General features: G+C 41.6%; 1 protein-coding gene across 1 annotated transcript; it reads left to right on the forward strand.

Moving 5' to 3' along the window:
- The first annotated feature begins 17,262 nt into the window (after positions 1–17,262).
- Positions 17,263–58,729, forward strand: IPO5 (importin 5). The gene is made up of 26 exons (XM_047755932.1): positions 17,263–17,409; positions 22,909–22,989; positions 25,898–26,090; positions 28,909–29,011; positions 29,891–29,987; positions 30,176–30,280; positions 33,162–33,284; positions 33,370–33,490; positions 35,186–35,273; positions 37,382–37,488; positions 40,804–40,928; positions 41,026–41,115; positions 41,206–41,379; positions 43,961–44,179; positions 45,237–45,320; positions 46,399–46,531; positions 46,621–46,742; positions 49,071–49,167; positions 50,681–50,853; positions 51,732–51,843; positions 51,931–51,986; positions 53,021–53,143; positions 54,734–54,953; positions 55,497–55,725; positions 57,197–57,338; positions 57,968–58,729. The coding sequence occupies exons 1-26, from the start codon at positions 17,320–17,322 to the stop codon at positions 58,052–58,054; spliced, it is 3,294 nt and encodes a 1,097-aa protein (XP_047611888.1). The 5' UTR covers positions 17,263–17,319; the 3' UTR covers positions 58,055–58,729.
- The last annotated feature ends 13,360 nt before the right edge of the window (positions 58,730–72,089 follow it).

Consider the following 72,089-nt stretch of genomic DNA (forward strand, 5'->3'; position numbering starts at 1 on the left):
ATGACGGAGCTTTTCTTTTTTCAAAACCAGAAGACATTTACATCATTCATCTCCAACGTGCTTGTCACCATCTCACATAGTTTTAAAAGAAACATGGAGAAGCCTTCATTAAAACCTTGAAGGATCTGAAGCTACTGTTAATGCAAGAAAGACCTCATATCTAAGAAATCATTAGAAACTTTACCTTTTTTTTTGCTTTTTAGGGCTGCACTTGGGGCATATAGAAGTTCCCAGGCTATGGAGTTCCCATCGTGGCACAGCGGTGGAAACGAATCTGACTAGGAATCATGAGGTTGGGGGTTCAATCCCTGGCCTTGCTCAGTGGGTTAAGGATCCGGTGTTGCCATGAGCTGTGGTGTGGGTTGCAGACGCAACTCAGATCTGATGTTGTGGTGGTTGTGGTGTCGGCTGGCAGCTGCAGCTCCCATTGGACCCCTAGCCTGGAAACCTCCATTTGCCACTTGTGCAACCATAAAAAAGCAAAAAAAAAAAAAAGAAGAAGAAGAAGAAGAAGAAGTTCCCAGGCTAGGGGTTGAATCAGAGCTGCACCTGCCAGCCGATACCACAGCCAGAGCAACTTGGGATCTGAGTCGCATCTGGGACCTATACCACAGTTCACAGCAACACTAGACCCTTAACCCACTGAGCAAGGCCAGGGATTAAACCCACATCCTCAAGGACACTATGCTGTGTTCTTAACCTGCTGAGCCACAACGGGAACACTCTACCTGATTTTCTAGCCTACTCTTATCCACCATCATGCTTCCTACTCAACTATTTTTCCACATGTGCACCTGCCGACAAGAAATCAATAGATACTCCCCGGAATCCTGTCTTTGGTTTAAGTTTGAAATGCCCAAAGGTCAGCCAGGGCAGCCAAGGCCAGCCGAAAACTGGTCAGTCTCCCAGGGGCTGGGGAGGAATGGCTGGGATTCATGCCTTTAATATGTTATGCATATGTCTTACAATCACCTGATAATCATTAATTAATTTTTGATTCTTTTTTTTTCTTTTTTTGTACTTTTAGGGCTGCACCCATAGCATATGGAAGTTCCCAGGCTAGGGGTCAAATCGGAGCTGCTGCTGCCAGCCACAGCCACAACCACAGCAATGTGGCATCTGCGGCTCAACTGTGATCTACACCACAGCTCATGGCAACACCGAATCCTTAGCCCCCTGAGCGAGGCCAGGGATTGAAGCCATGTCCTCATGGATACTAGTTGGGTTTGTTACCTCTGAGCCACGATGGGAACTCCATAATCATTGATTCTTAATCAGAGAAATATCTGGTTTTGGAGTCTTGGTGGGATCCTTAAGCAAAATGCCATGAGGACGCCTCACTGCCGTGACACCTGTCCATGAGCTGAAACAGCAGAACAAACAACAAGTGATGAAAGTATAGACAAAGAAGCAGGGAATGGTGCCAGAGAGATCCTGAAAGGGCCTCGACTTCACATTTTACCAAGAAAGAAATGTGACCTCTACAAAGGAATCTGCATATGTCTTAAGAAACAATTGTATAACTGAAAAGTTTGGTTTTTATTAATTATTGATGAACATTAAGAAACAGAATGATGAAATACTCAATGTCATGAACCTGGGTTGTTCAAATTCAGGACAATCGAAGCCAAACTTGATAAAGTAATGTCCCACATAAGAACTTAAACCATAGGAGTTCCCGTCGTGGCGCAGTGGTTAGCGAATCCGACTAGGAACCATGAGGTTGCAGGTTCGATCCCTGCCCTTGCTCAGTGGGTTAAGGATCCAGCATTGCCATGAGCTGTGGTGTAGGTTGCAGACACGGCTCGGATCCCGAGTTGCTGTGGCTCTGGCGTAGGCGGGCAGCTACAGCTCTGATTCAGCCCCTAGCCTGGGAACCTCCATATGCCACAGGAGTGGCCCTCGAAAAGGCAAAACAAACAAACAAACAAAAAAAAAAAGAACTTAAACCATAGACCAAAATGCCATAAACTTATTGAATAGAGAATTTTCTGTCACTTCTGTATAAATTTATATTTGTCTATTTGAGAGATCAGCTTCTCTTTTCAGGATTAAGTGGTAGAAGACAATTAAAACCCTAGGTAAAGAAACTGAAGAGGTGAAAACTCAAGCTGGTGATACCGTTGGGGTCTGAGTGGCCCTCAACAGCATGAGTTTTGAGTCCTGCAACACCAGAGCTCCGTGTCTCTTGCGTGGCTTTGGGGACAGCTGGGTCAGTTGACAATCTGTGAATGGTGGGATGGCCTGGAAAGCGTGTATGGTAGGCAGGTTGAAGAGGGCCGGCAGCCTGGCACTGCTCACCTGCAGCGGGTCACAATTGCCGTCAGACGTCTCCATGGTGACATCTCTGAGCCATGAGGTCGGAACTGTGGGGTTTAGGACGTCCCATGCCTGGAGCAACCATAGCGCTGAGAACAGCTTTGACTACGGTAAGTAATCCCCGGACCTGAGATTTAGATGAAAAAAATGTAGGAACTTAATCCATCCTGGGGGACCAATCAGGGTGATTCTGGAGGGTAAGTCTTTCTATGTGAGATCCTGGAGGGCCTTTTGGCCCTCGCATCATCTGGCGTCCCCACAGTGGCATCAACAAGGGGGGAGAAGGCCAGAAAAAGTGATTCTGAGAACAGAAGAAGGAAAGATGGAGAAACCCAGGACCACAAGTCGTCCCTTGATACTGTGTCTTAAATTAGCTGGTGACTGCCGCTGTGTACTTAAGGATTCATCCCTTGGTTAGAGTTGCCCCAAGGACTATAGATTATTGTCCTGATGATCTGTGTCGCCATCCTGAACCAGAAATGAGTTTTTATTTTATTTAGGTGGTTCCGGGGAGAAACTCCTTCCAGGACCCATGCACGGGCACAGCTGTTCTCCCTGATTAGGACCCTTGCAGTACCCAGGTAGGCCTAAAATTCTCCGGCATGTTTTGCTCCGTCGCCAACCACTGCTAATTGCGTTCTTTCCTTTATAACAAAAAGCTCCTACTATTTTATTTATTTATTTAGTCTTCTGGGGGTCACATCTGTGGCATCTGGAAGTTCCCAGCCTAGGGGTCAAATCAGAGCTACAGCCACCAGCCTACACCACAGCCACAGCAACACAGGATCTGAGCTGGCAGTGCTGTTATTATATAAAGTCTGATTTAGACTTTGCTAAACAGTTTTGTTCCATTGTTCCGTCACTTGGGTTTACATGGGTATATGTTGCAACCTCCATAATACTAGTACGAGACAGCTTTGTGCCAGGCATAGTGTTAGCCTCTTCGTAGAGTGAGACTTCTAGAACACAGTTAAGAACCCCTAAATGGCAAGCCAGGTGCCATTGAACCTGAGTGGCAAAACAGTTGTCATAAAGCTTATGCATGGGACTCTACGAAAAATATACTCAGCACTCCCTATTTAGTGTACTTTTTTTTTTTTTTTTTGGACCGTGCCTATGGCATGTCAATATTCACTGGCCAGGGATGGAGCCCTTGCCATTATCAGTGACCTGGGCCACTGCAGTGACAACACTGGATCCTTAACCTGCTATGCCACAGGAGAACTCATCTACCATTTCACATACTTGGTTATCTGGTTTCCAAAACACATAGCAAACCAGATGATGAGGGCAGCCAGCCAGTAGAGACAGCTGTCATTTTCTGGTAGCACCTATAATAAGTGGTAGCTGACTAACGGGAACAATGAAAATAAGGAAAAAGGAGTTCCTGTCGTGGGTCAGTGGAAATGAATGTGATTAGCATCCAGGAGGACGCAGGTTCAATCCCTGGCCTCGATCAGGAGGTTAAGGATCAGGTGTTGCCGGGAGCTGTGGTGTAGGCGGCAGACAAGGATCGGATCTGGTGTTGCTGTGGCTGTGGCGTAGGCCAGAGACTATAGCTCCTATTCAACCCCTAGCCTGGGAATCTCCATATGTCGTGGGTGTGGCCCTAAAAAAGCCAAAAAGAAAAGAAAAGAAAGAAAGAAAAGCAGGGAAAAAAAAAAAAAACCTTCTAAAAAGCAGGCAAATAGAAGACCTTAAATCCCAGAGACAGTGAACAATTTTGTTTCAGGACAAGCAATTCTGGGAATTCCCATCATGACTCTGTGGAAATCTGACTCGTATCCATGAGGATGCAGCTTCCATCCCTGGCCTTGCTCAATGGGTCAGGGATCCAGTGTTGCCTTGAGTTGAGATGTAGGTTGCAGACATGGCTCAGATCTGGCATTGCCGTGGCTGTGGTGTAGGCCAGCAGCTATAGCTCCAATTCAGCCCCTAGCCTGGGAACTTCCCTTTGTGCCGGGTGTGGCCCTAGAAAGGAAAAAAAAATGGAATATTTATATAACCACACAAACGTTTTTAAAAATTTAACTCTAGGGGTTTTTTTTTTTTTTCCTTTTTTTTTCAGCAAAGTGAATCAGACATGTACACATATCCATTCTTTTTTCCTTTTCATATTCTTTTCCCATATAGGTTATTACACAATATTGAGTAGATTTCCCTGTGCTACACAGTAGGTCCTTGTTACTTATCTATAACACAAGCATTTTTATAACACGATTCTAGTAATACTATGTATGGCGGATAAAACTTAAAACACATTCTTACTTTTCCCATTCTCTTTCCTGTTAGTTAAAAGTGGTTGGATTATTACTGTTGATGATCAAGCCAAAACTTAAGCATAAGAAAAAACAATTTTTTTTTGTCTTTTCTAGGGCCACACTTGCTGCATATGGAGGTTCCCAGGCTAGGGGTATAATCAGGGCCGTAGCTGCTGGCCTACACCACAGCCATAGCAATGCCAGATCCTAACCCACTGAGCAAGGCCAGGGATCGAACCTGTGTCCTCACAGATGCCAGTCAGATTTGTTTCTGCTGAGCCACAGTGGGAACTCCAAGCAGAAGCAAAAATTTGATAAGAGCTTAGATTGAGATGGGAAGAGAACAGCATTTGACTTGATCTGATTTCTTTAACCAGTGATTTTAATTACATTTTTAAAATGATTTTTATTTTTTCCATTATAGTTGGTTTACAATGTTCTGTCGATTTTCTACTGCACAGCAAAGTAACCCAGCCACACATACATATATACATTCTTTTTCTCACATTATCCTGCATCATAAGTGACTAGATATAGTTCCCAGTGCTATCCGGCAAGATCTCATTGCTTATCCATTCCGATTTTAATTATATTTTAATTGTTAAGGCATGTGTTTTAAATGAGAAGTGGAGAGGTAGGTAAGTTGAAAGAAGGCTGGACGGTTGACGATTTAGAGGAAATAGCCCCAAGAAAACATTACTTTTCCTGAAATATGAAAAGTAAAAAATGATCTCAAATACAAGGCTGTGCAATTGACCTTTTCTTTAACATTCGTGCCTACTTGCTCTTCCAACTATCTTTATATTCATTAGTGGATTCTAGCTGTTAAAGAAGCCCTTGCCACCAGAGAGCAAAAGGGAATGAGATTTAAGGTGACATGTGCAATGTGTCAATTCCCTCTTAGGATTATATTTGAATTATGTATGAATCTGAAACTTCCTCTGCCTGACGTCTGGTGTTGGGGTGTCTCGGGGCTGTGTCCGTGGCCCACTTCTCTCCTTGCCAGGCCATGTCATCCACTTCCCTAGCTTTAAGTGCCATGATCGTGGTGACTGATGTTGACATTTCCAGCCCTGACCTCTTTCTGATCTCCTGGCCCCTCTAGCCAACTACTTGCCGGACCCGCTCACTTGGATGCCCAGTGGCATCTCTAACTTACCATGAAAAACCCAACTCTTGTTTTCTTCTCTTACCCCAAATACATCCGCATCTTCATGGCATGACCAGTGCTCAGACTCCAAAAATAGGCATCCTTGACTCCTCCATCTCACTCCCACCAGAGAAGGAGGCTCCACTATGAAGCTCATGAAGCTTAAGCTGCCTCACCTTTCACTTGCACAGAATTCTTGCAAGGCATCACATATGGGGTCCAGATTTTAATTTTCTCTTACAGAGAGCCCTCAAATTGTGTAAGTTTCAAGTCCCACAAAACTTGAGTTGGCCTCTGCACGCTTCATTATGCTCTATTTCCAAAAGTGTCTAAATCTGACCACTTCCAACCCGGATCAGCACTGTGATCCGAGCCATCATGTTCTCTGACCTCAAGTACCACAGTGACCTCCTAATGCTCCCCAGCTTCCTCACTTCCCCCCTACAGTCTATTTCCCATAGAGCAGCCAGAACAATCTTTGGTTTTCAGGTCATAGCCCTTTCTTAACCCATGGGCTTCCCATAGACCATCACACGCCCTTAGGACATCTGGTCCCTGTTTATCTTCCAGCCTCTTTCCTCACCACATACTGCCCTCCAGCTACCCACTCCTTTCCTCGCTGGAATACATCACTCATTTTTCCCTTAGGGCTTTTGTACTTGATGTTTCTTCTGTTTGGGGGAATTTCCCCTATTTCTTGTCTCCTAATCATTCAGGTCTCAGCTCAAACATCACCTCCCCTCAAAAGACTCTTCCTAAAGCATCACCCAACTCCCGACCCGTCTTCTTGACCCCATTATCTCTTCTTTCCACTTGTCTCTATATGAAATTACCTACTCAGTGTACTGCACTGTCTAGCTTCTTTCAAAAGATTATCAACTCCACGAAAGTCCAAGTGCTCATGACTGAATCCCCACAGCCTAGTATTTCCACTGCAGGGACGAAGCCTGATAAATATTTGCTTAAAAATGAATATATGAAATTTATTTGTTAAATAAACACTAATAAAACATAACATGAAACAGTACTACACATTGTACTACATATAAAATAGAAGAATATGAACTATCATGAAGGTTTCTGCTTTCTTTCTCATTATCTGTGGATTGTTAAAAATCTGTCCTGCCAGTAGATGCAAACTTGAGATACGGATTGATGTCACAATTCATATTACACTGTGTATGTCATCATAATGCATGAGGTAAAATGCATGTGTGTTATGCCCAAAATGTAAGGTATATAAATAGCAAATAGATGGAGAGGATGATATATAGACTAAATCATATCTGAATCTCCCCTTTCCTTCTCCTCCCAGATAATGGTTTAGGAATGCTCAGAAGTTTTGAGGGCTATGAATGTTATCATCCATGTATTCTGTCTTTTTTTCTTTTTTCAGGGCCACATCCATAGCATATGGACATTCCCAGGCTACGGGTCGAATAGGAGCTGTAGCCTCTGTAGCCGCCAGCCTACACCACAGCCACAGCAACGCGGGATCTGAGCTGCATCTGCAACCTACACCACGGCTCATGGCAATGCTGGATCCTTAACCCACTGAGTGAGGTCAGGGATTGAACCCATGTCCTCAAGGATACTAGTCCAATTCTTAACTTGCTGAGCCACAACAGGAACTCCCATCCATGTATTCTGAATGGAGCAAAGTATATTGTGAAAATAGAAAAAAAAAAAAAAGTCAGTACTTGAGATCTGGGTCAATTTTCTTCAGATTTATAAAGAAAAGCATTTTTTTTAAAAAAAATATCAGCTTTGTTGTGCTGTAATTCACATACCAAAAAAGTTCACTATTTTAATGTGTACAATTGATGTTTAGTGTATATGTGTATATATATATTTATTTATGTATTTATTTTTGCTTTTTAGGGCCACACCCACGGCATTTGGACATTCCCAGGCTAGGGGTCTAATCAGAGCTACAGTTGTCAGCCTACACCACAGCCACAGCAACTCTGGATCTGAGCCGCATCTGTGACCTACACCACAGCTCATGGCAACGCTGGATCCTTAACCCACTGCGCAAGGCCAGGGATTGAACCCACAACCTCATGGTTCCTAGTCGGATTTGTTTCCATTGAGCCACGACGGGAACTCCTGAATGTTTAGTATATTTACAAGAGTTGTACATCCATCACCGCCATCACCTTCCAAGCTATTTCATCCCCCCAAAGAAACTCCATATCCATTAGCAGTCACTCCACATCCCCTCCCCTCCTCTGCTGCCCCTCCTCTAGGCTCCTGGCAACCACTAATCTACTTTCTGTCTCTCTGGATTTGCTGCTTCTGGACATTTGACCAAAAAAAATACATGACTTTTTATGTCGGGTACTTAAAATAGTTTTAAGGTTCATCCATGTTGTACTATGCATCAGTACTTCATTTCTTTATATGGCCAAATAACATCCCATTGTGCAGATGAACCACATTTCATCTCTTCATCAGTTGATGGACATTCAGACTGTTAATCATTTGGGGCTATCATGAACAATGTTACTATGACCATTTAAGTACAAGTTTTGTGTAGACATATGCTTCTATTTCTCTTAAGCATAAGCTTAGAAGTAGAATTGCTGAGTCATGTGGGAACTCGTTTGAAGAACTGCCAGATTGTTTTCCAAAATGACTGCACCATTTCACATTCCCATCAGCAGTGTATGAGGTTCCAGTTTTTCCACCAACCTCTTCACCAAAACTTGCTTTTTTTTTTTATAGCCATCCTAGTGGACATAAGGTGGTATCTCTTTGTGATTTCAATTAACATTTCCCTAATATCTAATGATGTTGAGCATCTTTAATGCACTTAACTGTTTGTATTCCTATATCTTCTTTGCGGAAGTACCTATTCAAAGGTTTTGCCCATTTTTTTATTTTTATTTTTTGCTAATGAGTCGTGACAGTTCTTTATATATTCTTTTTTTAATTTTTTTTTATTTTTTTTTATTTTCCCACTGTACAGCAAGGGGGTCAGGTTATCCTTACATGTATACATTACAATTACATTTTTCCCCCAGCCTTTCTTCTGTTGCAACATGAGTATCTAGACAAAGTTCTCAATGCTATTCAGCAGGATCTCCTTGTATATCTATTCTAAGTTGTGTCTGATAAGCCCAAGCTCCCGATCCCTCCCACTCCCTCCCCCTCCCATCAGGCAGCCACAAGTCTCTTCTCCAAGTCCATGATTTTCTTTTCTAAGGAGATGTTCATTTGTGCTGGATATTAGATTCCAGTTATAAGTGATATCATATGGTATTTGTCTTTGTCTTTCTGGCTCATTTCACTCAGTATGAGATTCTCTAGCTCCATCCATGTTGCTGCAAATGGCATTATGTCATTCTTTTTTATGGCTGAGTAGTATTCCATTGTGTATATATACCACATCTTTCGGATTCAAGTTACTTGTTAGATATAAGATTTGCAAACATTTTCTCCCATTTTATCAATTGTGATTTCTCTCTCTTTCTTTCTTTCTTTTCCCTTGGCTGCACCCACAGCATGTGGAACTTACAAGGCCGGGGATCAAACCCAGGCCACAACAGTGACCCAAGACTTCAGTAACAACACCAGAATCTTAAGTCACTGTACCACAAGAAAACGCCTATCTTTTCATTTTCTTGATGGTTTCTTTCAAATCACAAAAGTTTTTTAGTTTTGATGAAGTTAATTTTTTTTCCTTTGTCTTTTATAATTTTGGTGTCACATCTAAGAAATCAATGCTTAATCCAAGGCCATAAAGACTTGATATTATGTTTCCTTCCAAGAATGTTGTAGTTTTAGTTCCCACATTTTGGTCTATGCTTCATTTTGAGGTTTATTTATAGTGTATGGTAGCAGTTCAACTTCATTCTTTTGCATGTGGATGTCCAATTATACCAGCAACATTTATAAAAATACTCTTCTTGAAGTTCCCATTGTGGCTCAGTAGTAACAAACCTAATATCCATGAGGATGCAGGTTCGATCCCTGGCCTTGCTCAGTGGGTTAAGGGTCTGGCATTGCAGTGAGCTGTGGTGTAGGTCGCAGATGCAGCTCGAATCACATGTTGCTGTGGCTGTGGTGTAGACCAGCCCTGATTCAACCCCCAGCCTGGGAACTTCCATATGTTGCAAGTGTAGCTCTAAGGGGAAAAAAAAGAGTATTCTTTCACACCGAATGGTCTTGGTACCTCTATTCATCAGCATTCTCCAGAGAAACAGAAGCAATAGTATATATTCTAGAGAGATTTATTTTAAGGAATTAGCTAACATGATTGTAGGGCCTGGGATGTCTGAAATCTGTAGGGTGGGGAAACAAGTAGAGATTCAGATAGAAGCTGATTTGCAGTTTGGAGTCTGAAATTTGCAGAGCAAGCCAGCAGGTTTTTCCATGTTGCTGTCTTGATGCAAAATTGCTCCTTCCCCTAGAAACCTCAGTCTTTGCTGTCAAGGCCTTGAATGAGATCCCCTTATGAAGGGGAATTTGCTTTATTTAGATTGACTACTTGTAAGTGTTACATGCAAGACACCTTCACAGCACCATCTAGGCTAGTGTTTGACCAAACACCTGGGCACCATAGCTTAGTCAGGTTGAAACATAAAAAACCATCATGGCACCCTTGTGAAAAACCAATTGGCCACAATTGGTCTGTTTCTAGATTCTCCATTCAATTCATTGATCTATATGTCTATCCTTATGCCAGTCCATAGTGTTTTGATCATTGTCGCTTTATAGTGATCTTTAAAATCAGTGGGTGAGTCTTTCATCTTTCTGTTCAAGAGTGTCTTGGCTATTTGTAGTTGCTTGAGGCTCACGTGAATTTTAGAATCAGCTTGTCCATTTCTTGGGAAAAAAGTTGAAGTTATGATAGATATTGCTTTAAATCTACAGACAAATTTGGAGAGTATTGCCACCTTAATATTAAGTCTACCAATTCATGCACAAAGAATATCTTTCCATTTATTTCATAAATCTTCATAAATTTAGCTGTGTTTCATGATTTCCAGCTTACAAGTCTTACACTTATTTTGTTAAATTAGTTCCTGAGTATTGTATTATTTTTTGACACTGTTAAAAATAGGATTTCCTTAATTTCATTTTTTGATTGGTCATTTCTTTTTTATTTTTTAGGGCTGCACCCACGGCATATGGCGTTTCCAAGGCTAGGGGTCAAATGAGAGCTGTAGCTGCTGGCCTACGCCCCAGCCACAGCAATGCCAGATCTGAGCTTTGTCTGTGACCTACACCACAGCTCACGGCAATGCTGGATCCTCAACCCACTGAGCGAGGCCAGGGATCAAACCCACATCCTCATGGATACTAGTCAGATTAGTTTCCCCTGAGCCATAACAGGAACTCCCCGATTGGTCATTTCTAATGTATAGAAATATAACTGATTTTTGTACATTGATTTTGTGTCCTGCAACATTGCTGAATTCATGTATTTGTTCTAATAGCATTTTTTGTAGATTGATCAGGATTTTTTTTCTATACAAGATCATGTCATCTGTGAATCTCCAGTACAATGTTGAAGAGAAATGGTGAGAATAGACATTATTCTTGTCTTATTCTTGATCTCATTGAGAAAGCATTCTTCCCCACCACCGCCACCACTCCCAGTTTGTATATTAGCTGTAGGTTTCTCATAGATGGCTTTTATCAGTTTGAGGAAGTTTCCTTCTATTCCTAGTTTGTTGAGTGTTTTTACCATGAAAGGGGATTGGATTCTCTCAAAGATCAGTTGAGAAGATTATGTGCTCTTTATACTTTATTAATATATTGCATTGATTGATTTTCCTATATTATACCAAGCGGGCATTCCTAGGATAAATTCAACATGGTCATTATATATAATCTTTTTTATATGTTGCTAGATTCATTTCGCTTATATTTTGTTGAGAATGTTTGCATCAATATTTAAATTGGTAAGAAGTTTTCTTGAGCTGTCTTTCTTTGGTTTTGGTAATAGGTTAACACTGTTCTCATAGAATGAGGAAGTGTTCACTGCTTCTATTTTTTGCAAGAGTTTAAGAAGGATTGGTGCTGGAGTTCCATAGTGGCTCAGTAGGTTATGGATCCAGTGTCGTCACTGCAGTGGCCCAGGTCGCTCCCATGGTACAGGTTTGATCCCTGGCCCAGGAACTTCCATGTGCTGCAGGCTCAAAAAAAAAAAACCTAAGTGTTAATTCTTCTTTGAATGTTTGGTAGAATTCACCAGTGAGGTCATCTGGTCTTGGAATTTTGATTATGAGGAGTTTTTTAAAATTACTAATTCAATCTCTTGTTAGAGGTCTATTCAGATTTTCTATTTCTTCCTGAATTCACTTTGGAAATTGTGACTTTCTAGGAATTTTCTCACTTCATTGGGTTATCTAATTTCTTGTCCTACAATTGTTGATAGTATGCCTTTATAATTCTTTTTATTTCTGAAAGTTTGGTACTGATGTCCTCTTTTTTCTTGTTCAATCTAGCCCAAAGTTTGTCAATTTTATTGATCTTTTCAGAGAAATAATTTTTTCTACATTCTTTTTCTTTTCTCTATTTCATTTATTTTCTTATCTTTTTTATTTCTTCTGCTTGCTTTGGGTTTAGTTTGCCCTTTTTTTAGTTTCTAGGAAATTAGGTTAGATTATTGGTGTGAGATCTCTCTTCCTTTTTAATGAATATGTTTATGACTCCAAATGACCCTATGAGAGCTGCTTTCACTGCATCCCAGAGGTTTTGGTATCTTGTATTTTTATTTTCATTCATCTCAGTATTTCCTAATTTCTCTTAGGATTTCTTCTTCAAGCTATTTATTATCTAGGACTGTGATGATTGCTTTCTACTTACTTGTGAATTTCCCTTTGTTCCTGATTTCTAATTTCCTTTTACTGTGGAAGGAGAACATACTTTGTATGCTTCCAATCCTTTTAAACCTACTGAGGCTTGTTTTATGGTCTAGCATATGATATATCCTGGAGAATCTTCCCTGTGTACCTGAGAAGAATGTGTATTCTGCTGTTTTTGGATGGAGTGGCCCATAGATGGATGTCTGTTAGGTCTAGTAAGTGTACAGTGTTCTTCAAGTCTCCCGTTTATTTTATTTATTTATTTATTTATTTATTTTTGTCTTTTTTCCTTCTCTAGGGCCACTTCCCGAGGCATATGAAGGTTCCCAGGCTAGGGGTCTAATCGGAGCTGTAGCCACCAGCCTACGCCACAGCCACAGCAACGTGGGATCCAAGCCGCATCTGCAGCCTACACCAGAGCTCACAGCAACGCCGGATCCTTAACCCACTGAGCAAGGCCAGGAATCGAACCCGAAACCTCATGGTTCCTAGTCGGATTTGTTAACCACTGATCCACGACAGGAACTCCCAGTATATTTTTATCTCAGGTATTAAAATGCAGCAAGTGATGGATTTTAGATCCATTTACCACATTTAAATGAAAATAATCAACATCAAAATAATAAGTGGAGTTCCCTGGTTTCCTACTGGTTAAAGATTTGGCATTGTCATTGCTGTGTCTCAGGTTCGAGCCCTGGCCTGGGAACTTCTGCTTGCCCTGGGCCTGACCATAATAAAATAATAATAATAATAATAATAATAACAACAACAACGGTATTCTTCCTTCTCCCATCTCTTAATCAGACCTTGTTTTAACCTATAAGGATATATTCCATAGGATAAAATCTAGAATCTTACATTCTAAAGGTTCACAAATCTGTCTAATGTCAAACCAGCAGGGAAAAGAAATTCCTAAGCAAGGAACACTGCTCAGAAAATACTGTACCATGTCTCCAAACCCCTGAGAATCAAGTCGGAAAACTGGAAGCAACGGAAACTATAAGGTAATTGATTTTTCCCTTGGTGACAAGTCACTTCCTAAATCTAAATGAAAAATTATGTAGGACACCTGTGTTTAGCTGGTTGGTTATTTTATCCTCTAGGAAAATAGTACCCAGTAGAAATAAATTGTGAATCACAAATGCGAATCACATATGTAAAATTTAAAGTTTCTAGTAGCCACATATTAAAAAAAAAAAAAAGCAGGAGAGTTCCCACTGTGGCATACTGGGTTAACTGGCATTGTCTCTCAGGTAGGGAGGGTTTGATCTCTGGCCTGGCACAGTGGGTTGGGGATTGAGTTTTGCTGAAGCTGTGACATAGATTGTAGCAGCAGATTGGATTTGTTCCTGAGCCTGAGAGCTTCCATATGCCACGGGCATGGCCAAAAAAGAAAGCAGCCAAATTTATTAATATAGTTAATAATTATAGTTTATTAATAAATAAAATATAATATATATGATCATTTGTACATGTGACCAATATAAAATTCTTATTGTTAATTTCCTATTAAGTCTTTGGAATTTACACTCGAAGCACACCTTAGCACAAACTAGCCACACCTTCAAATGATCAATAGCCATAATGACTGGTAGCTACTACACCAGTATTTAAGGCTGAAAACGGCCTCGAAATCCTCTATGATGATCAAATCAAACCTAAAAATTTTTTCTTTTTTTCTTTTTCCTGTCTTTTTAGGGCCGCGCCTGCTGCATGTGAAGGTTCTCAGGCTAGGGGTCAGATTGGAGCTATAGCCACGGGCCTACACCACATCCACAGCAATGTCAGATCCGAGCCGTGTCTGCGACCCACACCACAGCTCACGGCAACACCAGATCCTTAACTCACTGAGCAAGGCCAGGGATCGAACCCACAAGTTCATGGTTCCTAGTCAGATTTGCTTCCACTGCACCATGATGGGAACTCCTAAAATTTTTTTCTTAACCGCAATTATTACGCATTGCTTCTGTAATAGGAGTATAAAAACATGATGATCTAACAGGTAGATGAGCAGTCAGAATTAAATTTACAAATTTTGGAGGTTCCAATCTGCATTAGTAATCATGGCTAACATTTTTTAAGCATTTGCTCTGTACCAGGCCCTGTGCCAAGTATTTTAAGATATGGCAAAAAGTACCTCTTCATTTTATAGAAGAGGAAAACTGGGGCTTTAAAAAGATAACTTGGGCAAGATCAAGCAGCAAGTACGTTGTGAGGTCATTATTTGAACTTTGATTCTGGCTGGCTCTGGAACCTGTGCTCCGAGCTCCAAATTCTACTGCCTCCCCAAACTGGATCCAACCACCTGCAGATATTCGTATATAAATGAATATATATGAATTTCATATATAAAACTGAGAGGGAGTTCCCGTCGTGGCTTAGTGGAAACGAATCTGACTAGAATCCATAAGGACGCAGTTTCGATCCCTGGTCTTGCTCAGTGGGTTAAGGACCTGGTGTTGCCCTGAGCTGTGGTGTAGGTTGCAGACGCGGCTCGGATCCCTCGTTGCTGTGGTTCTGGCATAGGTCAGTGGCTACAGCTCCGATTGGACCCCTAGCCTGGGAACCTCCATATGCCGCAGGAACGGCCCTAGAAAAGGCAAAAAAAAGACAAAAAAAAATTATTAAACAAATATATGTAATCTACAGAGTCACTGCCTATAAAATGCAGGTGTTAGATCAGCTCATACCCTGATCAAGCCTACAGGCAATTTTCTCACTTCACTGGACACCTAGTCATTAAAAATGATTGTTTTAGTATGTAATTCTCAAAATCTTAATAACCTTGGGTGAGGGAAAAACCTCCTCAGAATCCAGGCACTGCTTCCCCCCCTAAAAAAAAAAAGAAAGAAAAACTATCCCAAATTAATGTAGATAATGATCTGTCTTTAAAGAAATAATGTGTCATGAGAATGACAAATTGTCACATCTGGAAAACATCAATTCTAGAAAGCTAGGGCGGCAGACTTCTTATACAGAAACCTATCATTGTCACAGATAAAACTTTCTGAGGGAGTTTTCTCCACAATCAGTTAGAATCCTTTAAAATATCTTGGCGGGCAGTCATAGTTTCAAGTGGATCTCAAGGCTCAGCCCAGAGATTCTGAACACAATGGCCTGGATTCTAGTGTACAGCCAAGATTTATTATTCATTCAAAAGCAAATGTTGAGGAGTTCCTGTCATGGCTCAGGGGCTAATGAACCCAACTAGCATCCAAGAGGACCTGGGTTTGATCCCTAGCCTTGCCCAGTGGTTTGGGGATCTGGCATTGCCATGAGCTGTGGTGTACGTCACAGATGCACTTGGACCCAATTCGACCCCTAGCTGGGAACCTCCATGTGCCCTGGGTGCAGCCCTAAAAAAGACAAAAAAGTAAATAAATAAAAGTAGGATTTCAAAGACCAGAACCTCAACAGAATAGTCAATAGGAAATTAAATTCCCCAAGTTAAATACCATGGACCACCAGAGTGTAGTAGTCTCTATTGTACCCAATGAGGAAACTTCTCACTAGAAATGTGTCTTTTGGGGCAAAAATGAATTGTGTCACTTTTTGCACTGTCACCCTTGGCCCACTGCATTGGACACAGTAGGGCCTCAACAAAAGTGCCCTTCGACAACTGCTCTCTCAGCCTTGGGGAGCTCCAACGGTAAGGGCAGATTGGATGTATTATCTCAGCATTGTGTACTGCAATTGAAACCAGGTCTCTGAGCCCCCTATGGGCCGGTGTTTATCAAACACCTACTGAGACTTAAATCCTACAGACCAGTGTTTCTTTAAGGAAGAGGGTCTTAACTTTCCCCCAACCAATGAAAAACTGGGACCTCAAAACAGGGAATTCAAAGGAATAGCCAAGGATCCTAGGGTGGTAAAAGAGGGGGAGGCAAATGCGCTCCGTGTACATCTCAGAGGACAGCGGGCTGGTGGTGGGTAGGCCTGGCCGGAGAGCCCGGGGCTGAGTAACCCCTCTTCCGGGCAAGCCCAGCGCGTGAGTCACCAGTGAGGTGTCGGGAGGAAGGGGCTGCCTGAGTCATAGCCCTTGGGGAGGTCGGAGGGTCTAACCGGTGCGAGGATCTGTGGAGCTGGGGGTGGACTTTAAGTCGGAAGTGGATTTTGGATTTCGAAATCCACTCCCTCCCTTCTTCTGGGATGGGGAATCTAGGGTCTCTGGGGCCGGGGTGGAGGGGGAGAGGGAAGGACTGGAGCTGGGGGCGCTCCCGAGGTCGCAGGGAGGAGCTTAGCCGGCTAGCGGGGGAGGAGGCCGGCCAGCCCGGGGCGCCGAAATCTCCCGCGCTCTGGAGCTGGCCCCTCCTCCCCAGCCGGGCCTTACGCCCCTCGCAGCCGCCAGGCCGGCCAGCCGGCTCCTCCCGCCCTCCCCACCACGCAGCGGCAGCCACAGCTGAGCGGCCGAGTCCCCGCCCGACCCTGCCCGCGCCGAGCCCGGCGGCCCGCCGCGCGCCGCCAGTGACGGCACTGCAGGGTGCGTGGCCAATCGGCGCGGCCCCCGAGGAGAGGCCTCGGCCCCGCCCCCCGCGCTCAGGGCCAATGGGACGCTGGCGCCGGTGGCCGCGGCGGGGTGAGGGGTCGCGAGGCCCCGCCCCGTCCTCCCCTTTCCCCTTTGCCCCGCCCTTTCCCGCCCGGCCCCCCAGCCCCAAGCCGCTGCTGGTGCCGGTCCCCGCGCTGGGCCCGCCCACGCCCCTCCCGCCGGCCCGCCAGAGCGCCTCACAGCGCCTGTCTCCCCTCCCTCCTTCTCTCTCTCACGCCTAGCGCAATGGCGGCGGCCGCGGCGGAGCAGCAACAGTTCTACCTGCTCCTGGGAAACCTGCTCAGCCCCGACAATGTGGTCCGGAAACAGGCAGAGGTAACCGAGCTCGCCGCCCCGGACTTCGCGCTCCGGCCGGCGCGCCGACCCTTCCCCTGACGCCGCCCGCTGGGCCTCGGCAGCTCCGCCGCTGCCGCGCAGGCCGGGCCGGCCGGGCGGCGGCCGCGCAGCCCACGTGTGAGGTGGCCCGCGGCTCCCGGCGGTGCCCCCGGGCTCTTCCGGCCCTTGCAGCCGCGGTGCCCGGCGCCAGTTACCTCGTCGCCGCGGTTCACACACGTGCGGCTGCTACTGACATGCTGCCCCCGCCCAGATGGGGAAGCCGGGCGGCAGGGACAGGGAGGGATGGGGGGTGTGGGGCGGGCCCCGGGGCTCCCCTCGCTCCTTTCTCACTTTCCCCTGCTGGGAGCCTCCCCAGCCCTTCCAGCGGCGCTCTGCACCCTGTCCAGCCCTTTGGTTCCCCCAAACCCTGGTTTCTCCCTGACCCGTCACCCCTGCTTCTCCCCTGCCCCTCACTCTTCACACGCCGTCTGTCCCTCTTGTCCCCATTCGCTCCTATTGAAATGTGTGCCTTGCCTTCTCGGCTTCCCTCTGTCTCTTTCCATTTAGTCCCTTTTCTGTCTGGTTCCTAACGTCAGAAGCCGGATTTCCCTCCCCAGCCACCCCCCAATTGTGTGAAGTTGCCTTTAGGATTTCTTTCTAAGCATCTTGTACCTCCCTTTGCTCATCCATCAGATAAATTTTCCTTGATCTCTAGAGAGTTGTGTTCTTATAAATGGGATGTCCTGGGACTTTTCGTTGTCTTAACTGGGCCAGTGCCATATGTTTAAGCTTTTAATTTCTCTAAATCAACCTGAATCTTTTTTTTTAACCACCTCTGGCTCCTGACCTCCAAAGTGTGGAGCTGTTAATAAAGTTTCAAGAGACAGTATTTCAGAGTTATCTGCAAGTAGGTATTTACCAAGTGGGAGTATCGTGCGCTTGGTTCTATGGAAGACTGTTAGTACTAAGTCGGTGTGGAGATGCGATTTGAGACACTTCAGGGGAAGGGCAGAAACTTTGCAGTTTCTATGCAGTGCATTATTTAACCCTATCCTCAAACCTGATTGTATATGGAGTTCTTTGCCACCACATGATGGAAGATTTTTACAAGATTCAGTGGAGCATGTTCAGCCAGATGTTTTTACAGAATAGAAATGGACTTTCGCATAGTTAATGAAATTGGGGGACAGATCCTCCTCTGGGCTCTGGGATTTGTAGTTGTCTTTAAAATCACAACATCAGCAGATTGAGGATCTGCCGCTTATGCTTAGTGGTTTTATGATCTGTAAAGTATATACACTGGAAGTTCAGTTTCCTATGAAAAGCACTTTAAACAGTTATCAACTTTATTCTTAAAGACTTTTTCGATTCATTTACTATACATGTAATACATAATCAGGGTAAAAATTCAAGCTGCAAATAGTTTTTTATCCCATTCCCCAAAGGACACTTTTGAGTGTTGAATCTTTCTTGCAGATATCTTTATGAGAGTGTATGTATACATTTAATTTTTACATGCATGGGCTTTTAATATGCATCCTCTTGTGCAACCTGGAATTTTCACTCATTGTGTTTCACTTTGTCACCTTAGGGGTTTTGTTTGTTTGTTTGTTGTTTGTTCTTAAGCAACTATAGATGAGTTTACTCTGCTAACCACCTATGAATGGACATTGAGGCTTCCAGTGTCCACTCCTAAAAATAGTGCTGCACATAGGAGCACATCTATACCTATCTTTTCAGGCTTTGCCAGATTTCTTTGTGGAATATTTGTCCTTAAAAGTCATGTGCATTTATTAGTTGCCTCAATTTCCACTGCTGTCAGTGGGATATGATGAGCCTATTAAAAAAAAATTTTTTTTTAATGCTTTGTGCTAACTCTAGAGGTAATTCTTCACTAAAGTAAGTTCTTAATCCCAACCCATAATAGAAATTTCCATGTGTTACAAAGCAGAACAGCATTGTAATTAGTAAGCTAGTTTAATTCTCCCTCTTCCCTCCAGTTGCTTAAGTCTCTATTGTCAAGCCTAGTGGGGAATCTCTCTTCTATTGAACTAAATACCAATGTCTGGTTCAGCTTGAATTCCAATTGGTGCCTGTTGTAAATCTTTTATCACTCCCATCACTTTGGGGATAGTTAGCAGCATTCAGCACATTTTCTCATAAAGAACAATTGAAAATGAGTACTGTTATTCTCTTACTCTTTTTATTCTTAGTGAAAACATTCACATACTATATTTTTACTTTGATTGTATATGCTGGGAATATTCTAATATGTAAAATAAGTACTACATTGTAGAATTTCCTTAACTTGACAAAAAAATGGCAAATGAGTGGAAGGTCCCTGGCACATATACCACTAAACTGGTCTGTAAATAGAACTTCTCAGGAAAGAAACATATTTGAAAGAGAAATGGCTGTGCATAACAATACCTTAATACCATCTCTTTTTTTTTTTTTGTAATGCCTTATGAAATGCCTTTTATAAGCAAGCAAAGTAAATAAAATGAATATTACAGTCTGGTATAGCAAATAAAAGAATTTTTTTTGAACTAAAGGATTGGCAAGGGGTCAGTAAATACCTTTATAATTTACTCAGTCAAAATAAAAATACTTAGTTGACACATAAATACCAAACCGTTGACTGCGGTGACTTGTTTTATATTCAAATGTGAAGTCAAATGCAGTAAAAGACTTGCTATATTTTGTTGAAATCATTGAATGGCTTCAAAACTTTAAAAAGTTTTAAAGCTTTTTCCATGGTGTAAACTATTTGATAGGCTCTATATCTTATTTTTATTAAATCTTTAAAAAATTTGATCATTAACTTTACCACAAATGTTTCTGATATTTGATATGATTTAAATGCCCCTAAGTCTCAAGACTCAATAATTAACATGAATGAGTGATGGAACAGATAATTGACAGGTATTCCAAAGTTGTATGTCCATGGCACTTCATGACTTGACATTTTTATGACATAAGTCCTGAGTATTTCACTAATTGTGGATTTTATATTCTCAACTTATTCCATTGACTTGTTCCTCATTGATTCTAGTACAGCACTTCATTAATGAGACTTGAATTGAAGGAGGGCAGCATATTGACAATTTCCCCTGACTTTTGAGGAACCAGGGTGTTGACTAGGTAATAAAGTTGTTGGTCCCCTCTTTACATGTCTGTGTACGAGGTGGGCTTGCCATAAATAGTATGGAGTGAGCCAGGTGAGTGCATATTAGCATTTCTCCCTTGTGCAGGGGAGGAGAAGTCGGCTTTTTATTATGTGATTGTGTATGGTGGTATCAAATGTTAATTGCGCTTTTATTTGCAGTGACACTGGTAACATTCACTGACCCTGCCTGGACTAGTGCTGGGAATATTCTTAGGAAAATCCTTTGTGTTTGCCATACTCTGATGTGCTAGGTGCTGGGAATACAATGGAGAAGAGATACCATCTCTTTGTTTAGATTAAGTAGACTGAGTAGTCTACTTAGGTTAAGAAAAGTTATTCCTTTGGTCTTGATTTTATGGCTATGACCTTTTTGCCAAACTCTATCCATGACCAGTGTCATGGTGTAAATGTGTTACTGGGCCTGGCTTGTCACCCTGGCATAGAGCAAGTGGAGGAAACCCTCTCTCGGGAGTCAGATGTCATACTACACTCTCCTCCCATTGGCTTTTAATTTGTTATGGGATAGACTTGAATATTTGGCTTACTGTTTATAACACGTTTTCTGTGCTATCTTAATGGAGAATTTTTTCCCCACTTGATTTAGACCACTGGAAATTTAAGTGTTAAACTTAGAGCATCTACAGGGCATTAGCGGCAAAGCTAGGACAAGGGATAAAAGGACATTTTTATTGTTCTGTGATTGACTTGATTAAATGAAAAAAATATACTGGTTTTTGAGTTGCTTTGATAAAGATTAAATGAAAAATGTCAAGGTACATATCCATATTTGCAATCATCTTGTGAATATCTTTACATAAATTATCTCATTTCTGGATAAATAAATTCAGACCATCTTCTCTCCTCAGCTGTGAATACTTTTTGTCACAGTTTTTCAGCATTGTTAGGTTCCTATTTGCTTATGTGCTAGAGAGGAACTTTGAGATTATCAGAAGATTTTGAATTTTCTTTTCCCCAAATTGTGTTCTTCCCCAGACTGAGATATGTTTCAGAAGTTTGACGACTGTGTAACAGTGAGTACACAAAATCGGTTGTTTGCTGGAGTCAGGCCTCAGGTGAAACCTAGAGAGAGCATTCAGTGCCAGGGAGATTTGGGGTACAGTTGGCCTTTTTGCTATTTATTATCTGTGACCTCGAGCAAGTCTTTTAACTTGTGAGCTTTTATTTCCTCACCTGTCGGTATCTGGGGGAAACCACAGAGCGCCAGACAAATGGGCGGTGTAGACTCAGAGGAGCGCAGTTTTCCCTCCCTGTCCTCTTCCCTTCTGTTCAGAGAGAAACTAGGTAGATTTTAGGGGGTGGTAGCTGTTGCAGAGTAGACAAGCTCTTTGAATTTAGACTGCCAAGAAATGAACATGTTGGCTACATTATACCTTTAAAGTGGATAGATGAGAATATATTTATTTCTTTATTAAGAGGCTTCTTGGGGAAAACAATTCCAAGTGTGCTTAAAATAATGATTTCTTTTCCACATTAAAAGACTGTTGTTATTAGAAATTATATGCATGTAAATGGTGTATATACCTTAGCTTACTTTTGTAGATATCTTATACTTAGGCCTTATTTTTGATCCACTCTGACAGTCTGCCTTTTAATGGGTATCCATTTTTTATTGTTAACCAATTTGCTCTCATTTTATATTATTAATGGAGAAGGAAAGAATGTCCTGAGTCACAAAACCTAGATTTCTGGACCTATTAAAATGATATTAAAGGAATGATGTTAACTTTCCTGGCCAGTTTTCTCCTGACTGTAGTTACTGATGTATACAGTATAGTTTCTGGATAATCCTTGCTTCAACAAAAATGTAGCGTAAAGAATTTGAATACTTGCCCTTTCTCTGACTTGCTTCATCTTGAGGGTACGTCTCTGCTGGTTGTAAGTAGTAATTTGAACCAATTCTACATCGTCTGGTCTGAAAAAGGTTGACAAGATAAGCAGTTTTCCATGATGTAAGGGAATATTGAGTGAGCACTTCCTTTGCAGCAGCGTAGCTCAAATCACATTGAACACGTTTTTGGTTCTCTTAGGCCTTGAGCTTTATTAATCTGAGGAGCCTAAGTTGAGAAAACGTGTACATAGATCAGAAAAGTCTATATCAGAGATAAGGGTGGAAAGGAACTTGATAAGGAATTCCCTCTGTATCCTCTCTTTCCTGACCTGTCGGAAGTGTGTTCTCTGTCTCAGAAGACTTTCCCATTAGACCTAGATTGTGTGGCTTCTCACGCATGGATCTTTCCTGCTCTTCTCACCTCCTTTCACTGTGTACTCATGAAGTTTTCTAACCTCTGATGTTTTTCTTTGTCATGTAGGAAACCTACGAGAACATCCCAGGCCAGTCGAAGATCACATTCCTCTTACAGGCCATCCGAAACACAACAGCTGCTGAGGAGGTACTACTCTAATGCTTGAGTATGACTTTCTTACAGACAAGTTGGGGACTAGATGGTGGTCAGAGTGGCTAATGGGAACTGTTGTTTACTGCATAGGCATGAACAGAACTTTGAACTTAATTCTTTGCTAAAAGCTACTTTGGAGTTAGAATTTTTTTGATGTATTCTCTATTAAGAATGAGATTTCCCCCAGGTAAGATGACATATCCAGAATGTTTTAAAATTAGTGGTTCTTAGGAGTTTCCATTGCGACTCAGCAGGTTATGAACCCAACTAGTATCCATGAGGATGTGGATTTGATTCCTGGCCTTGCTCAGTGGGCTAGGGATCCAATGTTGCCATGAGCTGTGGTGTAGATCACAGACATGGCTCAGATCTAACATTGCTGTGGCTGTGGTATAGGCCGGCGGCTGCAGTTCCAATTTGACCCCTAGCCTGGGAACTTCATATTGCAACAGGTGTGGCCCTAAAAAGAAAAAAAAAACAAAAACAGTGGTTCTTAAATCATTACATAAAAGTATTAAATTTAGGTGATTTCTTTAGCTATAAAACTTCTTTTTCCTTACTGCTTTTCTATGCATTGAGCAACTAATTTTCTCAAAAGTGATTGTTTTGTTTTGTTTTGTCTTTTAGGGCCGAACTCTTGGCATATGGACGTTCCCAGGCTAGGAGTCAAGTTGGAGCTACAGCTGCCAGCCTACACCACAGCCACAGTGACGAGGATTTGAGCCACATCTGTGACCTACACCACTGCTCACAGCAACGCTGGATTCTTAACCCACTGAGCAAGGCCAGGGATCAGACCCAAGTGCTCATGGATCCTAGTCAGGATTGTTAACAGCTGAGCCATGAAGGGAACTTCCAAAAGTAATATTCGTGATTATAGTAAATGTTAGTTGCATGACCTCTATTATGGAAAAGACATCAAAATACCTAAGTCTAGAAAACTTATTCCACCTAGGAAACATGGCATTTAATATTTGTAAACTGAAGCTTCATTGCTAACAGTCACACTATATATAAAGTGCTTACATTAACACATGATGGAAATGAAATCAGACTAATCTTATACATAGAACTACACCTGACTTCTAGTCAGTCAGTTTAAACTGGCGATTTAGTGTTTGCTGATAACACTAGAAAACGCTATACAAGTGCCCTAGTTTTTAAAAACAGGTGATAAAAGGCACTTCTTCACTTGTGTAACATACCCGTTTTCTTTAATTCAAAATAAATGTCACATATAAAGAACAAACATAGAAGTGACTTAAATCTCTAATAAAACAGTTGACTGTTTAACTTTTTAAAAATTGATGCACATTAGCTGCAAAACATTTTAAAGCCAGAATAATATGAAAATTAAATTTTATTTTTGAAAACCTGTATTGAACCCTATTTAGATCTTGCTTTGATTTAGGAATTGGATGATGGTAATGAATGAACTTCAGCATCTTGATTGTGGCATCACAGATCAGTGTATGTATAAGAAGAATTGCACATGGAATTCCTATAGTGGCTCAGCAGAAACGAATCTTACTAGTATCCATGAAGACAAGGGTTCAATCCCTGGCCTCGCTCAGTGGATTAAGGATCTGGCCTTGCCGTGAGCCGTGGTGTAGGTCACAGATGTGGCTTGGATCTGGAGTTGCTGTGGTTGTGGCATAGGCCAGCAGCTGCAGCTCTGATTCAACCCCTAAACTGGAAACTCATATGCTGCAGATGCCATTCTAAAAACAAAACAAAACAGAATTGCATAAATTTTAATCACTGTTTAACCCCTCTGAATCCTTTCTAGAGCATAAGTTAAATTTTTTAAAAAGTTTGCTCTCTGCCAAAAGTGATTCTGGTGTTTCTCAGTGAGAAATAAATGGGGAATGGCAAATTTTATTTGTATGGCTTAACTCGTTTGTTGTTGGTCACAGTCTCAAAGTAATTATAGGGATGAGTACCTGCACTGAAGGAAAAAAGAACATGAAAAATTGGGTTTGGGGTTTAATATTTTCAATGGCTTGTTGGCTTTTTTTTTTGCTTTTGCTTTTAGGGCTATACCTGCAGCGTATGGAAGTTCCTAGGCTAGAGGTCAACTGCTGGCCTACACCACAGCAATATGGGATCTGAGCTGTGTCTGTGACCTACACCACAGCTCACAGCACAGCCAGATAACCAACCCACTGAGTGGGGCCAGGAATTGAACCTACATCCTCGTGGGTCACTAGTTGGGTTCATTACCGCTAATCCACACAAGAACTCCAATATAAAATTTTAGAATAGCATCTGTCTCAGCTTTTCTTTTAATAATCTGAAGGAATATTATACTGAATTTAAATACGTTTTACAGATTTGAAAATGGGATAAGTATATGCATTGATTGAGATTAGTACTTTTTAGGTATTGGTAACTTGTAATGTTTGCATGAATGAAGTGCACACATAAATGGATTTGAAAACATTTTATCTCAAGTTAATGAAAGGAAGCCTAAGGTTAGGTAGGAAAGGCACTTTATGTACTAGAATAAGAGCCAGATATAGAGAGGTAAGAAAAGAGCATTGTAGGGTTTGTGATTTATATTAAGGTTTGTTTTTTTTCCGAAGAATATATTTACAACAGGAATTAAAGGTTTGTCATTGCTAAGATATGTGTTCCTAATCAAGATCTAATATGTTCAGGGCTTTTCCTCAGCTGTGAAAAATACCATTTGTGTGGCATTTCCTGCTTATAGACTAATGTGATTAGAGAGATTTTTACATCTTTTACCTTTAAAAAAAAAAAAAAAAACTTAACGAAGTGCTTTTGAAATAAATTGTAAAAGTAGAATAGTAAAATACATCAGTGGCAGAGTGGACATAGTTTGTTGGAAGTTTCTTCTCTAGTAAGACACGAAGTTATTAACAGTGTTATCTATTTATAGGCTAGACAAATGGCTGCCGTTCTCCTAAGACGTCTTTTGTCCTCTGCGTTTGATGAAGTCTATCCAACTCTTCCCACTGATGTTCAGACTGCCATCAAGAGTGAGCTACTAATGATTATTCAAATGGAAACACAATCTAGCATGAGGAAAAAAATTTGTGATATTGCAGCAGAGTTGGCCAGGAATTTAATAGGTAAGTATGCAAACGCATTTATCATTGTGTTGTAGAAGAAAATGAGTACATATATTTTGTTAAATGGAATCTTGGAGGAAGATGCACAAGTACTTGAGTACCATTTATCATGTGTGAAATGAGAGTGTTATCAATTCTGCATTGAAGAATTCCCATTGTGGAGTTCCCGTCATGGCTCAGCAGTTAACAAACCCGACTAGCATCCATGAGGATGTGGGTTCGAGCCCTGGCCTCACTCAGTGGGTTAAGAATCTGGCATTGCCTTGAGCTGTGGCTTAGGTTGCAGATGTGACTCAGATCCCATGTTGCAGTGGCTGTGGTATAGGCCAGCAGCTTCAATTAGACCCCTAGCCTTCCATATACTGCAGGTTCAGCCCTAAAAAGAAAAAAAAAAATCTGCATTTAAAGCCAAAAATTGCAGATGTTTGTGAAATGCACATGCAGTACTATCCTATTGATCTTTAAAACTATTTTTCCATGTGGAGAAATAATTTGCTAGTTTACTTGAAAATTGTGAGTTTTATTTTCTTAATCTGTAAAGTTTTGGAAGCATAATCTAACTTAAAAACTAGCCAGTAAAAGTAGAAATCAGTGAACTCTAGGTGGTGTTTTGCTGTTCTTTGTTTGTAGATGAAACGCAAATGCTTATACCACTATACTATGTTCATTATTAAATGCCCAAAATTATTTTTAAAGGATAAGGTAAATGAAAACATCTAAAAATGCATTTTATCCACAGCCAGAACTCTATTTGGTTACACTAAAAACAATAACATAATTGAATAAGCTTTGTTATTTTTTGACACATTCACACATGATTTTAAATTTGGTTCATTTAGGTGACATTTTTAAAGGTTGAAAAGAATATCTCCCTAAGATAATACTAAATGGGAGAATGTTGTTGTGCTTAGTAAATCGTGGCACAGAGTTTTCCGTGTCCACTGCTAGTAATGCTGGTGTTCTTGTTCAATTCAACTTATTCATTAAGCCAATTCTTTTTTTTTTTTTCTTTTTGTCTTTTTAGGGCCGCACCCCCGACATATGGAGGTTCCCAGGCTAGGGATCTAATGGGAGCTGTTGCTGCCAGCCTACACCACAGCCACAGCAACGCCAGATCCGAGCCGTATCTGCGACCTATACCACAGCTCACGGCAACGCCAGATCCTTAACCCACTGAGCCAGGCCAGGGAACAAACCCACAATCTCATGGTTCCCAGTCAGATTCGTTTCCTCTGAGCCACATCAGGAACTCTGATTAAGCCAATTCTTGAAAACTAATAGGAAATGTATTAAATTTTTGTGTTTTAACTAAGTTCTAAATCCACAGAAACTTGAATTTTTTAAATAACTTGGGAAGTTCTGTTTTTAAGTGCAGATAGGAATTTTTGGAGGTTACATCATTTCTAACTCAAAAATCTCTTTAATAATGGAAGCATTTCCAAAATGTTTCAAAGTGCTCTCTGCATAAATTTTTTTGTCAGCACACTTTTCGTTTCAGAGAATTTCAGCAAATATGCAGCTAATTTTTGAAAAAGAAAAAATGTGTAGGTCATCTGTATTTTCTATAACTCCTAAGTACTTTGGGTCAGTAAGACCAGTGAGTCTCTTAACTGGTTCAATAGGTTTTTGTGGTTGTTCATTTTTATTGCAAAATATCACAAAAATCTATATTTTAAAATCCTATTAAAATGTAAACACAGGAGTTCCCGTCGTGGCGCAGTGGTTAACGAATCCGACTAGGAACCATGACGTTGCGGGTTCGGTCCCTGCCCTTGCTCAGTGGGTTAACGATCCGGCGTTGCCGTGAGCTGTGGTGTAGGTTGCAGACGCGGCTCGGATCCCGCGTTGCTGTGGCTCTGGTGTAGGCCGGTGGCTACAGCTCCGATTCAACCCCTAGCCTGGGAATCTCCATATGCCGAGGGAGCGGCCCAAGACCAAGAAATAGCAAAAAGACAAAAAAAAATGTAAACACATTAAGGAGTTCCTGTCCTGGCTCAGTGGGAACAAATCTGACTAGTATTCATGAGGACACAGGCTTGATCCCTGGCCTTGCTCATTGGCTTAAGGATCCAGCGTTGCTGCAGGTTGTGGTGTAGGTCACAGATGCAGCTCGGATCTGCTGTGGCTGTGGCTGTGGTGTAGGCTGGCACCTACAGTTCTGCTTCAACCTCTAGCCTGGGAACCGCCATATGCCGCAGGAGTGACCCTAAAAAGACAATCAGTAAATAAAATGTAAACACATTGATAACATCCTGTAGCACTTAAAACTGCCAAGTATGAGCACTGCTGTGGGATTCTCATTCCCAGTCTTCAGTTTGCAAGTAGTAATTATTTTGGTTTCAAGACCTGTTATCAAATATTATTAGCTTTGCCTACTTTTTATTTTTAATTTTTTTTGTCTTTTCTAGGGCCGCACCCTGCAGCATATGGAGGTTCCCAGGCTAGGGATCTAATTGGAATTGTAGCCGCTGGCCTATACCAGGGCCATTTGCCTACTTTTTAAACTCTAATATCAATAGTATGTGTGAAGGATTCAACTAGTCAAGATAGTGAAGTGTGCTTCCTTTTCTCTAAACCTCACTCTTGAGAAATAACTACTGCTCACACCTGTGCTTCTGTAATCCAGATGCACCCAATTGCTTTTTACTAGATTATGCCAATTTATGGTTAAAGGACTTAAATTTTATCGGGGTTTTTGTAAAAACATAGCGAAAGTGATATTTTCTACAGCTACATATTTTGAAATGAAAGGATTCCCTCTTAATATTTTGAAGTTTTTTGATTCCTACACCTTACACCTGAAATTCTTTCCTTTTAGATGAGGATGGCAACAACCAATGGCCTGAAGGTTTGAAGTTCCTTTTTGATTCAGTCAGCTCTCAAAATATGGGACTGCGGGAAGCTGCCCTTCATATTTTCTGGTACAGACATTGATCTAATTTGGGAGGAAAGTTTAATGTTATGAATGACCAAAGCACAGTTTCATTGATTGTTTTAGTGTAGCTTAACTTTTTAGATTTAAATAATGCCTTTAGACAATCTTTGTATTTGTGTTGGAAGCAAAATTGAAAAGAAAACTTTTTACGTCCTGATCCTGTTTTGGATCAGGAACAGAAACAAAGATTCTCTGCAGTTTTCTCTCCTTTATTCTTAGACTTGGACGGCCTGAGTCACCAAGGCTGGAGCAGGCTGCAAGCATGGTTGTTACGGTTACTGTCTGAAACCCTGTGTTTGCTCTGGTCCCATCCTGTGCTCCAGACTAGCTTCCCGCTGGGGTGGGTGTGCACCTGTGTCGCCTTTGCTCCCAATCTGATCCTCTCCAGGATGTTTGTTTCTGTTCACCTGACCCCAGGCAGCATTGCGGGGATGGATAGGTGACCCCGGGCAGCATTGCTTGGAGGATGTTTAGCTTTAAGGATTAATGCACTTTTCACTGAGGCAGATGTGTAATTAGATATTGTAATACTATATTACTAAGATATAGTACAGTTTTAAAGAGTGCTTTGGGAGTTCCCGTTGTGACGCAGTGGTTAACGGGATCCAACTAGAAACCATGAGGTTTCAGGTTCCATCTCTGGCCTTGCTCAGTGGGTTAAGGATCCGGTGTTGCTGTGAGCTGTGGTGTAGGTCGCAGACGTGGCTCGGATCCATTGTTGCTGTGGTTGTGGTGTAGGCTGGTGGCCACAGCTCCGATTCGACCCCTAGCCTGGGAACCTCCATATGCCATGGGAGCGGCCCTAGAAAAGGCAAAAAGACAAAAAAAATAAAATAAGTAAAGAGTGCTTTGGATCATTTTTCAGGAACTTTCCTGGAATTTTTGGGAATCAACAGCAGCACTATTTAGACGTCATCAAACGGATGTTAGTTCAGTGTATGCAAGATCAGGAACATCCTTCGGTAAATAATTTCAATTCCTTCAGTATTAACACTTAATGTGACATCTAACTTGTGAATGAAATGTATATGTTTGGAGATTGCTTTTATATTAACATAATAAATACTAGTTTTACTGATAAAAATTATCATTGAGTGAAGCATCCACCAAGAATTTCTCACGTTTGGCATTTTTACTCTCTTCCTTTTAGATCAGGACATTATCTGCTAGAGCTACCGCTGCATTTATACTTGCAAACGAGCATAATGTTGCTCTGTTCAAACATTTTGCAGACTTGTTACCTGGATTCTTACAGGTAAGAAAACAGTTTTGAATAGATGATAATGATATCCTTGGTTTTCTGTTACTTAAATTCTCATCAGAGTTCTTGTAATGTATTCATTCATTCAGTAAATATGTGTTGCCTATTATGTGCCAGCTGGAGACCCAGCAGTGAACAAAACATGCACGACTCTGTTCCCATTGATTTACACCTTTGGTCTCTTAGTTTCCCATTTTTTTCTGTAGGGCAGATGTTATAAGCAACTTACTATAGGCTATTTCTAATAGAACATAGGTTATTCTTACATAGGCTATTTCTAATAGAACATAGGTTTTCTTACTGTAGGCTATTTCTAATAGAACATAGGTTTTCTTACTATAGGCTATTTCTAATAGAACATAGGTTTTCTTACTATAGGCTATTTCTAATAGAACATAGGTTTTCTTACTATAGGTTGTTTCTAATAGAAAGAACATAGGTTATTTCTTACATAGGCTATTTCTAATAGAACATAGGTTATTTCTTACGTAGGCTGTTTCTAGTGGAACATAGGTTATTTCTAATAGAATGACCAAGCACCTATGAAATGTGATGCCCTTTTTATACAAGGAGAGGTGAGGGGTGAGGGATAAGGAATCGTGCCCAAGGCCACAGTGTTGCTAAGTGGCGAAGTCCTGCACGACTCAAGCCCAGATCGGACTGCAGTCTTGGCTGTTAAATACAGGGCTTGTTAATAGTTTGTATTATGAAGTAGTTTATGATTAATTAACATTCCTGGATCATAAGGATAACTTACTTTAAGGACCCTTGCCTCAATCAGAAAGTGAAATAAGCTTATGTAAATTAGAATGGTTTGTCTCAGCCTAGTGAGACCTCAAGCCCCCGCCCCCTGCCGCCACTTTTTGCCACACGCTTATCAGTTTCCTTTGCTTCATTCCAGCAAGGAAAGCCACCGTCCTCGATCAAGCCCCCTTTTATAACAAGTATTTTTAACTTTCCATTAAAATGAAATGCATAGGTACATACACAGGTTTTTGTTTGTTCTTTCCTTCCTTCCTCCCTCTCCTTCCTTCCTCTCCCCCCGCCCTTTCTGTGGAGTTCCCAGGTCAGGGATCAAATCCAAACTGCACTTGGAACCTTTGCCATAGCTGTGGCAAGGCCAGATCCTTACTCACCATGCCAGCACTCCAGAAATGCTGCCGATCCCATGGTGCCACAGCAGGACTCCTTTGCACAAGTGTTTAAATGGTATCAATGTATGGCCTTAGATGGATACAAAGAAGAAATGAGAAGAAAGTAATGCCTAATAAAATGGCATGTTTTTCCACATATAAATGCTAGGGCTTGACCACAAAAGACATAGTAGACTAGATGATTTCTAAGTAACCTATGCAAGTGCAGTAGCTAAAAATGTGGACTAATACAGGGGTATTGGCAGTTTGAACACTGTGATTTTTGTTACTGTTGGTAATTTGAACTGGCAAGTTCCAGAGATAGTGAAGTTCTAGACAAAAATATTTGTTTTTTTGTTTGTTTTTTGTTTTGTTTTGGTTTTTTTTGCTTTTTAGGGTTGCACCTGTGGCGTGTAGAAGTTCCCAGGCTAGGGGTTGAATAGGAACTACAGCTGCCAGCCACAGCTACAGCCACAGCAACCCAGGATCCAAGCCATGAGTGTGACCTACACCGTAGCTCATGGCAACCCCGGATCCTTAACCCACAGAGCGAGGCCAGGGATTGAACTCACATCCTCATGGATACCAGTCGGGTTCGTTACCACCGAGCCACAGTGGGAACTCCCCTATTCATTTTTAATTTGTAGACTATTTAAATGGGGGGGGGGGGGGTCATGGTATGTTAAAACCAGGCAAAAAAGTAGTGTGAGTTAGGTGGTAAGTTCAGGTCATTATAAATGAGCTTTTCTTTTATGTAAGTGTCTGACATTTGTAATCATGTAAGATGCGTGGTAGGAAGGTCAGATGAGTTATATTATAGTTTCACTGATTATAACTTTGACTTAGGTTTAAATCTTTATGTGTTTCTAGTTAACATTAGGCAGAAAGGAAAAATACATAAGGTGATAGGTAGAATGTTTGCATGATGTAGATTGCTATGTTATTATTGCTTTTTAGGACTACATTTGTGGCATATGGAAGTTCCCAGGCTAGGAGTCGAATCGGAGCTGTAGCTTCTGGCCTACACCACAACAACACTAGATCCAATCTGCATCTGCAGCCTACACCACGGCTCACGGCAATGCCGGATCCTTAATCCACTGAGCAAGACCAGGGATTGAACCCGCGTCCTCATGGATACTAGTCAGACTCATTACTGCTGAGCCACAATGGGAATTTCCTAAGTTATTATTTTTTTAATGATTTCTGTTTTTTCCATTATAGTTGATTTACAATGTTCTGTCGATTTTATACTGTACAGCAAAGTGACCCAGTCACACACACATATATACATTCTTTTTCTCACATCATCCTCTATCATACTGCATCATATGTCACTAGATAAAGTTCCCAGTGCGATACAGCAGGATGTCATTGCTTACCCATTCCAAATGCAGTAGTTTGCATCTGTTAACCCCAAGTCTGTTCTCCAAGTCCATGAGTTTCTTTTCTGTGGAAAGGTTTATTTGTGCTGTATTTTAGGTTCCAGATATAAGTGATTTCATAGGGCATTTGTCTTTCTCTGACTTATTTCACTTAGTATGAGATTCTCTAGTTCCATCCATGTTGCTGCAAATGGCATTATTTTCTAAAAAATTATATTATTGTGAACAATTATATTTTAGTGAAAAAAAATACTCTAATGTTTCTGTTGTCTGTCTGCATTTTGATGTTTTGACTAGTGAGGCATCATAGAGTGACTCTTGAACACAGACCTAATTTTTTTATTTCATCTTTTCTAGGCTGTAAATGACTCATGCTACCAGAATGATGATTCAGTCCTAAAATCCCTTGTTGAGATTGCAGACACTGTTCCAAAGTATTTGCGTCCTCATTTGGAAGCTACTTTACAGCTAAGTCTGAAGGTAAATTAAATACGTTAGTAAATGTTCTGTTTATTATTTTCAGTGAGTAAACTGCTAAATATATACAAATACATCTTCTTTGTAGTTGTGTGGCGACACTAGCCTCAATAATATGCAGCGCCAGCTTGCCCTTGAAGTAATTGTGACCCTGTCTGAGACTGCGGCTGCTATGTTAAGAAAACACACCAGTATTGTTGCACAGACTAGTAAGTCAAAAATCTTTAAACAGTTTGTGTTAAGATGGAGAAATTGTTGGATAAATTTGCTGAGAGTTGTGTAAGTCTACGGATTTATTGATAGAATCAGTGTCTTTTCAAAGTCAGGTGAATCTGAAAAATGCACCTGCACTTGCTTAACTGCATGGACCCAACATGGTGGCCATGCTACAGTACCTCAAAACCTTGTAATAGCAGGTACAACTTGTAATACCTGGAAATAAACCAAAAGATAGGCACAAGACCTCTGGGGAAGTTTTGATGACACAGTGAAAGACTAATAGAACCAAATATCAGTACTCCCCATATTAACCTAAAAATTGAGTAAAGTGTCAGCCAAAGTCACAATAGAGTTGGCCGTGATAAGATTGATTCTGAACTTCATGTGGAAGAACATAGGACCTGGAGTAGGCAAAACAATTTTGATGAATAAAAGTACAGATCTTTCCTATCAGCCATGAAGACTGAGAGTTTATAGATGGTGCAGGCGTAGACAGAGAATAGGATGGGAAAAAAGGGTCCAGGAGCAGATCCACTGACATGGAAACAAAGCAGACTTAAAAAGATAATTCATCAAAGGTTGTTGGTACTGCCGGTTATTTCTATGGGAAAAATACACCCCAACCTCAGATATCCTATGAAGCCAAATTTTGTTGATTATTTTATAAATAAAGCTTAATTAGAAAGTGGTTTTAGATTGAGTCAGAAAACACAGATGCTCAATTTGTAGTAAAACAAATGTTTGACCAACCAAATACATCATAAGTGAAATTAAAAGATACACCATAGACTGGGACAAAATAGTTCAGTGCACAACATCAACAAAGTTTTTCGTATCCAGAAAATAGAGGCTGGAAATGGGAAATTTGCTGAAGAGAAGTCCAAAGTAGCTAATGAATGCTGCTCAGCCTCAGCAAGTAAGATGTGATTAGTTGTGGAATACCAGTTGTCAGAAAGTTTGATGATGTCAGGTGTTGGTGAGGGGTGTGGAGCAGGGAGGACTCGAAAGAACACTTCACACCTTGTGCAGTAAGACAGGCCTCCCTCTGAACTTCCCAGAAGAATCGAGTTTATGCTGACCCTTTGAGCCCAGTTCAGTGGGCTTTGGTGATATTAAAGATACTTTTAACAGTTTCATGCCCTGAACACTTGTCACACTTTGTAATAAGAACAAAATTAGGTACAAGCAAAATGTCCACCAATAGCATAATGGAATGCTGTGAAGTAATTCGGATGAGATCCACGTGTTGAGAAAAAAGCAAGTTGCCAGAGTCTCTATGTGGTCATACAATTTATTATGTAAAAATAAAATCTTGGGATAGCATTATGTGTTACATATAGATACAGAAGCCTGTAGTTCAAGTGCAGAGACAGTTGGGTAATGACAAACATTGATTTTATTGTGGTGCTTTCATTGAAGAGGGCGCAATAGGATTTGGGAGACTGTAGTGTTTTGTTATCCTTAATGTTACTTCTTTAAAAGAACAAGATCTAAAGCCAGCGTGACAAAAAAGTAAAAATTTAAAAAGCTAGGTTTTGGGGACATAGGCAGACAATTTTTTGGTTTTACTCTTAGAGGCAAAGTAAATCTGCATTTTTTATTTCTTTAAAGTTTTGTTAGTCGATGGTGATGTGACAAAATTAAAGAGTCATAGTCTTCCGGTATGAAACAGTTGTGTACTTTAGTTCCTCAGATGTTAGCAATGATGGTTGACCTTGAAGAGGACGAGGACTGGGCAAATGCAGACGAACTAGAAGACGATGATTTTGACAGGTAATCGCACACATCAAGTACTGTGTGGTGGTTCCTTGACAGAATAGAGCAAGGTCCACTTGTGGTTGCCAAGGGCCAGGAGGAGGGATTGGAATGGATGGGGAGTTTGGGGTTAATAGCACCGGGAACTAGATCTAGTCACTTGTGATGGAACATGATGGAGAATAATGTGAGAAAAAGAACATAAATATATATATATGTGTGTGTGTGTGTGTGTGTGTGTTTGACCGGGTCACTTTGCTGTACAGCAGCAATTGACAGAACATTGTAAATCAACTATAACGGAAAAAATAAAAATCATTAAAAAAAAAAAAAGGCCAGAGCAAGGTCATGGGCAGTGAGAACTTAAGGTTACACAGCCTATCTCATGCCCACACTATTCTGTAAATCTGGAGTTCAGCTTCTAAGTTTGGAATATGGGATGTTTAAGCTTTGTGTATTTTTCTGTTTCAAATTTTGTAAATATTTATTTTTAATAAAGTAGCAATCTTTTCTGTCCCATCTTACTCTAAATTTCCTTTAAGAATTTTTTTGCATATTTTCTAAAATCTATATAAAGAAGCTTTATTGTGATAAATGCCTTTATATGTGTAGATCTTGACTTAGAATGATTGTTTCAGCAAATTCCCTATATTTTTCCCATATAACGCAGTTGAAGTTTAGGGTAGGGAGGAGGCATTGCTGGTGAGATTTGTACGCAGGGAACACAGTTAACACTGAAAATCGTATTTCAATTGTTTCAGCTTAGTAGGTACCCATGAATACAAATTCCTACGGAAAAGTCCACCAGAGTCTGTATTGACTGTGAAGTAATGATAATGGCCCCTTGCATATATGCACATATGACATGTAGCACTTGAGAGCTACTGTTTTAATTGATTGTTTCAGTGGCCGTAAAGGTCTGTTTACCATGCTGTAGATGCAGGAATGGAGAGGGAGAGTGAGCCGTTTGTCCAGCGTTGTATCACCAGTTGGTAGACCGGGGTTAGTACCATTTCTCTAATTCTGCCCAGGGCATCATACTGCTTTGCCTTCTTTTCTTAAAAAGAGCTGAAATTCTTTCCCTGAAAGACTGGTAGTTGGTATAAGCTACTATAACAGATATTAGATATAATTAGAGATATTCGATGTATGCAATATGTATTATAGTTTTGAAGGTTACTCCTCTTATTAAAAATGACTAATTTCGGGCCTAAATACTGTTTCGAAGTATATGGAAGTATTCCTTCCCTGGGAAGTACCTCGTGGGGCTGAAGAGCAGATGGGGCTCCGATCAGGTTTCCTTTCCCTGGTTCAGTTACTGTAATGTGCTGTTACCTGGCCTTGAATTTGCTCTGTAAAAGGTACTTAAATTTATGTGGTGTCTGAAGCTGTTATTTCTGGACCACATGAATAGATTTTACCTGTGAGTAAATAGGGCATAAATATATTTTCAAGATCAGTTTAAATTGAAGAGCCCGTCCTAAAGGTCATAGTTTCAGTTTCTAGTTTGGCCTTCGCAAAACAGTTAAAGATTATGGACACAACAGATTCACTGCTGATCTTGCAATTCCAGAACAGAATAAAGGTGAAACGGCTTTACACCTAAATTTCATCAGTTTTCAGTGAAAAAACTAGAATTGAGTATGACCTATGCATCATTGTTTGCAGCCCAGTTTTCACCCCGTAAAGATGAGGAAGCTCACAGCAAGAAGAAAATCAGAAACAGGCTCAGCTCCCTTTGCTGTTTTCTATGTTCTGTCCACTGACAAATTTAAAGAATATATTTCCAGGAAATGAGATACACAAGGCTCCCCTAGATACTGCCTAGCCCTCTTGAGTCCTGAAAGTGTCAGAAGCTAAGTTTTGTAACCAGTGAGTGTTGTGTGTGGGGAGAGGGAAAAGTCTTGAAAGAACAGATTCAGACATAAGATTTTCAACCATGGTGAGGCATGATAAAGATGTTATCCCCTCCCCCTTTCTTTCACGCCAGGGTTTTAACCCACACCTTTATTCATAAGAAAGACTGCTTGCATTACTCTCTTTCAGTCTTAGTTTAATAGCATGTTTAGAACTATGTCTGTGTAGTATGTTTTGCATATGTTGATCATACTGGGTTTTGTGTGTAGCAATGCGGTTGCTGGTGAGAGTGCTCTGGACAGAATGGCTTGTGGACTCGGTGGAAAGCTTGTCCTGCCGATGATCAAGGAACACATCATGCAGATGCTTCAGAATCGTAAGCCATTATCTCTTTCAAATGCTGCGGTAGTGGAGCGCGGCTTTCCAAATCTTAAATCCTTTTTTTGGTCTTTTTTTTTTTTTTTTTTTTTTAATGAGGCCGCACCCAAGGCATTTGGAAGTTCCCAGGCTAGGGGCTGAATCAGAGCTGCAGCTGCTGACCTACACCACAGCTCACAGCAGCCCACTGAATGAGGCCAAGGATCAAACCCGCGTCCTTATGGATACTAGCTGTTCTTCACTACGGAGCCACAACTGGAACTCCCCAAATCTTAAACTCTTTAACAGATGCTTGGACTGTGTCTAAAAGATAATCTTTGCCTTTTTTCTGTGTTTAACTTATTTACATATTGATAAAATTCTATTTAGTCTTTTTTTTTCCTTTGGCTTCACCCAGAGCATGTGGAAGTTTCCGGGCTAGGGAGCAAAACTGTGCCACAGCAATGAGATCCTTAATCACTGGGCCACCAGGGAACTCCTATTTAGTCATCTTTAGAACCACTCAATCTTATTCTTAAGAATATTCTTTCCTCAATACTGCCTTCTGTAGAATTGGCTTCAATATATAGGAGGAAATTAAAATTTTAAGGAAAATGGACAGATTTACTTCTTTTGCAGAAATATCTAAATCTGAATTTAAATAAGACATCATTACTTGAACGTTTATAAAATATTAGCATTATTTGATTCATATAGTCATCCTTCATCTAATGTCCTTTGTTTTTTTTCCTTTTTTTTAAAGGGCCACACCTATGGCATATGGAAGTTCACCGGCTAGAGGTTGAATCAGAACTGTAGCTGCCAGCCTACGCCACAGCCACAGCAATGGCAGATCCAAGCCATGTCTGTGACCTACATCACAGCTCATGGCAATGTTAGATCCTTAACCCACTGAGCAGAGCCAGGGATCAAACCTGCGTCCATGGACACTAGTTGGGTTCGTTTCCGCTGAGCCACAACAGGAACTCATGATGTCCTTTATTTTTAAAAGACATCTAGTATAATTAGAAGAAAAGCCACTTTCACATTTCTTATTTCTTTCACATTTCATATTCCTAACAAATACTCAGTCATTTGTTAGCCTTGTACCTACAAATTATATCAATACCCAGAATTGTTATTGATTTTTGTCTTTTTAATTACCAAGTTAATATGCTTGATGTTTTTTAAAAACTTGAATACAGAAATGCATAACCTAAAAGTCCCCTCACTTAGATTCTGAGGTGGCCACTGTTAGCAGTTCCGAGGCTTTTCCCTGACCTCGTTTATGCCGTTGTTTTTCATGTGAACACAGCGTGCAAACGTCAGGCTTACGTTAAGATTTTCTCCACAATGTCTGGTCACCACATGAGTGGTCCGCTGTTCCCCACTAAGTCTTAAGCGTTTTGTTGATAACAAGTGTTGCTACTACAAACCCTCTTCTACAGAGATCCTGGCTTCCTCATATGAACATTCGTATTGCATACATCGCAAGAGATAGACTTTTGAGGGCCAAACCCTTGACTTGAGGTCTGAAAGTGGTGAAAGGAAGCAACAGAATACCAGCTTCACGTGAAAGTGAATTACCGAGAACTCCAGCCCTTACGGTTTTTGCCTACCTCCTCTTTATCCTTTAAGATTCTTATTTATGCTGAAAGGCATGGCCTAAATCATTATCCCTTTTGTGATGTGATTTTACATTTGGGTCTTGAGTAATAGTTCCCACCTTCTTTTACCCCCTGAATTTTGAGGCTCTTTTCCCCCAAAGGGGTGGAAACAGCATTGTAGGTTCCTCAATCTATAAGAGCTACTAGACAGAATCTAGCTTTTCCTTCCTTAAGGTGAAGAAGGTAAAGCCCAGAGGCATTGAAGGTTACACAGTGCCAGCTTCCTGTTCTCAGGACTCCTGAACACTCACTGAGGATCCCAGCGTGCTTCTGTTTTTGTGGGTTTTATCCATCTTTGCTGTTTTAGAAATTAAATATTTTTAAATGGCATTAAGACCATAACATGTTAACAGAAGACGACGTTTTTCGTGAAGGATGACTTTTTTCCAAAACAAAAAATTAGAACGGGAAGGGCATTTTTATAACTATCTTAGATATAGCTGAATTTGTATCTGCTCCTGCATTCATTCTTTTGATATTTCACACATGCTGTAATCCCCAGAATGCTACATTGTCCCCTCAAAATGAGACTGAAAGCAAAGTATTATTAGAATAATTTTGACCTTGTGGACCTCCTGAATGTATCGCAGGAAACCCCAGGGTTCTTGGGCCCCACTTTGAGAACCAGTGCTGTACACAGACTCCCTCCTGCTCCTTATATTCATGTGTCTCTTTGTTCCGCAAGGGAATGTGGAGCTGCCTAAAGGGCATAGTAATGCAGTAAATAGAAATCTTTTGAAATGAGAGTCAAGGAAATTATATAGTAGTATAGGATACGAAGATCAGTAATGTAAACATTGCTCAGCTCATACTTTATTAACCTGAAGGCAAATAGCTATTACTAATATTGGAATACAAATATTAAGGTTCTTTCAGAGCCATTTACCTTATCATTACAGACAAAGTCTTTAAAGCCAACATCTTGGAGTTCCTGTCATGGCTCAGTGGTTAACAAATCCGACTAGGAACCATGAGGTTCAATCCCTGGCCTCGCTCAGTGGGTTAAGGATCCGGTCTTGCTGTGAGCTGTGATGTAGGTCACAGAAGCGGTTCGGATCCCGAGTTGCTGTGGCTCTGGCGCAGGCTGACAGCTACAGCTCTGATTAGACCCCTAGCCTGGGAACCTCCATATGCCACAGGAGCAACCCTAGAAAAGGCAAAAAGACACACACACACACACACACACACACACACACATACATGCGGGAGCAACCCTAGAAAAGGCAAAAAGACACACACACACACATGCGTGCACACACCTTTTCTCCTTGGCTTTTTTTCTTTTTAAAGACATGTGACCATGGAGATGATTAAATGTCTGTTCAGTAAACAGCAGTGTGTGACAGGAGATCCATGTATTGATTGCTTATAGTAAGTTTTGAGGAAGAACATCTCCAATTTTAGGTAATTAATATAAATACTGATAAGCTCTTTGCTTCCACATTTGCCTTTTAACTTTCAGAATAGAAGTGCCTGTGTGACATAACCACTATGGCAATGAAGTGATCCAGCCAGGCTTTTACTATTTTTCCAATTAATAAATGTGTACAAAAATCTTTATTATTTTTCTCCAAATAAGGAGAAGAACTTTTTGATACTGTGACTCCCTGGATGACATGGTTGTAGTATCTAATTGCTGCTCCTTCCTGTGTAATTCTGTTCCGTAGCTGACTGGAAGTATCGCCATGCAGGATTGATGGCCTTATCCGCCATTGGCGAGGGCTGCCACCAGCAAATGGAAGGGATTCTGAATGAGATAGTCAATTTTGTTTTGCTCTTTCTTCAGGATCCTGTAAGTTCCAGTAGATATTTAATTTGTAATGACTGCCGTAGTTTCACAGGGGATCTATTGTGTTTAGTAATACAAACAACAAACACTTATATTTCAGCACCCCAGAGTGAGGTATGCAGCCTGCAATGCCGTGGGACAGATGGCTACAGATTTTGCACCTGGTTTCCAAAAGAAATTCCACGAGAAGGTAAGTAACATGTCTGCAAACACTCAAATCAAACTTGTAGGAAGCGGGGTGGCATTTCAAAGTGTCTGTGTGTGTGATTTCATTTCACAGGTGATTGCAGCACTGCTGCAGACCATGGAAGACCAAGGCAACCAGCGGGTGCAGGCCCACGCAGCCGCTGCTCTCATTAACTTCACTGAGGACTGTCCCAAGTCGCTGCTTATTCCCTATTTAGATAATTTGGTGAAACATCTGCATTCCATCATGGTGCTTAAACTTCAAGAGGTAAGTTTTAAAACCTAATAAGCTCCCTGTTTATGGAGATTAATACAGATTAATTGGATGGGTAAAACCTAGAAAAAAGAGGGACTTTGAACACAGCCATAAAGAAGAGAAAGGGAGTTCCTGTTGTGGCTCCAGCGGTTAACAAACCCGACTAGCATCCATGAGGACGTGGGTTCAACCCCTGGCCTCACTCAGTGGGTTAAGGATCCGGCATTGCCAGGAGCTATGGTGTAGGTCGCAGACACGGCTCAGATCCCGAGTTGATGTGGGTGTGGCATAGGCTGGCGGCTGTAGCTCCAAATGGACCCCTATCCTGGGACCCTCCATATGCCATGGGTGTGGCCCTAAAATACAAAAAGACCAAAAAAAAAGAGAAAGTTAGAAGGAAGCCATTCTGTTCTAAGTAGAATAATTCAGGCTTGGCCAGAGAATGGACCAATAATAGACTTGGGAAAGGTTTGGCCTAAGGGTTAGGTAAAAGCAGCGTGTGAATTGCCTGGGAAGAAAAGCAGAGTTATTTTGACCTCTGATGTTGGTAGATTTGGAAGAACCATTTTGTTAATTGCTCTAAGAAATCGTGGTAACATGATTGTAGGAAGTTAGCATGGCAGCAATGTGAGGCATAAACAAAAATGGGGAAGCGTTAAGGCCAGACCGTCACATGATCATTTTCAGGGAGCTTGGATGGTAATAGTGGAAACTGGAGGGAAGGGTGATGCCTGTTTCTTAGAAAACATGAGCTGTTTCTGCCAGTTGGAAAAAAAAAAAAAAAAGAGAAGGAAGCAGAATGTGTTGAGTGTTCTTTAACCTGGGTGACGGAAAAGATGTAAAAAGGAATATATCCTTTTTGCTTTAAATATATGTTGACTTCTTAACGTCTGGCCACATAAATAGAAGATGATTTATCATTTATGTAAGAGGCAAGTTCAAAACAAATGAATGAGGTCAGTTAGCCACGTGAGAAAGAGAGATGCAGGAAAGAAAGGCAAAGATTGAAACCCAGTTTGTTGTCAAGTACAATGAAAAATTTCTACTATAAAATGAAATTAACAAAAAGGACATGCAAAACAAAAGCCTTTTTTACTATTTAACAGACAGTTACTGTCAAATTGCTATGAAAATTTCTTAACACTCAGGTTTTTTTTACTCATCATGAACTGGTAGCAGTTCATAAACTACACTTTGCCTGGTGCTGGCCCCAAAGAGAACAGGTGGGAAGATGAGAAACACAGTGTCTCAGAAGACAAAGAACAGGGTGCTCAGTGTCCGATGACAGCAGGCTAAGAACATGAGTGTATCTGGAGACAGAGCTAGACCCAAGTTGAAGGCAGATTAGGTAGGTTAATTGATTAAATCGGGAATAGATGGATCAGATGTGACTTTCCGTAAAGGGCTGAATCTGTATAGCTTTCCCTTCCCCTCCCCTCCCCTCGGGGCCAGTATGTGAGATACTTACAAGACCCAAGGAAGGAGTTGCTAAGAGGGGGTCTGGAGGAGGGTATGTATGTGAGTGAGGCCTGTGCGAAGAGAGGGTAGCCATGGAAGGAAGGACATTCCTTTGAGACCAGAGGCCAGTCCTGACATTAAACACAGCAGACCCTGAGCTGCAGAAGAGGAAGGGAATGAGGTAACCTCCTAAAGGTGTATTGGCACTCTCGGAACGAGGAGAAAGCTCTGTCAAGATTGTCTGTGGTTAATGGGGGAATGAAGAGCATCTGGAGTAGTTACTGGGTCAGGTACTCATGTGAAAACACAAGGAATTACAGGATAATGTTGTCAGGTGACAGCACGGGCCCGCTGCAAATGCCCAGTAGGGTTTTCCTAGGAAGTCAGAGAATACCACTGATCTTCAGTGCGGGAGGAGGGACCATCTCCTCTGCCTCAGCAGGCAGGAGAAAGAGAGGGCACCTCTCTGTGGTGTCCTTGGCGGTACCTTTTTGGGAGAGTAAGATTAGAAGATACAGGAATGGGAGTTCCCGTCATGGCACAGCAAAAACGAACCCCACTAGGAACCCTAAGGACGCAGGTTCAATCCCTGGCCTTGCTCAGTGGGTTAAGGATCCAGCATTGCCGTGAGCTGTGGTGTAGGTCGCAGATGCAGCTCGGATCCTGCATTGCTGTGGCTGTGGTGTAGGCAGGCAGCTACATTTCCAATTCGCCCCCTAGCCTGGGAACCTCCATATGCCCCAGGTGCGGCCCTACAAAAAGATACAGGAATGGACCATAAAGTGAATTTTCTCAATGACAGGCGGCACCAGAGATGTAGGAGGTAGCGGGAATAAATGAGTAAGACTAAGGTTGTTAGATAACAAAAATTTTAAGGGGAGTCATTTGTGCTCCAGAACTAGCTGTGCTTTGAGATGAAGCAGAAGTGAGTAAGGAGCTCAGTGGTAACAGGAGAGCACATTACCCAGAGAGTTCACTGGGGATTCTTAAATTTGCCCCAAGACTTACAGTCTCCACTCTGGCTGCCGGAGCGGGGGCTCAGCTTGCAATTTCAGAGAAGCACTTGGGAACTTGCGGGGAGTGTTTCTTCTGGGTTCTCATTTGTGTGATTGATGTTGTGTCTTCCTTCTCCCAGTTGATTCAGAAAGGCACCAAATTGGTTTTGGAACAAGTTGTGACGTCTATCGCATCAGTTGCAGATACTGCAGAAGAAAAATTTGTCCCCTACTATGACTTATTTATGCCGTCACTGAAGCACATTGTTGAGAATGCAGTTCAAAAGGAACTCCGGCTTCTCAGAGGGAAAACTATTGAATGCATCAGCCTCATTGGTCTGGCTGTTGGGAAGGAGAAAGTAAGTGACATGTAGAATGTTGAGTTCACTGTGTATAATTTGGCTAAGGAGGCATTAGGGTACAGAGGGTTTTTCCTTCTGATGAATGGTATTCGGGAGTCTTTTTTTATCTTACTTCAATTTGTATATGAATTGTTGCCTTCCTTTCTCAATAATGTGAAGGTTCCATGATGCCTTTGAAACCTTCCCTTTTCCTTCCCACATGTCCAATCTGTCTCTGTGGAGGCTTGTGGAGTTTAATTAAGACCCACATGTTCCATTTTACATTTAAACATGGGCGTGGCAACGTTCTAGTTGCTTTCTTGTTAGTCCAGAAAGCATCAATGTCCTAAGAGAGAAATTGATATGCATACAGCTCTTCAGAAAACAGTTAGCAAGGACCATTGGCCAGTGTGTTTTTCTTCTCACCCAGCATCTCAGAGCTGTCCAAGCTAATCCAAGCAAACCCTAAAGAAGTTCCTCTGTCATCCACCCCTCACGTTGATTCTCAGAGCTGTCAAGGTAGAACCTTTCTGTCTGGTCTCTTCCAAACCAGCATTGTTATCATCTTAGAAACTTTTCAGGGAGACTCTGAGACCCTAACCAGTAAAACATTTTTTTATGTTCCACATCCAATATTTTTGCCTTCAAACTATATTGAAACACTGCCTGTTTACATACAGTGAAGATTGCCAGAACTACACAGTGAGTTAAATGAAAACCATACAGTTCGATGGAGCAATCTAAAATTGTCTTTCCGGATTTGGATTTTGTTTTTACTGCTGGAAATACATAAGCCATGAACCAAAATTTGATGCCACTAGAACTGTCTTTATCGTAGTTCATTTTAACTGTTGTTGGACAACGTATTTTTCTAGAAAGAGCGCTAAGTCCGTTGCAACATAAATGAGAATTTTTCAGTATGTTACCTTATCTGGGTTATAAGCCGTGTGGGAAATGTGATAGATTTGAGGGGGAAGGTTTTATTACTACACAAGAAACAGAATTGGGTGGTAGTAGTGCCATTGATCCGATATATACACATAACGAGTGTTTTCTCCTGAATGTTTCCTTCCAGTTCATGCAGGATGCATCAGATGTGATGCAGCTCCTACTGAAGACCCAGACGGACTTCAGTGACATGGAAGACGATGACCCTCAGGTGAGGCAGCCTCGCATGCTCCCCTTCAGGCCCTCAGGGCTTGCAGATAGCCTAGGGTTAAATGGACTTCAGAAAGAAATGGAGGAATTTGTTTCTTGCGCTATCAACCCCTGGTTTGGGGGACATTCTTCACTAGTTTTCCTTCTGCTCTGTTCGTCATTTTCTCCTTGGTCCATTGTAGGCTACTCCTCTTCTGACTAGAGTGGTGCTGTTGGGGTTCTGTCTTCCTAGGCTCTTAGCATCTCCTCCCTCCCCTGGAGCAGTGTGGTCCAGACATGGCTTCAGTTTTCCTCCATGTGCTTGTGACTTCAGACGTGTCGCTGCGTTCAGGGTTTGCTCATCCAAGCCCTTAGTGGACACTTGCCGTTTGGGCCCTTTGGGTACCACATGACTTCCCTCCCCCATCAAAAGAAAAAAATACAGAAACCCAACAATGTTGGAACACCTTGTGCTCTCCTCTCTCTGTGAACAAACATCCCGCTAGCTTAGAAAGAGGCCTCCCTGCTCCACCTGGCTGACTCCTGCCCGACTCCTGCCCGTATTCCACAGCCAGTGCAAGTCTTGGTGGTGGGTTCCTAGGACGCTGTTGTAATAACATTGTAAATGTCGTAATCTTAGTGATTGATATTCACAATGCTCACTGTATAGTGAGCATTTAATAAATAGTTGCTTTGTTTTTGTGTTTGGGGGGGGTTGTTTGGCTGTTTGGTTGGGTTTCTTTTGTCTTTTTAGGGCTGCTCCTGTGGCATATGGAAGTTCCCAGACCCAGGGGTCAAATCAGAGGTGCAGCTGCCGGCCTCCACACAGCCACAGCAAAGCCCGATGCGAGCTGTGTCTGCTACAGAAATTAGGAAAAATGAGATATGGTCGTCCTTCTCTTTTGCCTCACCCGTTGCCTGAATCCCATTGTAGAGTTCATAGTAATATTTCATTGTTTGCCTTAGAAAATGCACTTAATGCTTAAAGAGCCATGAACATAAAACATTGTTTCCACGAAACTGGGAAGTGGCTTTATGATATCTTATTTACCCTTTTTTTTTAATCAGTTTTAATTTAATTTTAATTTTTTTTTCTGCAGATCTCTTATATGATCTCAGCATGGGCCAGAATGTGCAAAATCCTTGGAAAGGAATTTCAGCAGTACCTCCCAGTGGTCATGGGGCCTTTAATGAAGACAGCTTCAATTAAGCCTGAAGTAGCCCTTTTAGATAGTAGGTGTCTGCATGAGGATATAGCAGTTGTAGAATTTCTCTCTCTGTTATTATTTCTAACATGAACTTGCTTGCTTCTTTGTTAATAGCCCAAGACATGGAAAACATGAGTGATGATGATGGTTGGGAATTTGTGAACCTTGGAGATCAGCAAAGTTTTGGTATTAAAACTGCAGGACTTGAAGAAAAGTCAACTGCTTGTCAGATGCTGGTAAGTAATCATAATGTTTACCGAACTTTGCTTTATAGCTTTTTTCTTTTTTCGTCTTTTTAGGGTCACACCCGAGGCGTATGGAGGTTTCCAGGCTAGGGGTCGAATTGGAGCTGCAGCTGCCGGCCTGCACCACAGCCACAGCAACACCAGATCCTTAACCCACTGAGCAAGGCCATGGATTGAACCCCTATCCTCATGGATACTAGTCGGGAAATCCTACATACATGACGGGAGTCCTACATACAGCTTCGTATAATAGCTGTATTTCATAAGTGCCGAATGTTATTTTGAAGACCCAGGAATATATTCTTTAGGAAATAAAATGTAGAAGGTAGAGGTTTTCTCACCCAACATTTCCATGTACAGATTTCCATCCTGAAGAAATCAGGTGGGTAAAACCTTTCATTACCAGTTTTTAATAACAAATTAATATCTTGAATGCCTGTTGTTAGGAAGATGATCAGTAGTTTCTGTGCCCTGGTGTATTACACAGCTGGTAGAAAGCTACCTGAGGGTGAGGATTTTTGTCTATGCTTAGTTTAGTAAGTAAATGGAAAGGAAATTTTTTTGATATACACATGTATGTGTTTATTGCATTTTTTAAAAAATTGTAGTTGACTTGCAATATTATGTTAGTTTTGGATATACAGCACAGCAGTTCAGTTGTGTATGTTTATATACAAATTATATAATATGGTTTATTATATAATATTGAGTATTGTTCCCTGTGCTGTACAGCAAGGAACAGTTTTGAATGAGCAGAACTGTGCTTATGGTATTGCAACGAAATTGGTATGATTTCATTGTGTAAATAAAAACTTAGACTTGGTAGGAAAATCAGAATGTTTACAGTGATTATCTCTTGTGATATTATGGGAGGGTCTTTTTGAATTTCCTCTTTTTTTTTTTTTTTTTGTCATTTTGCCTTTTCTAGGGCTGCTCCCGCGGCATATGGAGGTTCCCAGGCTAGGGGTCCAATTGGAACTGTAGCCACTGGCCTACGCCACAGCCACAGCAACTCGGGATCTGAGCCACGTTTGCGACCTACACCACAGCTCACGGCAACACTGGATCCTTAACCCACTGAGCAAGGCCAGGGATCAAACCTGCAACCTCACGGTTCCTAGTCGGATTCGTTAACCACTGTGCCACGACAGGAACTCTGAGTTTCCTTTTTTTTTTTTTTTTTTTTAAACCTATTTATGGTCCAGGAATTTCCATATGCTCAGGTATGGCTGTAAAAAGGATAAAACAAAAAAACCAAACCTTTGTGAGCATATGTTGCAGACAGTGAGGGATTTTTTTCTTTTTTTTTTTAACAAGTAGAATTAAGAGATTATGTTAACACAGCATTGTAAATGAACTATGCTTCAATTAAACAATAAATTTTTTGAAAAGAGAACATGGTATGTTACAAACTTAGCAGTTAAGTAAGCCTAAATAAAAATTAATGTCTTAAATTTTACTTTGTATTAATAAAGCATTGTGTTTTCTAATTCATTTAAACACATATTTCTTGAACTTACTCTTTTTTTTTTTTTTGGTCTTTGTAGGGGCACAACCACAGCATGTGGTGGTTCCCAGGCTAGGGGTCGAATCAGAGCTACAGCTGCCAGCCTATGCCACAGCCACAGCAACACCAGATCCAAGCCACCACATCTGCAACCCTACACCACAGCTCACGGCAACGCCAGATCCTTAACCCTGAGCAAGGCCAGAGATCGAACCCAAAACCTCATGGTTCCTAGTCGGATTCATTTCCACTGTGCCATGACAGGAACTCCTAGATTTTTTTTACTATTCTCTCTCAACTCGAGAACAAATACAAGTGTAACATCTTTAAACAGAATTACCAAATTTTTTAATACAGTGAAAGATAATAAAGTTTTTTTCTGTTTCACTATTGAAATTTTTTTAAAAAATCAAAATAACATAAGCCTATTTGCTGCAGATTTACAAAAGTGGTATGCTGTGATTGAGTTTTCAGGTTTTTTAAAAATAAGTTTAGTTTGCCTTCATTAAGTCATGTTTATTGTCGAAGTACTTTCAGAGTGCTGAAGCTTTTGCAAAATTCTCCCACACACAGAATATGAATATGAAATATTTCACCTTTTGAATGACAGTATGTGCTACAGTCGTCTCATGGCGCTTCCCCATTTTGCAATTCATTTAGTTAAAAGATAATTTGATGGTCCTGCATGGAAATTTAAATGTAGTTTTGACACAGCATTCTGTGATCCTTGTGGATTTGTAGTTTATTAATGAGTATTATTAAGACACAAAAATTAACAGATCTTGATTTCTCTTCCAATATTTTGATTTCAGGTTTGCTATGCTAAGGAGTTAAAAGAAGGCTTTGTGGAGTACACCGAACAAGTTGTCAAACTCATGGTCCCTCTACTGAAATTTTATTTCCACGATGATATCCTATAATTTTTGAATGGCAAACATTTCTAGATTTACCTAAATCGTAGGTGGCTCAAGTATTAGACTTTGTGCCAACTGGCATGTACGTTACCAGTGTTGTCTTTGCACTGGCAGTGGCTTCAGGTTATGAACTTGGTTCTTTGCAGGTGACTTTGTTTCACTTGTGCCACAAACATGAAGAAGAAGATGTCAGCCGTCCTCTAGTTGACGATTCTCTTGGAGCACTGAAGGGTTTTCTGGATCGATGTTTTAATAGCAAGTGTTTATAATCGTATGTAATTGCTACGTTCCCTAAGTGTCTTTGGTGATGTTAAGAAACACCTTTTTTGGAGTTCCCGTCGTGGCCCAGTGGTTAACGAACCCAACTAGGATCCATGAGGACATGGGTTCGATCCCTGGCTTTGCTCAGTGGGTTAAGGATCCAGCATTGCCACGAGCTGTGGTGTAGGTTGCAGAAGTGGCTTGGATCCCACGTTGCTGTGGCTGTGGTGTAGGCCGGCGGCTGTAGCTCCTATTTGACCCTTCGCCTGGGAACTTCCATATGCTATGGGTGCGGCCCTAAAAAAAACAAAAAAGAAACACCTTTTGTCATAGGTTAGAGACCAGGTGATAGTGAACTTTCTATAGCTCATTTCAAGTGTGGACAGCACCCTTGCGGAGAAACGTCCTGGTAAATCTGCTATAACAGTTTTCCTCCTCAGTCTAATTGTGGTAGCAATTATTATATATAGGTACATTTTCATAGATGGATACTCAAAGGACAGCTCAATGGAGTGGAAGAGCCTGGCCCCAAAGCCAGCTCTGTCCGATCTCAGAGCCCCTTCGTTGTAGTTCCTCGTGCAGTGCCCTGCAGTAGGTAGCATCCTTTACAGATGATGGCTTTTGCCCAGCTTTTGTTCCATAAAGCCTGAGAAAGAGTAGAATTATTATTTTTTTCTCCTTTAAACATGGATTTATTTTTTAACTAATGAATTTTATTACATTTATAGTTGTAAGAATAGAATTATTTTTAAGAGGAAGTCTCAAGACCTTGTTTTAGAAATGGTATTAAATAGGGGGAGGCAACTTTAATCTTTATTGAAAACTGAAAAGGCTAATTCAGGAAGAGCTCCTCGGGTGTTTCCTTAGTAAAGTCATTGCTTCAGTTGCATTTGTTAGAAACATGTATTAGAATAAGCACATCTTGAGACACACTGTGAGAGTCCCAGATCTTTTCACAGTTATTTTTACGGTTGGGGATTAGACTTGAGCATTCATTCCTGTTATGTTGTAGGTGATGGAAAAGACAGGTGGTACGTCTTAGGGGTAGAGAGACTGTCTTCATACACAGGTTGTGTTTGAGACAAGCTCTGGATAGCAGGCTTAGATAAACAGAAGTTGCCTAGCATTTCTGTTTACTCACTGGGCACTTCAGCATTTAAGTAAGCCAAATGATAGAACAGTCTGGAGGATAGTGATTACACTAAGCTCACCTCAGGGTTGTGAGTATGTTTCCTTAACAATAAAACGTGTTCGAGTGGCAGCCGCAGAATCCATGCCTCTTCTCCTGGAATGTGCAAGAGTCCGTGGTCCTGAGTATCTCACACAGATGTGGCATTTCATGTGTGATGCTCTAATCAAGGCCATTGGCACAGAACCAGATTCAGATGTCCTCTCAGAAATAATGCATTCCTTTGCAAAGGTAAATATTTTTCTCTTTCAAAAATATGTATAAGATTGTGTGTTCGTTCTATAACAGATGATCTCCCTGTTCAATTTTTTTGTTTTAATATTTCAGTGGCTTTTCTTTTTTGTTTTTTTTTTTCCTAAGAGTAGTTACTCTTGTGTTCTGGTCTTGATGACTTTCCATCATCATTTACCTAGTAATCCAAGGACAGAAGCTTGAGTATCAGCCCCAAGTCATGTCTAGTTTCTGTTGTGTTCTCTCTCCCTAATCCTCTGGTTTCCCCCATTGCCTTACCTCTTCTTGTCGGTTTACTCCAGAAGCCAGCCTTTCCCTCCCAGGTTTATTACCCTTTTCTCAAGCACTAACTTGCTCTTTAAGTCACTCCCCTTCCCCATATTCTTGCTCATCCCCGTTGCTCACAGCTCCACAGCTTGCTCCACAATTGAGTTTAAAAATTCTTCAGCATCTTTATTTGTCCCCATTTACACTCCTGAAGTTCACATGTTCTTCTGTTTTTCCAAAGAACACGTGCTTCCATTGCCTTTCCTCTTAGTTCCTCCGCTGTAATGCAGGCTTACCCCTTCTCCAATGCCGCCTTTGTACAGAGCATGCCTGTGGTCATTGAGCTCCTTAGAAGCTGGTTAGTCTTTTTCAGCTTAGCATAATTCCTGGCACTTAAGGCATGCTCAGGACATGTTTAAAGGAAAAATAGTTTCTAAATTCTCTTTAAAATCTGGCATGGCAGCAAACCCTTATTTAATCATTAAGCTTCCAGGGTACTGAGTTATGTTAATTTTTCTCATGCTTCCATGTGATTCTTAAGGGAGTTTAACTTTTGACTCCAAAAACATTTAAATCTTACGAGTTGCTTTCTTTCCTCCACCTCATTGTAGTGCATTGAAGTCATGGGAGACGGTTGCCTTAATAATGAACACTTTGAAGAGTTGGGAGGTATATTGAAAGCTAAACTAGAAGAACATTTCAAAAATCAAGAATTGCGGCAAGGTAGGTTTCCCATGCTTTTATTTGCTAAAGTAATCCTTGACCATTTTGGCGACCATTTAAAAAGACATTTATTTGGGTGTGTTTTAGTTAAAAGACAAGATGAAGACTATGATGAACAGGTGGAAGAATCACTACAAGATGAGGTAAATTACTCCCTTTAGAACTTAATTTACATGGCCATTTGCATCTGCAGGATTTGTAAGTGCTTGAGTTTCTAATTCACCTGACTTCCCATAAGATATATTTATCCATAATCTTGAGCAGAAGAATCTGACATGTCTTTCACTTATTAGAGAATAAGTAATTTGAAATTAGCCGATTTGTGTTTTGGGTGCTGTGTGTGCATTTTGTTGCAATAACTCATGTATGGAAGTGCTTTTGCATTCACCTCGAATTTCATTCTACACGCTCCTCACAGCAGCCATTTGTATTTGGTGGTGCTTCCCCATTTTAAAGAGGGGTGAACCCCAAGTCAGGTGTTAAATAACTGCTTAGAGCCACACTGTTGACAACCTTGGACTTAAGGCCAGAGCTTCCTCTGTCAGCTGTCTTTCCACTGGAATTACACAGATTTCCTTGTAAATAGTGTGTCTGCAGTGGTTGACCCACTTTTCACCGTGTTGCTCAACTCTCACCGACAAACTGCCTCACACCAGCAGACATTTTCAGCCGTGTATTTAGGGTCTGGACTCGGTAGCGTGTAGCCATCTGGATGTACGTGCAGCTCATCCCAGCCCTCTGCAGGTGGTCACACCTGACATAGACCTTGTTGCCAGGGGTGAGGTGTTGTAAGTAACTAACCCCCACACCTCCCCACCACTCTACTCCAAAATGAGAAATGATCTTGCAGAATACGAGAACAGTTACTCAAGTAAAAATGCTTCTGCTTCAGGACTTTGAAATAATTTGTCAACCATACATTTTCAAAATATGTTCCAAGAGAAGAAGTACTTGCAGTAAATGCAGTACTCGCCACACGCCTTTCTTTCCTAAGGCAGGCAAGACATGACACCCGTTACTGGGGGGACCTCAGTTTCTGTGCGGACTCTTGCTCTGTCCTTAAGAAAGTGATGAGAAATTTAATTTTCTACTCTTAGGTGTTTCGTAATAAATGTTACTGTTCATAGGAGTGGAGATACTTTTTAATACATATGGGTATGTATGTGTTTTATTTTAGGATGATAATGATGTTTATATTCTGACCAAAGTGTCAGACATTTTACACTCAATATTCAGTAGCTACAAGGAAAAAGTGTTACCATGGTTTGAACAGCTGCTTCCGTTAATCGTCAACCTAATTGTAAGTGTTATCTCCCTTTGACAGTTATTTTGGGTTTTTTTATTTATTTTTTTATTACTCAAATGAATTTATCACATCTGTATGACAGTTGTTTTAGACAGTTGACCTGGGAATCTTCCTTACAGCTTTTGAAAACTTTCACTTTCAAGTTAAAATGGATCTTAGAAATCGTAACGCTTTTCTACTCTACAGCTTTAATTTACCAAGTTTATTGCATCGCCCTGGATATTTTCTCACTCAGTATATGCTTGAAGTTTGCTAATTAGGTTTTCCATAGATTAATTTATAATACATTCTAAAGAATACAAGTGGTTTTTAATTATTTCAGATTATCTATACCCTGCTAAATTAACAGAAACAAAAATGGTTACAGTTTTGTGGGTTTGTTTTTGTTTTTTAGTAGACCCTGGAAAATTCAGTTAGGATCCTTGTTATGTACAACCAGCAATCATAGATTTAAAACGTATTATAGGAATTCCCGTTATGGCGCAGCAGACACAAATCCAACTAGGAACCATGAGGTTGCGGGCTTGATCCCTGGCCTCACTCAGTGGGTTAAGGATCTGGCATTGCCATGAGCTGTGGTGTAGGTCAGAGACTCGGCTCGGATCTGGCGTTGCTGTTGCTGTGGCTCTGGTTTAGGCGGCAGCTGTAGCTCTGATTAGACCCCTAGCCTGGGAACTTCTGTATGCCATGGGCGCGGCCCTAAAAAGACAAAAAAATAAATAAGTAAAAATAAAATGTATTATAAATTAAAAATGATCATCATCAGATGTTTATCTTTCTTTTGGATTTCCATTTTGTGTTTTATGATATTGAGTACAGTACTTTAAAAAAAATAAACTTTTAATCTTAGAATAATTTTAAATTTACAGAAAAGTTACAAAAGATAGTACCGAGTGTTCTCCAATACCTTTCTTAGTGTCTCCTATTGTAACTTTTTTTTTTAGTGTAGTGCTTTTTTTCAAATGATTTAGGCACATATGATGTTCTGTTGAGTTGGTAATATAAAGTTAAATCTGCAGCTTTAACTATTGTTTCTGCTTTTTTAGGGCCATACTCTTTGCATATGGAAGTTCCCAGGCCAGGGTTCAAATCAAAGCTACAGCTGCCAGCCTACACCACAGTCACAGCAACACAGGATCCTTAACCCATTGAGCGAGGCCAGGGATCGAAGCCACATTCTCATGGATGCTAGTTGGGCTCATTTCTGCTGCGCCACAACAGGAACTCTGAACTATGGTGGTTTTTTTAAACACAGCATTGCTGTTACCTTATTTGTAAAGTATACATATATATACACACACAAATATATATACATGGTGGCTGCTGCTGCCAATTCTTGGTACTTGGTAATGTCAGCATGTGAGATTCTGTGACAAATCACACAAGTCTTTTAAATCTAATCAGTACTTTATCAAATCTTGGTAGTAGTTTGAGGGTTGCTACTCACAAGAAGAGATTGTTACTATTTTTCATTGCCCGAATCAGGAATATCCAGGTGAGATGACAGTCTGTAGGGAATGTTTATTTCTGTATAGTCTTGGTGTCCGCCAGTCCTCAAAGCTAAAAGGACTGTCTCTCTCGTAGTGTCCACACAGACCATGGCCAGACCGACAGTGGGGATTGTGCATCTTCGATGATGTCGTAGAACACTGTAGTCCAGCCTCATTTAAATACGCAGAGTATTTCTTAAGGCCGATGCTGCAGTACGTGTGTGACAGCAGCCCAGAAGTCAGGCAGGCGGCTGCGTATGGCCTCGGCGTCATGGCACAGTATGGCGGAGACAACTACCGTCCTTTCTGCACAGGTGCGTGTGCTTATTTGGTTACATGCATGTGTAACCCTGTTGCCCCCACCCTGTTTCCTTTCCCAGGCCCCAAGCATGATACCCTGGCTCTTCTCTTCCCCCTTTTCACACACCTCGTCCATAGCATTTAGGGACTCACCATCCTCATTCTCATAGGGATGGAAATGAAATCAGCTTGGAACCAGAGCCTCCTCTCCCTGGGTCCAGGGCACAGTCCTTGGGGTTTGGGGGTGTACTTTTAAGGCGTACTGGGGTCCCTGTGAGTTGAGCACAGGTGTCTAGCTAGGCAGCTTCTAAAAGGTTAAGTACGCCGCAGTGATCGGGGCGTAAACCTGTAAGTGAGTAGCGCATGGGTGCCCCTGGCTGCATGGGGCACTCTCCCTTCCCCGTGGCTCTGAGTCTGCAGCCAGGAAAACACAACACGCCGTGCACTTGCACGTCCCCTCAGTGTAATCCACAACTGAACCAACGGTAAAAGGAATTCTTTCTGATCATCCGCGTGAAAATGTGGGGCTTGGACCTTTTTTCAAATGTGTATTTTAGAAGCCCTTCCGCTGCTGGTAAGAGTTATTCAGTCTGCTGATTCTAAGACCAAAGAAAATGTCAACGCTACAGAGAACTGCATCTCGGCAGTGGGGAAGATTATGAAGTTCAAGCCTGACTGTGTGAACGTGGAAGAAGTCCTGCCACATTGGCTATCTTGGCTTCCACTACATGAGGATAAAGAAGAAGCTGTTCAGACTTTCAATTATTTGTGCGACCTGATTGAAAGGTAAGGGGACAGGGAGACCGTCTTACCTGCCCCTTCATGTAACAGTGATGCTTGCTGTGCTCAGCCCTCGGGCATATAGGTTATAATGATGTTGCCTTTATAAATCAGGGTAAGATGTTGTGTCACAGTTAAGACTGCCTTATAATCAGATCTAGTGGTGAGTTATTCTTTATGGAATTAGGCTCAACAGATGTGGCATTGTAGAACTCTTTTTTTTTTTTTCTCCTTTCTTTGGTCTGCATGGCATGTGGAAATTTCCAGGACAGGGTTCAAACCAGCACCACGGCAGCAACCTGAGCTGCTGCAGTGACAACACCAGATCCTTAACCCGCTCGTGCCTCCCCACTCACTCATCAGCTTTCTTGGGATGTAACTGACATACCGTTTATTAGTAGAATGGGATCAAAGGACATTGTTTGTACTGTTATTTGGCCCTTTGAAATACTGGTATTTTTCTTTGGATTCAAAGATCAGTGGTATAAGGGAAATATACCAGATAGTCAGTCAAGATCTGGCCCTGGACTCCCGGCATCATTAATGCTATTTTGTGCCTGTGAGTATGTCTAAGTCTAAGAATCGCAACAAGCTGGAGGCTCTAGAAGCTATCAGATCAAAGATGTCTTCTGTGGTGGTCTCTTGTTTCAAGTTCATGCTTCCCTGGACTTGGACAGATCAGGGCCCTGTCACTATGAATTACTACTTTTAGTTCATGAATAAATCCGAAGGCTGCAACCACTCATCTGGAGTTTGAAGAAATAGGCTAATGGCTATATTCCTTCATACCAGTTTAAGTTCTTGTTCATACAAATACTGCGAGTCTTCCCACTGAGAACATCCATTAAGGAACATAACAGCCATTCTGGATACTTCTTACCTGTTCCTGACCCAGAAGAGACCAGTTTTTCATCATGCTGTTTAATCATCCTCCTCGAAAGTAATTCTGGCACCTTCTTAGTGAAAGACTGGAATTCTAATTAAATTCACCCTTAGGCTTCTTCCATTAAACTTGACTGGTGTTTATTTCCCAGTTTGCATTTGAAATGCCCACATCTTTTGAATTCAGATTTGTTCTAGAAACCATTTTGTAGTAAATAAAGTTTGTGTTAAGAAACTATTATTCTTAGTACTATGTTGGGTTTTTTTGTTTCTTTATTCCTAGTAAGTCACCAGTCATTTATAAATCACTTAGAGCATCTGTTGTTTGGCCCTTAAAGTAGCCAGGAACCATGAGCCAAGTTGGGGGGTTTTGTGGGTTTTGGTTTCTTCATAATTTACATGGGAAGAGACTGAAAAGCTAATGATTAAAATTGGCTAGTTTTCCTCCTGAACTTAAAAGGCAGTTGATTTTAGCGAGTGCAAAACCATTGTGTAAAGAACAGTTAGTGCTGGGAGGTGGGTGGAGCAAAGTGTGAGTGCTTGAGTGATTTCTTCAAATGGTTTTCATGTATAATGGTTTTCTTCCTTTCGTCAGTAATCACCCGATTGTTCTTGGCCCCAACAATACCAATCTGCCCAAAATATTCAGCATAATTGCAGAAGGAGAGATGCATGAGGCAATTAAACATGAAGATCCTTGTGCCAAACGTCTGGCTAATGTAGTTCGCCAGGTACAGGTAAGCCACTTTGGTTACACTGGAGAAGAGGAACCACAAGAGCTCTGGTTTTGGTTTTGGTTTGTTTTTTCATCTTCTTCTTTGTCAGAAGAAGGAAATACAAATCCATCGAATTTCATTTTCATATTCTCTAGCCATCACGTCTCAAATGGATTATACTTAATATAATTTACTCATATGTTCTCATTATTTATTGAAACTAAAACCTTCCTCTTAAATTGGAGGCATTTTAACTCTTCCAGTTGGTGTTTATTAGTACTTACTCATTAGGTACAAGTTTTTGAGCAGTCCATGAATGAAAAAGACAAGATTTTAATAGTAATAAGCTGTTGGTTACCAGTTTCTTCAATGACTTTTCCTACCTAAATTCATGTGTATAGATTGCTTGAAGGTGTCATCGAAAGCTAAAGTGTAACTTTATCTGTGCAGAAATGAAGACAGACTTACTATGAATGAAATAAACTTTTTAGAAATGAAAAGATTCCTTGCTTTTGCAATGATGTTCCTCAAATGAGTCTACTGGCCAGGAAGTGTTTGGGCGTGATTCCAGTCCACCTAATGATGCTTGTAAAGTGCTTCTCAGCGACCATTGCGCCGACCCTAACCCTGTGAACGTCTTCTTTCCCCAGACGTCTGGAGGCCTGTGGACTGAATGCATAGCACAGCTCAGCCCCGAGCAGCAGGCGGCCATACAGGAGCTCCTGAACTCTGCTTGAAGGGCCTTAATCCCACCACCAGAAAACCAACTCCAAATAAACATTTACCCTTTTGTTTAGGTTTCTTTGTTTTGTTTTTTGAGCAAAAGAACGGTAGAGTTGTGTGTAGGCCATTCTTCTGCAAAGCCGAAGCATCAGGACGAGACGCGCTGGGTTTCCGGATGGTGTCGAAGTGGGTTTCTCCCACACCACCCAGGACGTTCCCGTGAGCCCTGCAGTAGCACGAAGAGTATTTTTCTATTGCTATCACCCACCCGTGTGAAGGTGAAAGGGAAATACAATTAATTTTTCGCATTAGATATAAGGAAATTTAAAACACAGCAGCTTTAAGATCAGTTCCTCACCATAGATGTGTGTTACAACCAAGTTGCGCTACACCTAGTGTTACTTCTATTAATTGGAGTGTGAGTTTTTTGTAGGGTAGAAGCTTTCTACCCAGCAAAGCAGTAGATCCCCAAATTGAAAAAAAGCTGAAGAAGAAAACAACAGCATGAAGATGTTATTTTATGTCACTTTTGGTTCTTCTTCCCAAAAGGCTTTTGCAGTGACTCAGTTTGGAAAGCTTTTCAGCTTCCAGCCCTTGAATGTGAAGTGTCGTTGGCATGTCTGGCAGTAGTCTCATTCACTCCTCAATAAACAACATTGAAATACAAAAGAAGTTTGTGTAAAAATTCAGTACTGTCTGGCTTTCATTCATTTAATGTTTTTAATATGAGAATAATATTTTTTAAAATAATAACGAATTTTGTTTGCCCTTAATATCCGTGTGCAATTGAAAGTTAAAATCATTTTGTTTTTACCATCTTCCACTTGAATTTAGGCTATGATACACCTGCTGCATTCACAATTGGTGTGCAAACTTCAACCAATCGTTTTAAAGCTAGCACTGTTCCTGTTAGATAAAAAAGATTTGGCTTAGTATTTTCTTTGCAAATTGTAATTGCTATGGAGCCACACACAACTTTCAAACTTTAACTTTATGATAAGTATTATGGCTGAAATTATTTACTGATAAGTTCAGTAAAATGTGTGAATGTTTTTTTTTTGTTTATGTATTAACCTCATAGCAGTAAATGACTTGCTGTTGTTTCTTTAAATAATTTTTCTAAGAGGTCTTACTAGATTTCTGTTGAAACTCCAGTGTTAACATTTTTATAGTTTGTATTGAATTTAACCGTGATGCAAAAATGAATTTTATGCCTAGATCAGAATTTAAAATTAAAGGTTTTTTCCTTAAACGATTTGCATTACTTTATTAAAACTAAATCTGAAATGGATAGAAAGTGAATAAATTATACTTAGACGGTTTGTTTGGAAGCAAATACCCTTGGCATGTTCTTTGTTTTCAGCCCAGAAGCTTTTGTATCTGGCAGGACAAACACTGTTGAGTGACTTCTCTAGAAAAATCACTGCTTCAGTGGGTACCTGGTTTACACTTTTGTAACATGCGTGGGGAAATTTGAAGCTACTTCCTATCCTGTCTTCCTATTGGAGTGAAGATGTGGTGGGACAGCCCCTCTAATTTCATACATAGAATGCAGTTTGCAAGGCCCATTCATGGCCTGATGTCAGGCAGCTGGAGCGTTTCAGGTGTTTTGTTTCTGCTTTTTAATTACTGTTCTTAAAACATGTTTAAAACATACTGTGCCTGCCTAACTTGAGATGGACTCGTGTGGTCAGAAGATGGGTACGTGTTTTTCGGCAAGTCCGGTGTTTGCAGAGCACTGCCCTAAGCGCTCACGGCTTCCTAGCTTCCAGTTTTAATGTTCTCGAGGGAAGTCAGCGGATGTACCAGCAGAGGGATCTAAGGTCCTGAAAGAGGTAAATGGGTGCAAATCAGTCAACTTCAGACCAACTGCATTCTTCTCCAGAAGCGGGCAAACAAGTGATTGAAGTTGACTCAAGCAGGCAAGGTTGGTATTAAAGACGATGTGATGTGACCGGGAAGCCCAGGGCTCATCACTAACTTTAGCATGAACGGTTCTTTGGAATTCCTGGAGGAACCTTTTTAATGCCTCATTTTGTCTACACAGGATGAAAATTCGTGTTTTTATCCTTTTGTACCAAATTTAGTGGCTTTGCATGTCAGCCAATACTGATAAATTTATGAGTCCCAACTTACTTCTGGAGGAAAAAATAGGTGTGGCTCTTATATTTTCTGGGTATTTTGTAGCAGGATTAAGTTATGTGCACAATTGATAGGAATTTTTAGCATAACAATTTTAATGCTATAAATTTAAAAGGAAAATTATGTTAAAATGTATTTGACATTTCTCCAATGAGAGGCAACTTTATCATAACTGTAGTTGCAGTTTGACTAACAAAACCATCAGTAAATGCATAAGCAGATAAACTAGTCTCATAGATAAGGGGCTGCCTATTTACAGCGCTGTAAGTGTCGTATGTATGATTTAATCTTAAATGACTCTTTGGAATTGTAAGCAATTTGGAAGGCTAAGGGCCTAACTAAATGATTTTACTCAGTCCTGCTCCATTCTGCGTCAAGCAGTCTGGCGTAGATGTCGCTTTGTTCCTCTTAGCCCTTTTTCCCTCAAAGGGGCAGTAGCCAAAACCTACGATCGTTCGCTTTCTCAGCCCCACGAGTGTGAAGTTTTCAGAAGAAAGTGAATTATCTACAAGGAGTAGGCTTGGGTTTTTACTTCCAACAGTTGAACTTTTGACCTGGCGGCAAGGATCCGAGGCGGTCAACTCTAAAACCATCCCGGGCAGACTTCTCTCTCCCCACCCCCCAGTGCCTATAGTCCTGTTATTTGCTCGGCAATATTTGGGCATATTTTTTTCTACGTGATTCAGTGGATGACTACAATTGGAAGATAAATTATAGGTCCATTATTCATTTCAAGAAAATGAACTCCAAAGCACTGTGATAAAGTTCTGTAAAATACTGCAGAAACGGTTTTTAAAATTCCAGTTAGGGTAGCAGAATGGAAGGCCGAGGTGTATGTCCTGGTTCTGGCGCTTGCATGGTTCTTGAGCTACTCATGTCTGTCCTGACTCGCATTCAGATTGTAGTGGAAGCCAGGACCAGGGCATTTTGCGGCAGATGAGAAATTTTCCCCTCCTTCCCTTGGAGGTTTTGTTAACAAGTGGGCCTGACCGCACCTCTCGGTCTTGAGGTTCACCGGGAGGGACGCGGGTGCTGAATGGTGAAGACCCAGAGCCGGCACACTTTTTCTTTCAAGTGGACGGGGTGGTACATGGTTTAGGCTTTGCAAGCCCCCAGGTCTCCGTCACGACTGCTTAGCTTGTTTTAAACGACAGTGTGAACTACCGAATCCGGTTGGCCCTCGGTGGCTGACAGCTGATCAAAACCTTTGATGGCTTGGGTTCCAAAATCTCTGCATGTACTGAGACCTTGGAAGTGGGACTAATAGCACCTGCATTATAGAGGATTTACATGCGTTTGAAGTCAGTCATGGTGTTAGCTATCCTCAGTGCTTAAGTTCCCTTAATGTTTCAAAGTAATTCACGTTGTGTTTGTTTTTTGCATATTCAGTGATAAGCAGCCTCCGTGTTGAGAAGAGGCCTAGGAAGTTGTTGGAAATACCAGCAACTTTACAGTCAGCAGAGTTGGCCGTGAGCATGTTAGGCAGATGGAAATCCGGTTTTACTGGCTGCTGTTTGAAGACCCTAATGTGTGTTGGGGGGGGGGGCCGCCCCTAAACGCTTCCATTACCTGCTCTGCACTGCAGCCGAAAGGGCAGTAACAACTGAACAGTGAGGAACAGTTGCTCACCAGGGAGGAAATTCAGCTCGTCTCACTGTGAGCAGGAGCTCTGCATACTGGACCCTGGGTTGCCAAGGACTTGTGGCACTGCCTCGAACCCCGCCTCTGTGCGGCCCTAAAAAGGCATGGAAGCTGGAGCCTGGTACCTGGGCTCTTGCCCTGCCTCCCTCCTCACCAGTCTGGGCCTTGGCGGACTCCCGCCTCTGTGCCCGCATCCATGAACAGTACCTCCTGCCTGGGGTGGCTGTGGGACCTGTGAGGATAATTGATCAGTGTGAGCTGTTAGGAGTACACAGGTTTGAAGAGAACTGGTTAACAGTGTCATAAATACTCCATGGACAACAGAAGCAGTACTTACAAAACCCAACAAGAATCCCGTCAAGAATTTTACTGAATTAAGCGGTAAAACAAATGGCTTCAGGGTGAGTGCTGAGCCAAACACAGGATCGCCTTCAGGTAGGGACACATCGCAGCGTTTCAGAGCAAAGACAAGTAGGGGGTAGGGAGAGTGTAATAGAAACCGGAGATAGTTACACAGTGCAAGTAGGATGTCCGTCCAGTGGCCTCGGTCTAGGCGTTCTAGCAAACTCTGCACCAGACACTGAGAATCCGGCCTCTCCCGGTCATTGAAAAGCCTCCTGAGCAGAGGTGTTCCAGGCTTGCCCCCATGATTGGGATGGTCCTGGGGCTGCGTCACAGATGGCCCACGGTGCATAGCATGTGCTGTCTTGGAGCATGGAGGACCCAGAGGGGCGGAAAGCCAGGAAGGCTGGGTGTCCGAGCCCTGTCCCCTCACCCAGCTCTGGTTCCTACCAGCAAGGATATTGCTATGAAGTCATTACCGGGTTGACAGTGAAGAGGCTGTACCGCAAGAGCCACGACATGGAAGCAACTTAAATGTCCGTCGACAGATGCATGGATAAAGATGTGGTACATATATCCAACCAATGGAATGCTACCCAGCCAAGAAAAAGAACAAAACAATGTCTTTTGCAGCAACATGGATGCAACTGGAGATTCTCATATAAGCTAAGTAAATCAGAGAGACCACAAACCATACGATATCACTTACACGTAGAATCTAAAATATGGCACAAATGAACCTATCTACAAAACAGAAACGGACTCAGAACAGACTTGTGGTTGCCATGGGGAATGGAGGAGGGAGTGGGATGGACTGGGAGTTTGGATTAGTAAATGCAAACTATTACATTTAGAATAGATAAGCAGTGAGGCCCTGCTGTGCAGCACGGGGAACTGTATCCAGGCTCTTGGGATAGACCATGGTGGAAGATAATCTGAGAAAAGGAACGTCCACACATGTATAACTGAATCACTCTGCTGTCCTGCAGAAATGGGCACATTGTAAATCAGCTCTACTTTACAAGAGAGAGAGAGAGAGAATGTGCTGAAATTGTAGCCCGTTTAGAAACTTGGCCCCAACTCCTAAAGGCAGTTACTTTCTTGTTTCACCTCCTAGAGGGGCAGGTGATTGTTTTGGTTTTTTGTTTTGTTTCTGTCCCAGCTCTATGTGGTACCTGCTTACCACTCAATTTCACACTCTTGCATTTTCTCAAACCCCTTTCTTGTAAGTTTTAAACAGCCATTAAATCAAAGCCCCCCCCCCCTTTGACCAGGAAATAAAGAAAGACTATTTTTTGGGTTATGAGCTTACTGCAGTTTCTTAAAAATACACATATTTAAAGTTCATTATTAAAGGGCCAAAAAACAGTGACATTTTAGGAAAAATACAGCCATCAGTGTTTTTAGTGTTTATGAATCGGGTCTCACAGGGAGATGTTACCACTACTCTAAGTGAGCCATAAGACAGACGCTCTCATTATAGCTGCTGTTTCAAGAAGAAAGTCGAAAATAGACTTTTTTCCTTTTCTTTTTTTTAAGTGTTGCACCCATGGATGGAAGTTCCCAGGCGAGGGGTCAAATCAGAGCTACAGCTGCTGGCCTACGCCACAGCTCACGGCCACGCTGGATCCTTAACCCACTGAGTGGGACCAGGGATCCAACCCCACATCCTCAGGGATCCTAGCTGGATTCATTTCCACTGTGCCAGGGCGGGAACTCCCAATTTGGAGACATTATAATGGAATGAAAGAGTAGACCCTTTTCTTGAAAGAGCAATGGCTAAAAAGAGCAGTAGCGAAGGGGCAGGATACAGAATGAAGACTGCATCTGAGCACACTAACTCACTTTTGTGTTTTGTAAAAGGGATCTTTCCTTGTTCCCCTCCTGAGTCAGAAGCCTCAAGGTCTCTGTCAGCAGAGGTGTGGATGAAGGGGCCCTCAGTGACCTTCCGAGATGCCACTCACCCTGCAGAAACTGGCTCCCCCCACAGCCTGCCCAACGCCACTGCAGCAGCCAGCTCCCAGAAGTCATTCGTGAAGGCAGGCAAAGGGACGGTCAGCAGGGTCTGATTCCATCTCCACATCCGACCAGTCACCGTCCTGTCCCTTTCAGCCCCAGCGCCCTTCCCAGTTGATAAGCGAGCCCTGGACCAACAGGCTTCGGGCCTGAAAACTGCTGTCTCCTCGTGCAGGTAAGAACTCTTGCCCTATATGGTTTATGATATGTGCTTTATGATATAAGCTTTATGATGTACACTTTATGGTATATGCTTTATGGTATATGCTGTACAGTATATATGCTTTATGATATGCTCTTTATGATATATCCTTTGTGATATGTGCTGTATAACATACACTTTATAGTATATGCTTTACGGTATACACTTTATGATATACGCTTTTTTATATATGCTTTATGATATACACTGTGATATATGCTTTACAGTATAAATGCTTTATGATATACTCTATGATGTACTCTTTATGATATACACTATATTATACGCTTTACGGTCTGCGCTTTACGATGCAGTAGGAGGAGAGCATTTCCTTTTTACTTGGACCTTTTCATTGCAAACATCCCATCTTGGCCTTTGAACTATCAAGACGAGATTAGATTGTACCCAAATAGTTGTGGGTTTTTTGCCTCTAAATACCTCTGCTGTGAAAGAAATCTTTGAAATTGAGCTTGCCTGAGGTTTATGCTCTTGCAGTAAGTGCGTAATAAAAATACAGCATAACTACCTTGTCTGAAAATGATTTTTTAAGACATTTTCCACAGAAGGAAAGATCACCTATTTTAATGTCTCCTTCCAGGGTTATAAATATTCAATTGCCCTTTGGGAATAAATGTAACATTCTTCTGGCTAGGAATTAATTCTCAATATCCAGCTCTCTTAAAGACGGAGGCTAAACATCTCTTCCCCTCCCCAGGAAGTGAGGATGCCTAAAGCGATCTGGGCAGTGCTGGTCGCCGTCAGAGTGTAGTGAAACTAGATCATTAGGTTGATTTGGAATCTCATTTCATCTTAAACTAAATGACATCAGGCTAAACAGCCTTTTTACTAAATCAGCATAAAAAGCTCCACTTTCCTTACGGAGCCTGTTTCCAGGTATGCATTTTTGTAAATTAATTATCCCATCATTTATTCAATTTTATTTTTTTTAATTTAATAACATGTTCTGGGTTTTTTTTTGATAGGCAAGAGGAATTAGATTTATTAAGATAGGACGCTTATGAGAGATGCAAGCAGGCAGGCAAGGAGGCTCTGCCAACGTGATTCTGTTTTTAATGTATTTGTTTTTGTGGTTGCCTGCTATTTATAATAGCAAATTATACCAGTTTTTCATTTGTGGTAATAATTTTTAAATCTTTCTCTCTTTTTTTAAATTTTTATTTATTTTTGGCTGCATCTGCGGCATATTAGAGTTTCTGGGCCAGGGGTCAGATCCAAACCACAGTTTTGACCTATGCAGCGGCTACCCACTGTGCCAGGCTGGGGATCCAACCTGCATCCTGGCCCTGCAGTGACACCAGCGATCCTGTTGTGCCACAGTGGGAACTCCTTAAAATTTGCTTTTAAAAAAACTGGAAAAAAACAGTCACTGAATTGACTTTAAAATTCTAATGTAAACAAAAGCACAATTGCTTTGACAGGGTGGCAGGTGTGTGGTTGGTACTCTTGAGGGAGGTTCAGGAAACACTTTTTATTGGCCAAGGTGTGCAAAGCAATTATAGAGGTTGGATAAATTTAGTTCTACTTGGTCGGAAAAATACAAGGATGTGATTATGCTGTCAGGTTAGATGAACCAAACTCAGCAAGAAGAGTGTGACTCAAGCAGTGAGACACTTGGAGGCATGAGCCAGACAAAGATCGCAGAACTCTACAGGTTTGTGGGTTTTTTGTGGGGGGTTTGGTCTGTCTTTTTGCCTTTTCTAGGGCCGCTCTCATGGCATATGGAGGTTCCCAGGCTAGGGGTCCAATCGGAGCTGTAGCCACCGGCCTACACCCCAGCCACAGCAGCGCAGGATCCGAGCCATGTCTGCGACCTACACCACAGCTCACGGAAACGCCTGATCCTTAACCCTCTGAGCAAGGCCAGGGATCCAACTTGCAAACTCATGGTTCCTAGTTGGATTCATCAACCACTGAACCATGACGGGAACTCCTTTTTTTTTTTTTTTTTTCACTTTTTATTGAAAATAATTTCCAATATACAAGAAGGTATAAAAAATAGTGCCCCAAACACCCATGTATCTTTTATCCAGATTGCTCATGTTTAACTATCTTGGAACATTTACTTGGCCTTCTCAGTCCCTTGAGAGCGACTGACCCTCCTTGACTCAACAGGCCTCTTTGAGCTCTTTCACCCAGGCCTCCACTTTTCAGGCTGCCATGGTCATCTCTGCATCTTAAATTGTAGCAAGGGAGGAGTTCCCGTCGTGGCTCAGCAGAAACAAATCCAACTAGGAACCATGGGGTTGCGGGTTCAATCCCTGGCCTTGCTCAGTGGGTTAAGGACCCGGCGTTGCCGTGAGCTGTGGTGTAGGTCACAGACATGGCTCAGATCCTACGTTGCTCTGCCTGTGGTGTAGGCCGGCAGCTACAGCTCTGATTCAACGCCTAACCTGGGAACCTCCATATGCTGCAGGTGTGGCCCTAAAAAAAGAAAGAACATTTGTAAAATCCTGAGTAAAACACAATGAATAAAAATGACTTGCAATCCTAATACCGGGGATAGTCAGAGTCATCTTAGATACACTCCTTTCTAGGCCAAGTTGAATTGTGCTTTTTCAGAAACAAACGATGTTTTTATACTGAAATTACCTGCAACTTTATCCCAGGACATTCTTTTTTTTACAAAATAATTTCCAATGGCTGTTAAGTTACTTGTAGACTTTTTGATGAGGAAACCACGGACTTTGCCGCCAGACTGACCCGGATTTGGGGAGCACGTGCCCTCTTTATTAGCTGTGTGGATGCGGAAAATGCCCTTGGCATCCTCTACCTTTGTCTGCTCCCTGAGAAAGGGGGCAATGCTTTGCTAGGTTGCTGGGAGAACGCAGCGAGGTCAAGGATGCAGGTGTTCTGGCGACGGACAGGTGCCCGGCCAAGTTGGCTTCCTTCCCACCCCTTGCAGACATATTATGTTTCCAGAACCAGTGTGGGCCTGTTTATTGTACTGTTTACTAATACGTAACAATATCTGAAAATTGACATTTTCCAATGTCTAGTCAATTCTTTCATCTCAGTACAAAAATTTAGAGTTCCCGTTGTGGCTCAGCAGGAACAAACCCAACTAGTATCCTTGAGGACACAGGTGAGACGCCTGGCCTTGCTCGGTGGGTTAAGGATCCAACATTGCCATGAGCTGTGGTGTAGGTTGCAGAAGTGGCTCGGATCTGGTGTGGCTGTGGCTGTGGCGTAGGATGACACCTACAGCTCTGATTCGACCCCTCGCCTGGGAACCTCCATATGCCACAGGGACAGCCCTAAAAGCAAACAAACAAACAATGACCAAAAAAACCCAAAATTTAGTTGATAGGTTGATGATAGACAGTAAAATATTAAAATGGAATTTATTGTGAGAAATTTATACTGTGGGTATCTTAAAACTAAAACCATTAGAAAAAAAAAGGTTTTGCTCTTTTTACCTTAAAAGGTGCACAAAATATATTTTTAAATTATACATGTTAAAGATGCATCATCCCTGAATTATGCTCATGGGAAGTAAGAAGCACTCCACTAAGTAGGGGTATAGAAGGTACTATTACTGCTGTTTCATAGCTGATACCATCAAGAGCTTGCACTGTGAGCAGCTTATGAATGGTTTTTATACCCTATTTTGGGTGGGATCTGGGGTTGTTTAAAATTTTATCTCCATGGAGAAAAACATGAGAACCTTGAGGGGGCAGCAGAGGAGCGTCACTGCTTTAAAGAATGAGTGAACAATGACTTGAGTTTCATCTCTTTTTTTTTTTTGGTCTTTTTAGGGCCGCACCCACGGCGTATGGAGGTTCCCAGGCTAGGGGTCCAATCAGAGTTGGAACCGCTGGCCTACACCACAGCCACAGCAACGCCAGATCCGAACTGTGTCTACAGCCTACACCACAGCTCCCGGCAATGCCAGATCCCACTGAGCAAGGCCAGGGATCGAACCCACAACCTCATGGTTCCTAGTCGGATTCGTTTCTGCTGCACCACAGCAGGAACTCTTGAGTTTCATCATTTTGGAGAAAAACCATACTAACCTCTATCAAAGCAGTTTCTAAAGAATACACCAATTATATTAGACATAGCACAACACAGAGGCCCTCTCTTCAGTCAGGTGGATAAAGTGGCTGTCATTTCCTGTCACTGATCAGGGTTACATTGTCATCCTTCTGTGGTCAACTTTCAGAGCAGACAGAGGCAAGAAATGCAGGTTATGGTAAATTAGAGCCCTTGGGGCAGAAAAGATATTCATCTTGGGCTAAGAGCGTGCACTGTGAGCAGCTTATGAATGGTTAGGGTGTTTCTATTATCTTTTCTGACCCTCCTCTATTATTGGGACAAATAATCTAATGAACAGAGTAAACTTGGTAAGGCTCAAATCCTGCGATATTATTTATGTCAACTTTCTATGCATTCAGTGCCTGATAAATACTCACCAATTATTTGACCTTCAATAAATATATGGTGAAGGATGAATTGCTATTTGACGTCTAGCTTTTAAAAAATTATTATTGTTTTCTTGCCACACCTGCAGCATGCAGAAGAAGTTCTCAGGCCAAGGATCGAATCTTCACCCCAACAGTGACCAGAGCCACAGCAGTGACAATGCCAGATCCTTAACCCACCGAGCCACAAGGGAACTCCTAGCATTATTTTTTAAAAGCAATATTTAGAACCCAGGCTCTACGCATTGCCTTCAGATTTATAGCCTGGCCCAATATGGTTAAGCAAATGAGCTGGGAGAAATTGGGAAAACCATGAAAATTGATCAAATTAATAATACAGTAGAATTAAGGGAATCATTGAGGATAAATATTAGAAAGTATGAAAAATAACATCTGTTACCCTAAAATACAGGTTAACCTAACTGCACGTACTTAACACATTTCTGAAAAGAAATAAATGTGGACCATATGGTGAATACTTTTTTTTTCTTTTTAGGGCCACACCTGCAGCATATGGAAGTTTCCAGGCTAGGGGTCAAGTTGGAGCTGTAGTTGCTGGCCTACACCACAGCCACAGCAACACCGGATCCAAGCCGAATCTGCAACCTACTCTACAGCTTGCGGCAACACAGGATCCTTAACCCACTGAGCAGGGCCAGGGATCGAGCCTGCATCTTCATGGATACTAGTCGGGTTCTTAACATGTGCGCCACAGTGGGAACTCCCAAATAACTTTATTATTTATATTATTTACTTTTTTGGCCCCACCTGCAGCTTGATGTTCCCGGACCAGGGATCAAACCCGCACCACCACTCTGACCAGAGCCACAGCCGTGACAACTCTGGATCCGTAACCCTCTGAGACACAGGGGAACGCCAGGTGAGTACTTTTTACATTATTTAAATTTGGCAGATGCCTGTAGAGAAAAAAGCAGCCTCTGTATATGATAAAAACACATAATTTTGATAGCAATGAATTTCTTAAAATAGGTTTTTTGTCATTAGTGGTCAATATGAACACATTTAATTCTCCCACACTAAGCAGGCCACATGAACACTCAAATTTATTGTTTTGCGCCTAATCAAGGCTTGTGTATATTAAAATATGATGTGGTTAATGATGGTGAACAGCTTTTCATGGGCTTAGTTACCATCCACAAGTCCCATCTGGTGAATTATCTGTTAATATCCTTTGTCCATTTTATAACTGGTTCACTAGCCTGGGGTTTTTTTTACTGTCCCTTTTTTTTTCTTTTTATGGCCACACCTAAAGCCTGCAGAAGTTCCCAGGCCGGGGGTCAAATCGGAGCTGCAGCTGGAGCCTATGCCACAGCCATGGCAACACCAGATCCAAGCCACATCTGCGACCTATGCTGCAGCTTCCAGCAATACTGGATCCTTAATCCACTGAGCGAGGCCAGAGATGGAACCCGCATCCTCATGGACACTATGTCAGGCTCTTAGCCCACTGAGCCACAACAAGAACTCCACTGTCAAGTTCTGAGAATTCTTTTTTTTTTTTGTCTTTTTTGCTATTTCTTGGGCCACTCCCGCGGCATATGGAGTTTCCCAGGCTAGGGGTCGAATCGGAGCTGTAGCCACTGGCCTACGCCAGAGCCACAGCAACGCAGGATCCGAGCCGCGTCTGCAACCTACACCACAGCTCACGGCAACGCCGGATCGTTAACCCACTGAGCAAGGGCAGGGACCGAACCCGCAACCTCATGGTTCCTAGTCAGATTCGTTAACCACTGCGCCACGACGGGAACTCCTGAGAATTCTTTTTACATTATAGGTATACAATCTTTGTCAGAGTTCCCATCATGGCTCAGCGGTAATGAACCCAACTAGTATCCATGAGCACGTGGGTTTGATCCTAGGCCTCGTTCAATGGGTTAAGAATCCAGTGTTGCCAGAAGCTGTGGTATAGGTCGCAGACATGGCTTGGACCCATTGTTGCTGTGGCTGTGGCGTAGGCAAGCCACTGCAACTCTGACTCGACCCCTTGCCTGGGAACTTCCATCCATATGCCGAGGGTGCAGCCCTAAAAAGACCAAAAAAAAAAAAAAAAAAATCTTTGTCAGAGGGAGTTCCCACTGTAGCACAATGGGTTAAGAATCAGATTGCAAAGCTTAAGAATCTGACTGCAGAGGCCTAGGATAGAACCTTGGTCCCAGCACAGTGTATTAAAGGATTTGGTATTGCCACAGCTGTGGCTTAGGGCTGTAGCTTGGATTCAGTCCCCGGCCCGGGAACTTCCATATGCAGTGGTGCAGCCATTAAAAAAAAAAGTTTACAAGGACCTGTATATAGCATAGCGTAATCCACTCAATACTGTGAAATAAGCTATGTGGGAAAAGAATCTGGAAAGCAATGGATATGGGTATGTATAACTGCATAACTGATTTACGTTGCTGTACAGCTGAAACTAACACAACTTTGTAAGTTAGTTTTTTCTTTACAGCCGCACCCACAGCATGTGGAGGTTCCCAGGCTAGGGGTCAAATTAGAGCTGCAGCTGCCGGCCTACACCACAGCCACAGCAATGCCAGATCCGAGCCACATCTGCAACCTACGCCACAGCTCATGGCAACCCCAGATCCTTAACCCACCAAGTGAGGCCACAAATTGGATTCTCATCTTCATGAATACAAATTGGGCGCTTAACCTGCTGAGCTGTAACAGGAACTCCCTCCAATACATTTTTTTTAAAAAGATCTTTGTCAGATATGTGATTTGAGAATATTTTTTTCCCCAGCTTATTTCTTCAGGGTCAAAACAGGACAGGATCTGTATGCTGAGAATCACAATATGGTAATTAAATAACTCAAAGAAGATCTATGATAAATGGAGAAGATATATTGTATTCTTGGATTGGAAGACTCAGTATCACGAAGATGACTGTTTTCCACCAAACTGATCTATAAATTCAACAGTTCCAATCAAAAATCCCAGCAAGCCTTTTTTATAGATATATAGAAAATGTGATTTTAAAATTCATAATGGCAAAAGAACTAGAATAGCTAAAATCATTTTTTGAAAGAATTAAAGAGCTCTGGGTGTGGCACAGTGGGTTAAGAATCTGACTGCAGCAGCTTGGATTGCCGTGGAGATGTGGGTTCAATCCCTAGAACAGTGGGTTAAAGGATCCAGCATTGCTGCAGCTGCAGCATAGGTCGCAGCTGTGGCTCAGATTGAATTCCTCACCTGGGGAACTTCCATAGGCTGCGGGTGCAGCCATTAAAAAAGAAGAAGAGTTAAATG

The sequence above is a fragment of the Phacochoerus africanus genome, chromosome 13 (assembly GCF_016906955.1).
Source record: "Phacochoerus africanus isolate WHEZ1 chromosome 13, ROS_Pafr_v1, whole genome shotgun sequence".
NCBI classification, from domain to species: Eukaryota; Metazoa; Chordata; class Mammalia; order Artiodactyla; family Suidae; genus Phacochoerus; species Phacochoerus africanus.

Bases quoted from the DNA above. Each gene is read 5' to 3' on its own strand.
- IPO5 (XM_047755932.1), top strand. From the start codon at position 17,320: ATGGCGGCGGCCGCGGCGGAGCAGCAACAGTTCTACCTGCTCCTGGGA. The intron at 33,491-35,185 runs GTAAGTCAAAAA...TGTGTACTTTAG, and splicing joins CAGTATTGTTGCACAGACTA to TTCCTCAGATGTTAGCAATG. The intron at 51,987-53,020 runs GTAAATTACTCC...GTTTTATTTTAG, and splicing joins AAGAATCACTACAAGATGAG to GATGATAATGATGTTTATAT.